At 40.5% G+C, this 52546-nt stretch overlaps 1 protein-coding gene and 1 long non-coding RNA gene across 2 annotated transcripts; both read right to left on the minus strand.

Annotated features, from left to right (window-relative positions):
- Nucleotides 1-23891: 23891 nt before the first annotated feature.
- LOC148335076 (uncharacterized) lies at nt 23892-31616 on the minus strand. The gene is made up of 5 exons (XR_015844000.1): nt 31490-31616; nt 24773-24852; nt 24407-24574; nt 24275-24304; nt 23892-23943 (listed from the first exon to the last, which is right to left on the minus strand). It is a non-coding gene; the product is annotated as an uncharacterized LOC148335076 (long non-coding RNA).
- A 3884-nt stretch (nt 31617-35500) lies between these two features.
- On the minus strand, nt 35501-36524 carry c6h15orf61 (chromosome 6 C15orf61 homolog). Its single transcript, XM_088299135.1, has 2 exons — nt 35870-36524; nt 35501-35782 (listed from the first exon to the last, which is right to left on the minus strand). The coding sequence occupies exons 1-2, from the start codon at nt 36210-36212 to the stop codon at nt 35655-35657; spliced, it is 471 nt and encodes a 156-aa protein (XP_088155261.1). The 5' UTR covers nt 36213-36524; the 3' UTR covers nt 35501-35654.
- Nucleotides 36525-52546: the final 16022 nt, after the last annotated feature.

Genomic DNA, 52546 nt, shown 5'->3' on the forward strand with positions numbered 1-52546 from the left:
ACTATTCGGATGCACTTTTGCAAGAAATGCAGATGAATTTAATTTATCCGTTTTTTAAAAACGTACAAATTCAAATTGAAAAATTAAACGTTCTTTACTAGAGACAATTCTTTTAAGAGTTTGAATTCAGATCAATTCTTTAAATATGGAGTGAACAAATAAATTGGGTCAGAATATCAAAGGATCTACGAATATCGCATCCATGTGAAAATGACAGGCATGTCACAGGTATCAAAATCTTCCCGTAGATGCTGGGGTGGCAAGAGAGTGACCAGGGGTGGTCATAGCCACCACGTAGCTCCGCCCCCGGCGTTGATTTGTGTGAAAAGGAACAAAAAAAAAAACAACAACGGCGGCGCTGAGGCCGCCGGAGACTTGCTAAATGTCTGCTAATGTGTAAACAAGACATCACTTCTCTGCTGCTCTCATGTTTGTTTGCCTCCTAAAAGCCCACCCCAGGGTCCCGACCCCCCAGTCCTGCAACACCCTCTGTTGCTAAACGGAATGCTTCTTCTCCGAAAGTGTGCGTCGCACGTGTGTGAGTGTGTGTGAACAAGAGAATGAGGGTCATGTGGTAACGGATGAGTGAGGGGGGGGGATTTCATCACTGCTTCAAATGAGGTTGAGCGCAGGGACCCTTTTGTCACAGAGTGGGACTCATCTGCCAGTGGTGAGCTGTGAGGTCCTGGGGGAGAGAGAGCAACAAAGGTGCTAAAAGGCTGTGTGACAATGAGGGGAACCTTCGAGTGTGGGACACAGGCTGCATGGGACAAGCTGTGCCAATCATGCTGCAATTACTGTTTTGTGCAAGGCAGACGCCTCACGTGGGCTTTGGCGGAAACGTGCAAGGACACAGGCGGGCGCGACCCAGGGCCTCGCTTTTGTACGGCTGACCTGAAACTCATCGTGCTATAAAGATGCATAAATAACCTGCTGGGCTAATACATCACATTGTATAAAAATGCGTTATGATGAGGGAAACAAAAACCTTGTGGACCGCCCATTGAACTTGTCCGAATGACAACTAAAGTAAGGTTTTGATGAAAAATAATGTACCACAGCTGAAATAGTTCAACTGTTTTAAAGGATAAAAAGTCCAACCTTGGTCGAGTAACAAATAATCTTAATTTATTTGGAGTGGTTTTATTTGCAAATGTTGCTGAAAAAATGGTCCATCTCAATGTGTGTGCATTTTTACTTTCCTACTAAGAAATATGATGTGTTAAGGGGACTGAAAATCTGACTTGCTTAAAAATTGGCGATACAACTGAAAAATGATAAATTGGTCACAGACTAAGAAATACAGTTCACATACCAAATGTAATGAGAGCCATTAAAGTGTTGTATAAACGAACGGGCATGCAGATATACCAAGAGTTAAAAATCAGTCTTCACAAATGTTACAAGTGAAAAATAATAGAATGATCACAGACTACAACATGCGCCTTCCAAATCTAATGAGATCCATTAAAGAGCTGTGCATAAAAATGATTGCGCAAAACTCGGAATAATAAATCCATTGTCAAATAACATCTCCCTGATGGCGTCAATCAAATGTGAGCTTTACAGAATTATCTTTGTAAAGGCGAAGCCACAGCTGTTTGTATAGAATCGTATTAGAATGTACACTTACCAAGTGATTGCAGCACATTTAGAAAGCAAAATCTGTTTCAGGATGAGAGATTAAATATTCAGGGCCAAGACGACGTTAGCTTTCCTTGGAGCCTAAAAGAGACAAAAAAAAAAAAAAAAAAAAAAAAAAAAGAAGCTCTGAAGTGAAATCTCTAAGCCATAGGTAAAAACAAAGAACAAAATAAAAAACACATAAAGAAGATCAATTCTGTGGAAAAATATAACAAACGACGGTAACAGAAAGATTGTGCCTATACTGAAATCTCACAAGCTTGAAGGTTTGTGCATGGTCACAAGATGAGCACAATAAACAAAGACACAGAAATTTGTCTATATCCAAGCCGAAGCGGCATGGGCACTGTAATGAGGAGTCAAGTGAGAACGGGAATTATCGTAATGATAACAAAGGTCTGTGCGCCATATAGCTCGGGGCTGTATTGTAGGGCATTACCATAAAGATGTGATGTGCTTGTATTGCAGGGGTTTTTGAGAGGGAGCAGCCCAAAGAGATAATAACTATTAGTAGACGACAGTGCTTTGTGGGATTCCAGCTGTGGAGCCCAAATTTCCATACAGATAGAATGGCTCTGGGTGGATGATATGCATACATTGGGGGAAGGGCCCTGAAGTGTGTGCCATCTCTGGGCACTCGACCACTCAGACGGGGTCTGGAGGTGGCGAGTCTCAATGAGTTCTTGCTGTCCCCCATTGGATTTGAAGGTGAACTCAGAGCCTTTGCATTGAACACTCTGCAAGTACCTGGATCCGAACTCTCTAGGGCACTTTTCTGAGCAGAAAGTATAGTTGGTGCCTGAATAGAAAACCAGAGATTCACCAGGTGATGTACAGTTATTAGCATTGAGGGGAACTCTTAAATACATATAATTTACAGAAGTCCAAATTGTAAGTAAAAAAAAAAAAGGATATAGAGAAATAGCGCTAGGAAGACAGGGATCAGGTGTAACATTTACAATTGCTCCAATCAGGGTAAAGTTAGGAATGATTTTCTCCAGACAAGGACAAAAGTGACCTTAATGAGAAAGCATCTTTTTTCTCAGTGGGACATACAGTAGATCTGTCTGTCATTTGGATAGCAGTGAAAGGAAATATTGTTTTCTCAAGAGGGACAGGAAAAACAATCAAAACTACAGGGGACTCGAAATTGAACCCTGTGGAACGCCATACGCCAGTGGAGCAGAGTGGTGTCAGTTGTAACCTTTCACTCTTTGGCACGGGCATTTTCTAGGCCATTTAATAAAACACTTGAAGGTAGTTTGTATAACAGTTTTAATTCACAGGGATGGAGGAGCTCAAAGTTAGAGACAGTATGAGTGTCCCTGGTCGGGCACCCTTTTAAACACACTGCCCAAATAGGTACCTTGCAACTGAAGTGGAAAAAAATAAAACCTGCAGTTTAGGGCAAATAAAAACAGAACATTGTCTTTGCAAAAGCATTTCTCTCTTGAATCACATTTTGCTGCACACGTATTCTAAACATCACTCTTGTTGGGCCGAAAAGCTCCCATTTTTTCCACACATCTAAACTATTGGTCATTTCCGACATGCGAGTGTCATTTTTGTAAATAATTGATCAACAAACACTAAGTGTTTAAAATGGCTTGTTTCCTTTGACAGTGCAATGTTATTGGCTAAATACATTTTTGGGGTTTCCTGAAAAGTGATAGTTTTGGAGATGTGGCGATTCTGCCCAATGTCAGCCATAAATAAAACATTAAGTGTATTTCAAAACGCTATCAGTTGCTTACATATCTAATAATATCTCAAGGGTCAGCTTGGACTTAATCATAAATGTACTAAATTCATCTGGTGAGATTGTGCCATCATGACCCAGAAAGGACGTGATGATATATTCAAGGATGGGATGGCAGGTGTGATGACTCATCCAAGAGAGAAGGTTAAGTTAATTATAGCAGGAGGTGGAGAAATTAAGTTTGCAATCATATGCCCTTCATTAAAATTCCATCCAATAAAGAAAGCTGCAATGTTTGTGTCAACAAATAGGCCTCAGGGTTGAAACAGGCCAGAGTGAAGACATCCAGTGGCAGACATGTTGGGTGAAGCTAACACAGCGGAGATAAAGATAGCGAGAGCAGCGAGCGTGAGGACACCAATCACCTCGTAATTATCCCCCCGATGTGTAAACTGCCCAACTCGCTGTCCTTGATAGATTCTCCTGACCCATTAACACAACAAGGACCACAGTGGGCTGGAGGCAGGAGGATGGAAGACGACGACGCCGTGGTTCAGGCCAAGCAAGAGCAAACATCTGGGGGCCGCTGTGAAATTAAAGAAGTGAGAAAGTGAACCAATCCGGTTATAGCCCTCCATTAATAGCCTGGCAGCTTCTCATGTGAGGTAATGCATGATTCAATTTCATTCGGTATTAAGGAAACACCCGTTGGCATCTCTCCGCGGCACTTGCAATCCTTCCCACAGCTTTTCAAGACGCTCTTTTACCTCAGAGTGATGTATTAAGCCATTTAAATTAACAATGGAATGACTTATTCGAATACACGACTGCGTCGTTTCCTCGGATGCTTTCCGGAGTGGGACGTGAGCTGAGCATGCGGCAACCTGAGGCTGGGCAGCGAGGCATGCAGTCAGTCCAAACATGGCAGGCATTCATATAAGGTCATTACGATAGAGAGAGAGGCAAATAACATGGCTGAGTCCGATTAGTGGACAACGGTACGACGTGCCACTGCACGGGTTCGAAGGTATGTCTCTAATGCGACTTGGGTTGACAATTAGCATTGTTAGCATTAGCATCAAACAAACCATAGCGAAAATGGCAGAAACTGATAATGTGATGCAGTTACACATGAAGCGACGATTCTCAGTCGACCAATCAGCAGACAGCCACCACTATTGGAGCTCAATGACATAAATTCAATAAATCTGTCTGTCCATATGTTAGTTAGCAGGTGACTTCCTGGTTCATGGACAAAGACATTACACACCTAAAAGTAGACAAATTGGAATTCACCATTTGTATTTTGGAGCAGTGGCAATGGTTGTATCCATCCATCTATTATCTAAGCCGCTTATGCTCACAAAAGTCGCCGGCGAGCCGCAGCCTATCCCAGCTGTCTTCGGGCAGTAGCCGGGGTACACCCCCCAATTGGTTGCCAGCCAATCGCAAGGCACACAAAGACACAAAACCCAAAACCACAAACCCAACGGAGGCACGGCTAGAACATGCAAACCCCACACAGGAAGGCTGGAATCGAACCCTGCAACTCTGCTCTGTGAGGCGGGCGTCGGTCAGTCACCTCGCCGCCGCAATGATTCCATTGTGCCTAAAATGACCAAAAGAAAAAAAAAAAAAAAAAATCAAGTGCCATTCTTTTGTACGCATGATCACATCATCGACAGCTTCATGAAGAAGATTACTTTGCAAGATGTTAAGATTAAATAATAGTATTTGCATTGCGTGGAAATACCAAAATTTAGGGTTCTTGCTCAGCTCCGCCAAATCCTCGCAAGTAACAAAACGGCAATGAAAACAATAGCTTTCCGCTTGGCGGAAGTACAAAGTGGCTTTGTTTAGAGCTCTAGGCCTTGTTATGAACTTCAGCAGTCGCTTGTAAATCTCATATTAGTGCCCCTCATGCGCTCCGTGTGTGATGCGGAGCGCTAAATCATTCACACGGAGGCCCTTGGTCAGCTGAATACCAATGAGGATACAGTGGGTGCTCCGTGGGTCCCTCAGGGGGTGTACAGGAATAGACGTGAGAAAAGCACAGTTTGATTGATGCCGCTACACTCTGAGTAATGACTGGTTCAGAGGTCAAACTACTTCAGCGGCATGCATTATATCATTAATTACAGACATCAATAAACAATAGGACACAGCACATATGTTTTAAGAGTGTCTATCCAGCTGCATTGTTTCACAATTAGTCACCGCTACGCCGCAGATTGAAGCATACAAGAAAAAAAAAAAAAGGCAGCAGTCTGCTCCAGAGTGCAGTTGATCGCATCAGGATGTCGCTCTTGAAAACTGCGGCGTAGTAATTACACGTGGTAATAGCAGCGCGTTTGGATTTCACAGTTACATATGCAATTAAAATATTATTCATTACCTCTTAAATAAAAGCGTGCTTCTCAAATCCTATTAAATTTGGGATAATTGTGTGTGTTTAATTATAAGCAGCGAGACATGCGGCAAGGAAGGACGCAAGGAAGTTTGGGAGAAAAGTGAGGCAGAATGTGCTGTGACCTAGATTGTGGAAGGAGACATTTTGTTTCAAAAGTGACCTTGCAGGGAAAAACCTGGGCTCAGAATAGCTCAGCTTACTTTTGTACGCCGTTCAGCTCACTTCGGGGCCTGCTCGAATACAGCCCGGGAGCCATGGACAGCGTTCCAAAATGTCCACCATTTCGACTGCCAAAAGTTATGATGCAATTTAATGCGCTGTAAAAACCAAAGCAATTGTGGAGAGGACAGGCAAAGCAAAGAATCATAACAATACAAATAAAAACAACTCGAGATGCTGGCTTTTATTTGAAGCGGTAGTACATTTACTGATACAGTTTGGTCAAAAATAATTCTATTGGCAGATGTTTGGCCATTTAGCGATCCTGACTACACCTTTCCCTCCATTACATACTGAATGCTTTGCAGTTTTATTCCAGTGTCTATCCAGAAGGTTCATGCAGAAGGTATCTAAAACTGGCCAGTCAATCGGGGCGCGGGGAAGAGGCGGATATTTTTAAAGGCTTACAGCAAACTGTTTGAAGATGCGTTGAGCTTGCTCTATTGAATTTCTCCTAAACTCAGGTGAAACAGCCGACATCAGATTGTTTGATGTCAACAAAAATTGAGGCAGTTGAGCTAACTCAGACATGTTTAAATAAGTCAAATAATTGTGAACTGAGATGGAAAACTAAAATGACAGATAACAGCATTTAACCGAAACCCAGGCGTGATCTTTTGAGACATTCATTCACAAAACAGCAATTTGGAGCCTGAAAACTCAACTTTAGAAAACAAAAGCGGAAATTTCTGTAAACAACACGTCCATCGTATCTATCTTTCGTTTCAGGTATCATTCGGACCGACGAGAGGCCATCAAGCATTTAAGAGCGGAGGCTTGGCAGTAATTTGGAAGCATGTTACTCGCTTGCCAATTGCCATTGGAGCAATGTTGCAAAATTGCCACCTGGCAAGAAGTTTTGAAATCCGCGGCCGCAGTTGAGCCAGTTTGAGAAGCTTTATGGTCATCATCACACTGCTCCAAGGCGTAGTACAATTTAGTTTCACAAAACAGGAGCTGTTCTTGACAAACCATGCAGCCGAAGGTCTGCTACTGCCACGACCGGTGAGAACACCAAACTGCCTGAACTCGAAGGAGTTTCAGGTGCTCTTTACCATCCTGCTGCTTTGTGGATTCTTCTTCTTCAAAATGAACATGCTTGCTTTATCATTTCAAACACCTGAATCTGTCCTTGCCACCATAGTTTTGCTGCCGCCTGCCTGTAAGATATAAGATGTTGGTCTGGGCTAACATACGCCCCCCCCACCCACCTGCGGACTTTTTGAGAGCAGCTTGGTTCAGACCGCTGGCTCCAACTTGCAGGACAGGCCAAGCGGAGCCGTCTGCCACTCCCGTGCTTCATTAGGAAACAAAATATAAGGTTTCCACTCCATTAGGAATGACTTTAGGAGTGAAAGCACATAAGACGCCGACTCACCTCATCAACAATGCATTGCAATAACGGCGTAGGATGAATGAGGGTAAGCGGAGCGGGAGCGAGGGAATGGCATTAGCTTGTGTACAATGTCTTTACAGCGGAGTGGAAAAAGAACCAAAAAAATCATTAATGCAATAAAATGTGGTCAGATTAATCAAATGCCTCAAACTCTTATGAAAATATTGCAGGGGGAGAGTTTTCTATTACATCTAATGGTATCTAATCTAATAGTGGCAGTTAGAGGCTTGGGCATCTATTTATTGCGGGGCACAATTTAGGAAGTTTAAAGGGAAGCACTGAAGCATGAGTGCAACATAGCCGACAGGAACACGGGCAGGCGTCTTTTGCTGCTATTTTCCCTTCTCGTAAAAGCTTACCATTAAGAGTGCAGGTCAGAGGAGAAAACAGAGAGGAGAGGCACCACATAATTAGCGTGTCATAATCAAAATGACCCACTCGGACACTTTATGATCAGCCAGATCAAATCGCGGCGCCACTGGTGGCAATCTGTGGCCATGTTTTAATGCCATTAACATAATGAAAATACAAACAAATGTTAATAGCCAACCTCTTCGCGCACAGACGAGGAGATGAAGCACAATGTTAATTTCACAGTGCGGTTTCGCGAACCTCGGCCAAGGAATACACGGTCCTCCAACCCCCTCCAAACCAAATGGAGAGAGAACAAAAAAAAAAAATATCCTTGTTTCCTCAAACAATCTGTGAAAAAACATCATTCCCTTTCTGCGCAGCTCCAGTGAGAGTCTTCATGAAGGATCTCATTTTCAATTAAAATCTCATTTATTTGCAAGTTGATGTGAAATCATGTTGTGAATTAGCACATGAATTTACATACTGGGAAGCGTGCCAGTTTTGTCAAACTTACTTGGATTATATATATATATATATATATATATATATATATATAATATAAAACATGGGCATTGATGGTGTGAGAGTAATGATGCAAAAGGCAAAAGTAGACGAGAGAAAACATTTACCAACATCCAGCTGCAATGAACAACTGGATTGTGGACTAGTGAGGGAAAACTGCAATTTGTTTCTACTCATGCGGAGAAGAAACAAATGAGTTTCTGCAAAGTTCCAAATAACACCAAAACAACAAAAAGGTCAGAAAACTGTTTCAACCTTTGCAGACAAACACAAAGATTGCTGGTGCATCAAAATATAGTAAAATTTAGGACTCATTGATACACTAGTCCCGTCCAGAAGTATTGGAACAATAAGGCCAATTCATCGTATCTTCACTGTAGACTGAAAAAAATCATATAAATTTTTTTTTTTTACAAATCTATACTAATGGTCAGTCCCTACATTGGTCTGTTAGTTTTACAAATTATTCACCATAAAAAGTGTTAATAATGACTTGCTTTCATTGAGGATGCAAAGGTGGAAACCTGGAAGACTTAACCCCTCTTTGCGAATGAAAGATTTGATTTTTTTTTGCACTTCTTTTCACTGTGGAGTCGGCAAGTTTACGCTCGAGAATGAGTTGCTAAATCCTGGAATAACATGATCGGCAGCAATTTTTTTACTTGATCTGGTGTCATACAGCAAAAATTAAAAAGCTGGTAATGTGTGACGCTCACAGCCAATGAGACAGGAAGCACAAGAAAAAGCACAACGCAATACTGTCCATGAACTGAGAATAGAGCATAAATTTGGTGCGGAAAACTAATTGTCAAGTGTGTCGTTTGTAAACTGAGCTTCTGCCTGGAAGAGAAATAAAAGCTTTTAAAATAACAGTCTAGTCTGACCTTGAACAGTTGAGAGAGCGGCCCGGCTTGGAATTTATAGTTTTACACCCGCACTGCACTCAAAATTGTCGTCAGTAAATTACTTGCTCATTTCACAAGTCCTTCTGACAAAGTGCCACAGCCGTTATTGATCTTTTCTTTCAATTAAATAACGCTTTGCACTGCCCTCCTTGTAAATATCCAGAGAGACTCGCTGTGCAACATAATAACCTATTCTTTGTACACTGCTAACATTATCAGTCTGCACGCAAAATTAATCCCCCCGCTATTGCTGAAACAACTATAATTGCAAACTACAGAGAGAAAGAAATTGGAAAGGTTTAATATACATTTCCAGGTGTATTTTCCATTTGTTCGAGTCAATAACATTTTTCATTAACATTTGTAATAAAAAAAAAAAAAAAAAAAGCCATGTCCCCTGCTCATTTCCTTTTTAATTCAGAAATGAAATCAGTGTGCTTTGCAAAATACCTATGTGGCGCACTTTTTCCATTTAATTTGGTTTAAGACATCCAAATGAGATTAATGTTGGCTATCAACAATAAAACACTTCAATTTACATATTTATCAGTTGAATGAGCCATGACTCACAATAGGTAAGATCTATTAACATGATTGCATGTTGATACAACACCTCAATATAATAGGGAAAAAAATGATATATGGATGAATATGAATAGAAACTTTCCTTGTGGGTAGATTCTCATTTTCAATGGTTATAACTTTTATAGACTTGGTATTTGGACGGAGGTTTATTAAATGACTTGGTGCGTGGGTACATTACGTATAGTGGCTTTGTGCATCACGAAATAAAATGCAGGGGCATTGTCAGCATGCAAATAGATATATGGCTGGACAGACGGGCACAGCGAGGCATAATTATTCACTAAATTGAGAGTGGAAACGATTGGCTCACACAGGCGAGTTTGTTGAGATTATTAACTAATGTTAGATTTTCCATCTAAAGTTGGGGGCACCAACATTTTTAAAGCTGACATTGAAAAGTGAACTTTAATAATGGGATTATAGGGCCTGACCAATTTAATCGGATGATATTAGTGGTTTTCAAATGGTAAAAAAAAATAAAAATCTGTAAAAAAAAACATTTATTATTCTTGTACGCATAAAAGACAATGATAATGGTGTTCATACGTTCCCCCGAAAATGGGCGGAAAATTGGACAGTCTTTGCCGATTTTCCTCTTTGTTGTAAAGTTAAACAATTACAAAAGTACGAAGTATTGTAAAGCAGTCAATTGTTCTGCCTGTATGACACATCTTGATTAATAATTTAATTTATTCGTTTGATTTAAAAAAAAATGTGCAGATTAATCAATCAGTCATCTGAATTTTAGTCTGCCAAATAGCGAAATCAGCATCAGGCCACCACATTGGTGACCTCTGGAATCAAAAGGGTCTACTTTTAAAAATTTACATGAAAATTAGATATTGTTTTGCCTTCTAAAATATTTGTAGACTAAAATTGGACTATACGACCAACTGGGTTGCCTTTCAAAGTATATGCAAGTTGATTTGAATATTTTAAAGCGAGCATATTTACTGTTCGGGTTATCAATACTTTTTATCTTATTAGTGATTATCGTTTCAATAATGTATTAATTGTAAGATACGGTACACTTGGCATTCTGATGGGGCGCTGACCCGGCTGTAAAAACTCCACAGAGGCCAAGAAGGACAAGAGAGAGAGAGGGAGAAAGAGCTGCCTCTCCGTTCGCCTTCATTGTTAACCCACAGACCAACCTGCAGGCACGCCCAAAATCAACATGCCCCGCCCCTGAGCTTATTTCTGCGCTTGTATGTGCTGGAATTATAGCTTGGCCTTACGCCGGCGGCGCGCAGATTTAGCTGTGACCCTGAACGCGGCCTTCCCCAAGAGGTTGACAAATTTTATCACCACAATTTCCCAAGTTTGCTCAAAAAGGCCATCTCGGCTCTCAAGTCGCTTCCCCCTAACCTCACGTCTCATCTCAGACATAATGGCAAAGGAGACCTTTGTGAGATGGAATCTTTTAAGATTCATGGTTGGATGTTGAGGGGCACAGAGGTTGGAAATGATGTGATTTTTGCAATGATTACTCATTCAGTTTTGATCTTTGACACTTTGACTGATGGATGGCGCTAAAATCGTTGAGTAAACAATAAAAAGAGATGTAACAAATACAGGTAGTTTCAATTTTAAAGGGGAAGTCAACCCCCAAAAATTCTTAATAAAATGTTTTGTGCACCTCCACAACTCTAAAAACAGAATTCTGATGAATATTGTGTTTGTAGCAGCAAAATCCAGTCGTTTTTGGCCATTTTGTCACTTCTGACGACTGATCAAGTAACAACCAATCAAGGCACACCTGTTTTCTGAAGCTATGTCATGATTGGTCGTTATCCGAAGCAAGAGCAACTGATGTCATTTTCAGTCAACAGAAGTGACAAAATGGCCGCTCCCCTGAGATGGATAAAAACAGGTGGAGTTTACTGCTTAACTCATATTCAACAAACGCAACCTGAATCACAATGTCGTTTTTTGACTAGTGGGTCTGGATGGAACAAATTCTGGCAAAGAAAACTTTTGGGTTGACTTCTCCTTTAAGTGTGCAGTAAGCGTGTATTTCAGTTCATTTTTCCAGCTCCAAAAAAAGTTGTTTAAGTTCAAGTTCGACAAAGAAGAGAGATGTAATAGTACACATTTATCAAAACCGCTCAATTCATGTGCTAATCCATGCCGAGACCACAAAACAAAACCTTACCCTTTGTAGTTTAAAAAAAAAAACATTTGAAGAAATATGGTTTGACCGAACAGACAGCTTAATCTTTGCACTCAGGAATTTTTACTTTCTCAGCAATTTATACAAATGACGGATGACAAAATAATAACAAATATTCCTCGTGCATCATATATGTTTCATCCAGATATAAATTAATCTTCCTATCGTTTGAAAGAACTGGCAAAGTATCACTGTACAAGCATGTAGCAGTAATTTTGGCTGCACACAATCCAAATGAAAAATGAGGAGGAATGAACAAACGTAAGCGACACAATTGAATCAGAAAGCGCCTTGCTAGCGGCTGCGTGTACATTAGGCAGCATCTTGAAGAGTTTCCGAGCAAAGCGCTGCGCAAAAACCTCCATTACTTCCTGACACACCATGCAAATGAATCACAACATGGGGTAAGATGGAATTACAGAGCCTTCTCTAATCAATGACAAGCCACAATGAAAGCGCCTCTTCCGCTGCTGCGCCAAAGGCGAGCCGAGCCGAGCCGAGCCGAGCCGCACACATGGTGCATGAACTCTTTGGATGGTTTCCAGCGTTATTTTCCCAAAGTCACCCCATCTTTTATTGTGGCGCTTTAAACCTTAAATGGCCCCGATTTTTACATTACACATTATTTCGGAAATAGCACCTGGCCGTAGCTGCACGGCGAGGTGACGGGAAGCGACGTCCCTGCTACTTCCGACAGCTGCGCGGGCCTGCGTAAATGACAGGCTGAGCCCGAGGATGTCTGCTGGCTGCCGCGCGGCCTGCTGCAGCCTGCTACAGCCTGCAGGTGAAGTGTCTGCGGCGCCATATGGAGCAGGGAAAATTAACAACGAGAGGAAATTCTCCACAGCAGCGGGAGGTCTCGCTAGTCTCTCCTCCAAACAAAATTTAAAGACGGCGAGAAACGAGAGAGGGGGAGTGATAAAATTAATGGGGTTCAACGTTTTAACACAACACCGACGGCAATGTTTGCAGAGAAAAAACAAGAATTCCCTTTACAGTTTAGTCACATTGCACTCCTGCATTATAAATCAGTGCCTTGCTTAAGTAGTTTGACCTGTTCTATAAATGTACATTAACCCTGCTGGCGTTGCCGCCTCTCCGGTTGCAGCCGCCCGCACCAGCCCAGCACAGTGGCTGTTAGCGCAGGTGAGTTGCCTTTGTCCCCCGTGGCCCCCCTCGCGCTTGGCGCCATCAAAGTAGCGCCGTGTCCACCCCCCCCCCCCCCCCCCCCACGGAGCCTCTCTTGGTTTGGGTCATTGATTACAAAGAGCCTCCTGGTTTTGTCTGACAGATGTGAATCCATGCTATTTAATTTGCAGAGTTACCCTCAAAGGGACCACCATTAGCTATCCAATCTGACCACAAATAGTGTTCCATTAAGCAAAGAGTTTGAGAAGCTCTGCTGGCGTGTCTCCTGACAGCATGGAGGACGACTTGGCACATTACGTTGAATGTTAAATGCTCGGTTGTTTAAACAAAAGGGAGATGTTACTTTAAAGAACGTCTTTGTTTTAGGGATACATAAAGAGTCGCCTCAGCGGGATTCTTCAGGCATATTAGAGCTGAAACTGTCCTTGTTTAGTGTCTAAAGAGGGTGGGGTTGGTAGTTAAAATGTTAATAAGTGCAATTCAGTTTTAATTTAACAGCCCTCTGCATTCCTAATTACTCCACTAGCTGTGAATAAATGAGGAAGAGAGCTCATCTCCTGCCCTCTGCTTTCAAAACAAAACATTCTTTTTCCATTTCCGATATGGCGCTGGGAGGAAGGCGACTCAAATCATAGTCTCCTCACCAACAACAAAGCAGCATGCTCGCTTCGAGATTTTAGGGCGATTACTTCCTCAGTAGGCCGAGGTCTTCAAATCATTGGGAGGGCACTTGTTCTTAAAGTTTAAAAGTGCACATGCAGCATCTTTAAAGGGAAATAAAAGGAAGCTGGTGACCGTGGAATATTGGGATTATTTTTTTTTTTTCCCTCCTAAAACATTCAACAATAGGGGCAAGTGTCCCTGTGTAGCCATGGATAGATAGAAGTATGCATAAATTACTTTATGTAATCATACAATGTAGATTAGCATGATAATGGCGGGTGTTAATGGATGGCAGGAAGCAGCGAGTGACAGCACTCTCAAACGAGACATGCTTGGGGCAGTGGGCTCAAACACACGCACACGCACGCAACGTTGGGGAATTGCGACAAATGTGAGTGACGGGGAGGAAGCCACATCTCCCCAGCAGCCTGAGGACTCATAAAGTCTTTCCACAAGCCTGCAGGCTCTGAGCCTCTTGGGGTCCTCTATTAATTGTGAGCAAAAAAGGTCCAGCATTTGATCGAATGTTTCTGACGAATACACAGTCAACCGGCAAGGCCAGAGTCTAACGGCCGCTCATGAAACGTAATCAAAGAAATTGAAACGTCAACAAATTGGGACACCGTAAAAATTCCATGGCAGACAAGTAATCAAAGTGATGGGGTTTAAATCAAAACACACCCTCAATTCTGATCGATGAGATTTAGGAGACCTCCTCAAGTGCGCCACTGGTCTAATCTCACATGCTGGGAAGCTGAGACGGAAAAAAAAAAAATACAACTTGATTGAAGACTTTGATGGAAATTTCAATCAACACTGTTTGCCATTAGTAAATCAGGCTAGATTTACCCCCCCCTATGGAGACAAAAGACGGGGGACAATAAGATTTAAGGAAAAGTCACGAGCACTTATTTAGGAGGTCCCCTTGAATTGAACACTGCAGCCACACGCCCCCTTATAACAAGTCATCGTCCTTTCATCAGCCAAAGCCCTGCTAAGCCTTGCGGGGTGTGAAGGGGAAACATAAGGAGCCGTAGATTTACAAAGCATGTGGATATGACCACTCCAGTGGATTAAGCCGAATTGGGTTGGCTTTGCGCCGGCAGCAAATTGATCAACCCTGATCCGGCTAATCCACAGGTGCCTCAGATTTGTATGCATGCGCTGCGAGTGAGAGCGCCACTTAACTCTTTTCAGTGGATTGTGGCGTTACTTTAGGAAGTCACAAATAAGTCCTAGCCGAGCAAAAGCTGCAAAATGTCATGTTTTGAGTTGAATTATTTAATTGGAAAATCCATCAATTTTCTCTACCGCTTGTCCCGATCAGGGTCGCAGGGAGATGAAGTCCATCCCAGCTAACTTTTGGCAACAGTCAGACGACACACTGGACTGGTCAACAGTCAGTAGAAGAACACTGAAGTGGGAACTGAACACATGCTGCTTGCTCCAAAGCCTTGTACCACCGTCATGACATAAAAAAAAAAAAAATCTGGATTATGCAAAAAAAAAAAAAAAAAAAAACATATTTGTGGAGGGGAAGCATTAGGGTGGATCTTGATAAATTTTCGAATTTTTTTTTTCTTTGCTTGCATTGCAGCCATTTTTTGGAAAGCGCTTTGTTACAGGTCCAGCTGTTGCGGAATGCGCTACATAAATGAAGTTGTATTGTATTTTTTAATAAAAATTACTGCCACCCAAAGGACTGGAGTGGCACTGATTATTTTTTTTTGTCCTTGGAAGAGGTCAGCACAATAGTGAATATTTTTTTTTAGTTTCATTTATTTGTTTTGCATGTCAATGATCAATCATGAAAAATATAACTACGAGATTGTAAGATAATATTCTAAAACTAATTGTTGTTGCTATCTTCATAAAATATGTGCAAATATAGTATGTTAATAAACTGACGGATTGTAATTCATTCCACTATGGAAATGTATAACATCTTCATGGAAACAGGATCTCTTAAAGGGGAAGCCAACCCCAATATTTTTCAATGTTTTATGCAGGCGTACTAGTTGAAACATGGCCTTCTGACTAATATAGTGTTTGCGAAATATAACGACCCATCATGGCTCAGCTTAAAAAAACAGGTGAGCCGTGATTGGTCATTACCTGAGCATCTGTGATGTCATTTTCAGTCGACAAGAGTGACAAAATGGCCACCAGCTTAGATGGCTTAAAACAATTCTATTTTACCGTTCAACTCATATTACACAAATATAATATTAATCAGAACGCCACAGCGCATAGAACATTTTATTGCCAAGAATTTTGGGGGTGTTGACTTCCCCTTTAACTCATTTAATGCCATTGACGGCTTAAGACGTCAAATATCCATTTTTTTTTTAACTTGGCTCGTTGTGAATTAATATGCATACACGTTCCTATTCAGGTCTCCTCAGCTTAGTACACTAGCAAAGTAGAGTAGTTCCCGTCCAGGGAACGAGCCCTCTTGACCCTCTGACAGTCAGGACTGAGTGCCGAACTGAATTCATGAGTTAATCTTATGGGTCAACATTGCCACACAAGGACTCAGAGGAGAGTGGGGAAAATTAATTACAAACGTTTAGTGTGCAGTGAATGACGGCTCGCTTTTGTTGGTCCTCGGCACTGGCGGCGGAGGTAGGACCGTCCTGGTGCCGGCGAACCCCCAGCGGCCTCAGCAATTGTCTGGCTGCCAAGCACCCGCCTTATCAGCTCCAGCATATCAATGAAGCCGCTGTCTTGGTTGTGCAAATGGTAATTACAACATTTCTGTGCATTAAAACAATGTCAGTAAGGGAGATTAGACCAAAATACTTAAACAGAAATGTGCCGCGGTAAACAAAAAGATCTCATCTGTTCCCACTTATGTACATCAAGCAAATACGCAGGTCAAACGGCAAGCTCCTTGATACATTTCCTTCAAAGATTGAGAGTGCAAAAGCATTTAAGCAGGATGAAGCTCAGAGTTTAATGTCTTCCATCAATTCCAATCTCACAGGGTTGCAGCCTACGAGACCCTCAGAGTAGTTTAGTGGCATGTTGCAGATTAAAGGTGCAACAGAAGAGTCAGGCAACAAGGGACAAAACAGTGTTGCCAACTCACAGTTTTAACAACCCCCGTTCCCTTTTGGCCCGCACTCACAAAATGCAGAATGCATTTTTCCTTGTAAGCTTTTACACACACTCGCTCAGAAGCACTGTTGTTCACGAGTGTCTGTATCCAAAGGCCGCTAGGTGTAAATGGATGGTGTTCTGCCAAAGTCTCAGATGAGTGCAGGTTACAGGGGCAAAGCAAATAAAGGCCACTATTAAAGTCTTTCGGACAACAAAGTGCCTTACAAAAGTTACTACTTTAGTGAAATGCATGAGAGCCAATATATCGCAGTTACAATATCAGAGCACAGTCATGAACACAAGGGCTATAACCTCCTAAAAAGGAGGGAAAAGGGAGCGGAAGGACATCATTTAATATTACTCGGTATGAATTAGTCATCCAAAAAGGGTAGAGGAAAGTGACTGGTGAATTATTTAGTAAGTATCACCAACAGGCCCAAGCGTCAGCGACAACACTGATACTTAAAACCTTGTTTCGGCCAAACAATTCCTTTCAGTGTGTTTATATGGTTAAAAGTTGCAAGAGGAATCAAGTAAGTAATCTGTACTGCAGTGGGACACCTAGCTCCAAAAAAAAAAGAAGTATGGTGATACCATGGTGAAACTTAAACTTCAACAAATTTTGCTAGTGAGAAATAAAGATTGAGCGTTATGATGAGTGTATTTCCTTTTGAACTAAATTGCGGATAAAACGTAATGCTAAGCAGGCGTTCGCAAAAAAAAAATATATAATAATAATGCATTTGCATGTATTCTCTCTACAGTCGGGCGGGGTATGAAAAAGAACTAGATATCTACAAATCGATTTTCCAATTCATAGCCTCATATTGATTCATAAAACCATATATAATGTCTTTTCCTCCAGAAATTTACATGACTACACGCATCACACGAGATATGCGAAAGTAGCGTATCAAAAAAAATGTTTTTTTAAAAAATGGCGGAAACAGTGAAGACGGCGGCAACAAGCATGAAGGCAGATGTGTTTGTTGTTTTGATCAGGTCATGTTAAATAAAAAAAAAAATGAACTGGCTTCGATTCTTAACGTAAATATTAATATTTTTACTAATGCACTTAATTACAGACATTTGTACTAATTGCGGCGTTGCTTCTTCTGAGAATACCATCAATACGAAAGTAAAATTGGTACAAATCGCAAATTGATCAAAGTGAATCGAAAATCGAATCGGGCCCTTGTGTATGAAATTGATTTTGGAAATTTCAATCGATATCCAGCCCTAGTCTACAGTATATTAAGTATACCCTCACCTTAGAAGAAATAGGGACACGCTTAAAGTCATCAGGTGGTATTTGAATAGTCGCTTTGCATTATTAAATTACTTTTCTCATGATAGTCAAAGTGCTTGTTAATGTTCAATTTTCTCCTCGACAGCAAATATGATGTCACACCATTTAAATTTCAGTCTACATATCGCACGTAGGGCACAAAACCAAATTTGCTGTCCTAAATGCTCGGTTAAGATCGTCGTACAGTTTTTTTCTATTTATAATTTGTCCTTAGAACAGCTAGATAAAAAGAAGCAAGGTTGGGGGTCAAACGAATAAAGCTGCAGAGCCGCAGTCAAGTGACTCAATTACCACGTTTGCTCTTTGTGTTGACCCCTCAATTAGTGTGGAACTGTAACAATCTGCCCAACAAATACAGTCATTCATCACCAACTGCCCGAACCACCGAGCTAGCTTCACTGAGCCACCTCACACCGCAGAGGGCAGGCAGAGGTCAAATTAAAGTCTGGCCTTTGTAACCGCTCTCCGTAATATCGGCTGTTGAACAGGATAGGCTCCGATAGGCCCACGGTCATTACACATGTATTACAACGAGCCACATGACGTGAGGATTTCAAGGCTGCTTACAAAACACACGTGAGTTCATCAATCAAGAACTGCTGTCAGAGGTCGGGGATTCAATACCATTTAGCGTCTAATGGCCATTCCTTTTCAAATGTGGAAATAGTTTCAAAATGTAAGCAGGAGTGGTGAAGGAGTAACTGAGAGGCTGAAGTAAACATCAGATCTAATCAGGTGATGGGTGGCTCTTGTTGCTGCTCCGAGCATTACGTCGAGAAATGTTTTCAGCTCGTGGACTCGCTGTCGTCAGAGGACGGCGGAGTCGAGGCCCTGCCGCCGCTCTCCTGCAGCGGTTTGAGTTGCAGGTGCGGTAAAAGTGAAACGGTGATGATTTAATTATGACACTCGTTCATTCAGTCACAGAGGTTCGGTTTCCAGTCAAGGGTGAACTGATATGAGCAAAGTTCGGTTTACCTTTACTGAAGCGCGTGTTGCGGTCCAAACGTCTAACATTTAATCTCCCTGGAAGGGCAGCCAGAGGGTGCGGGATCTCCGAGGGGAACGTCCTGTCCCGGCATCGTACTCTAGCAACTCTGACGTGAGGTCTAGTTTATTTATGATGGATCGTCTAACGATGTCTGCCTTGCTACCTGCGCTAGTTCGTCTCTTGCTCAACACACGGAGGAATTCTATTCATTCGTAGCGATACTTGAATCTGTCATATCACATATCTTCACTTAATTTTAACGCAGTGCGCTTACAATTAAAGCCACAGAGGAAGGAAATGAAATATCGGTCATTTTGTTGCGATGACACTAATGTTTGTGGATTGTCATTCTGCTCGGTTGTTGAAGCGCAGTGGCGGAGATTTTCATTGCATCATACTGAGAGTGGTTTGTAATATTTTGTTGATCTAATTTTTGGATGAAATGGACACCATAATAGAAATTCCTCTTAACTCATTCAATACCATTAACGGATAAACACGTCAAAATCCATTTTTTTTTACTGGGCTGTTCGTGAATGAGTTAAAAGCCAATATGCAGCACTTCATGCACAAGGATAAAAAGGTGTTGAATCTAATCTGAATCGAAATGTATTTATTAATCAAACTGCAGGCTACAAAGCACTTTTTTTTATACAGTTTTAATTAAAATCACAGATGAGTGCAGAAAAAGCTAATTGTATTGAGGTGATCCTTCTTGACCGATACACAAAGTAACGCCCAGGAGACCAAATGGCAGAATTATTTTCTGGGAAAGCAATCGAAAATAATATCCCCAATGTATTGGCGCATACGAGTAACCGGGGTGTAGTGGTCAGCCTGGCTAGGTTTTTTTATTTTTTTTTTTTCTCTAGGAGACACTGCATGTAGCACAAAACAAATGATAGGGCATGCAAACACTCGGCCTCCTTGTGCTGAGCACTATGTCGCACACGTCTGGCTCCAAGCTAAATAATACCGTTGGTGTTACTAATCAATTCTACTGGATTACTTAAAAGTGGAGGGCAAAAAGTAACAAATCAGGAAAGCTCTTCGGCAACAGCGCCATAAAGGCGTAGAGCAGCAGAGCACTATAGATTTTCCGGGATGCTCAATTGTGTGAGAAGTTGTTGGGCTTGCATTATTGACTTTCTCAGTATGGTGGAACTGTGGTAGTTAGGTGCCTTTCCTCAACTCTAATTATGGTGTCATAAACAGCAGAGGCCATTAATGAAACCCACTCATGGCTTTACAGCCACAGATAGGATTTGCAGAGGCGAGGGATGGGGGGGCTGAAAGAGGCGTTAAGGCCGTCATGGTATCAATCACAGCAAACAACTCCTCTGTTGAGTAACGAGCATGAGAGCTGGTCAATAAGTCAGCCAAAGAGCCGTCGGACTGTAATAGAGACACAGCGGAGGATGGGAGACGGCGGTATTTGACCTGCGACAACCTGTCACGTTGGCGGCGCAGCGCTCGTGCATCACGGAGGAGAAAAAGTCAGCGGCAAAAATCAATATCATGCAACCATGACGCATGACATGTTTGGGCCATGATCACCAAAAAGTCTGCGCAAGTATATATATATATATATATCGTTTAATGTGCATGGAGAACATTTTAGGCATCTTAACATGATTTTATGAGCAAATAAATACGAATGGCAATTAACTGCAAAAGGGAAGGTCACGTTTTATGACAAAAGTGCCAAGGAAGCACCCGAGCAGCAATGCGGGTCATCACAAGTTCAGCTGCTGGAAGATCAATACAACATTTGCTAAACAATAGCAGTGACATATTTGACAGATGAATGTGACGGACACTTTCCTAAAATGAATTTGGTGGCTTGGAATGTTTCTGGTGTTTTTGATAAAAGCTGTTTCGCGTTATTGCAGAGGTTCCAAGGACTTTAAAAGCAACGCACGTGGGAGATTTTGTGTTTATTTGCACCCGTGAGGAATTTCAATTACCATTGATACTATTCTTGAGATTCCACTGCCCCAAAAATAGATTCACAGATTCTATTTCCGATATATTTGTCTTATCATTCAACTTGCATGCATAGACTACGATCAGGGGTGGGCAAACTTTTTGATTGGCGGGCCACAATGGGTTCTAAAAATTGACAGACAAGGAGCGGATGGATGGAGTGTTTTGGTAACCTCGCCTCATCTGAGAGAAAAAAAATAAATTAAATTTTAAATGAAAGCGAACAAAAGCATTACAACAATTTGTATGTCTTTGAAAAACCACAGTATTTAGAAAATAAAACAATAATAAGGTTAATTCATTTAATATTTTTTAAGTTCGGTGGGTCGGATTAAAACGTTTAACGGGCCGCATGTGGCCCCTGAGCCGTAGTTTGCCCACACCTGGACTATGTTGTTTTCTTGGTAGAAATGCAGCTTCATTCTCCTAAAATATCGTATTCCTCACTCGACTCTTGTAAACGTCCGTAGCGGCCGTCCTCCGATGGTCAAGTCGACGTGCATTTCCCCTAAGATGACCGCAGCGAAGCCATCTCGACTTTGTCAAGTAAGAGGCAATAAAATGTAATTACAACATGTTCGACTATTAGCTTCAAGACGGAATCTCAAGCCGACCAGGCAATTTGACACTGCCTGTAAAAAGCGCGCCAGGTGGGAGGGGAGCGGCCGAGTCACGGTTGAGAAGCCGAGACGCCGATGGTCCTCCACGGGCCGCGGCTCGACAGCGAAACGAGACAAATCTATTTCAGACATGTATTAGATAAATATTTATACACCATAAACTGTATCAATAAATCCCGTGGGCAAGGGAAGCTATTCGGCAGCGTGTCAATAACAGAATCCACCAGCAGATAATCATTTTTCTCTCAATGGCAGGGCTTGATATGACATCGATACATGCTGTCAGAGTTCATTTAGGCTGGAGCCGCAGGAGAAGCATCTCACTGAGGGGTTATGGCACCTTTCTATTCAGCGCCATTGATCGTGAGGCGGCGGTGTCAGCGGGGGGAGAGAAGCGGGCTGTCACGTCTTATGTCGGCTGCCGCATTAAACTAGCGGGAGACTTCGGGCCGTGTTGAAGGTCTGCCGCTCCATTTGACCGCAGTGTTAGAGGGGACACGGGGGAGTCAGGCCTTTTAATTGTCTCATTGAGACTTGACTGCATACGAGGAGGGGAGGGCACACGGGCCCGAAATGGCAATTGCACAGCAGCGCGACTCTGATACCACGAACATACACAATCAGTCAGGATAAAGATCTCACCCTCTGCGCTATGAAAGGGGGAAGTGAGCAGCGCTTGCGGAAAATCAATACGGAACCGCTCATTTTGGAGGGACATGTGTGTCACAGTCAATAGGAGTTAATAGGCTGGCTTGTTCAGTGAAGACAGGCAGCTTGGGAGAGAGGCCCACTCTGACAGCTCAATACATACTGAATGGCAAGCTGCTTGGGCGGAACACTCGCCGCGGACACATCAAGTCTGCAATGGGAGCTGAAGGGTGCAGGCAAAAGTTAATTATAGAATAGAGCTGAAGGTCTTACACACAGAACTACAGAATCACCCATCCAGTAATCAGAGCCGACGTATGCACCACACTTACGCTGAAGTCACACACGCGCACTTTGCCGCATGCTTATTCGCTGTTGTCGAAACACGGGCGGATAATTATCTTCGTTTCGGTTTCATTTTGTGAAACATTTTTTGTTGTTTGCCATTCATTTTAGCAAGGCGGGACTCTACGCGATGAGGAAAATTGCACATTTTTGCTGCAGCTCTTTTAATGGATCTCATTAAATCTTGCAGGTGTACCTTGTGAAGTGTCAGGTGAAAGTATTTTTTTTTTATAAAAGTCAAAATTAAAGCGTTAACTCTGGAGATTAATTTTTTTTTTTAAATTTACGTATTCAAGACATTTAAATCAATTAACTCTGTTTTATTTACTTCAAAAATAATTTGCATACTTTGCGAAACCAAATTCAAATGCTTTATCATATTCGCTGTACATTTTTTGCACATCTCACATTAAAACAAGTTACCACTGGGCCTTGCAAACCAACACTGCCGGATTGTGGCGCTTGTGGGCACAACTAAATGTTCTGTATAGGTTTGGAGAATTGTTTCAAAGAAAAAAGCCTGTAAAATTGCCTCTGTTTAGATTGCAATCAAGGATCAAAGAAAGCTATTAGTCTTTGAATTAAAATAGTCTTTAAATTTGGTGATTTTACATTCGTTACAATTATCTGTGACAAAAGTCACAAAACATAGTAATTGAAAAATGTGACTAATCGCAATTAATTACGCATTTTTTGCGATTAATTAGTTAAAAAATTTCATTGCTTGACAGCATTCTTTTTTTTTTCTTATCAATCGTTGATGAGTGAGTAAAAAATAGTTAAATATGAATAAAAAACTTGATTCTGCTCATTTTTAAGAATAATATTGAGTGAAGGACGTGTTCAATTGGTGAGACAATAAAATACGATATGTGCGGGTATTATCTATTGCAAACATGGTTTCATTTTTTTATGAACCAAATAACGTTTCAATCAAGTGTTGAAATCACTGAAAGCAAACAGAACAAACTGGTCATTGAATTTCACAGTCACCACATTCGTGACACTTATTTATATATAATAAGATATTAATAGAAGGAATATTGCGTTTGTTTTAAATCCTATTGTGTATTCAGTTTACAGGGGAGAAGTGACAAGTGAGGCCTAAATAGTTCTAAATAAAAACGACCTGCTTACCTGAAAGCAACACGCATCCCATGTCTCCAATTAATTAGCCACAAGTCTCATCAGTACAGGTTAATTGGCTCACGGCAAGGCTGGGGGACCTTGTGACAAAAATAACAAAACAAAAAAATAAAACAAGGAGAAACATATTTTACATATTTTACATTGAGTTGAGCAAGCTCCAGATCTGCCAAACTGGCTAATAATAACTTAATTAATTGAGGTCGACAGGTCATACGGTTTGATTCCATAAAGAAGGAATCTCCTTTTAATTAGCACCTGTTAAAACTTCATTTGGTTGAATAATATGTCTTAATTTTAACAGCCAATTAGTAGTTACGTACTTGTACTTTATACAGTAAATTCACAGAGTATTTCGCAGAAAGGAGCTTCAGTCTATTAACGGGAATTCAAACAGAAATGTGCTCATACCTTGTTGGATTATTCTACAGCGGGAATATTCTGTGGAGAGATGCGGTTTTGGATGTCAATTCAGAGGATGTTCAAGTGACTTTTATTGTGTTAGCAATGGTTAGAAAGCAGAAAAATGGGTGGCATTCTTACCATTCCGCGAAGAGAGCAAGAAGGGGGTGAAAAAAAGGTGGCTTGGCTCCAATTGACATTTCAATAAGTGGAACAGAGCGTTAGCAATTCATTCCCAACTTTTCTGAAACAATTATTGAGATGATAGCTCCAGGCGTTGTATGTTCCGGGTCCCAGGAGTCCTGCTGGCTGAAAGAGTAATTGACTAAATTGTAGCACACACATCGGGGCCATTTACAAATTTGCCAAAAATGAATCGTTTAAAATGAAATGAGGGTGACTCTCAAATTAGCAAGGAGAATGATTGAGATGTGGCTCTGGGAATTAAGAAACATGATTTAGAGCTCGGCAGGAAAGAGCATCTGTGAATAGTCCAGTGTTACTCACCAAGCTGCTCTCACTCGTATTTAAATATCACCGCAGTTTCATGGGCGCTCAGAAAGGACATTTTTGGGATGGCTCGACACCTGGATGAAAAGATTATTGAACAGCCGATCGTTAAAGGATCATAATGCTCTTAAAAGCTTTGCCATTGTTAAAATACACAGACAGACTGGTACGCCTTGAAGTCATTTGAACGCACAGATATGTTATGAAATCATCTGCACCTTTTTATGAGCTTTGTACAAATGGACGGACAAACATATAATAATAATTTTAAAAAATTATATATATATATATATATATATATATATATATATATATATATATATATATATATAAAATGAAAATCATACGATCCAGTTGAAGGGCTGGCTTTTGGGAATGTGGTGTTAGCTACATTTTTACAAGGTGTAGTCATTTGTGGAAAACAACAAGAAATTATTGCGAGTGTGAAGGGCCTGACAGGCATGATTGATTGTAGCGCAGACACTGTGTTGATTGTTGCCTGTTGTTTCATTCCTGTGGCTCCCAGCAGCCACTGCTCTCATCGCCCTGGCGAAAACCCTCCCAACCACTGATGAGTAATTACTAAGTTCATTAGCCACGCTAGTGGTCCAGAGATGTATTACAATGAGATCTGTCATCAACTCTCCTCACTTTTACCCCCGCTGTTCCTCCTTCTCTATGATTCAAAATCGGCTTAAAAGGTTATCTTAAATATCTAAAGAATTCCTAATTAGGGCTGAACGATTTGTTGGTGAAAAAATGTATTGCATTGCGATTTTTGTGACAGATATCGATTTAATTTGCGACCTTTTCACAATTGACGGTGACATTTACGAACATAACGGAAAATGCCATTATACCATTAAAAACAATAAAAGTTAATACTCTCATAATGCAAGAACACTAAAGATGTTTTGAGAGGGGGGCCAGTTCTTCAGGTTTTTAAAAACTACTTGCCGCCAAGCATAATTTTGTATATGTGTAATTTTTAATATGAAAATACATTTTTAAACACTAAAATGTGTTACATTTCATACTAATGTACATGTTTTGAGTATACGTCGATAACATCATTGTTCTTAGCAAAGCTAAATTGATTGAAATATATAATTTTGAGAGCTGTTATTGTGTAGATATCAATACTCTGTGGTGCAAAATTGTACAAATATTATTGATGAGATTATAAATAATTAATACACAATTGACATTTTGAGCTCTTTATCATGATGATGTGACGTGTTCCGGTCTGAGAGCGCATGCTAAATTGCTAACATAGCTGTCATCTTATTTTATGTCTACATTTGTAGATACGTTGACTGAAATACAAAATTTCTGTTCATAGCTGCTGGCTCTCCGCCCTAACGAGGTTCTAGCCAGACTTCTGTTAAAAAAATCGACTGCACACCTATGCACTTATTTTGGGTCTTTATATTTCACTTTAGCGATTAGCATGCATCGCAATTCCTCGTTTGTCTGCTCTGTTAAAATGCTACTTGTAGGTGGCGTAGTTGATTGGTCATCACGGAGGAGAAGATCCGCATCACGTGGATCGTTGCTGTTGCTGGGCACGGACTTGCATATAGTACAAATACAGACCGTACAGTTGTGGCACAAGCTAGTTTGGCGCCTAGCATTTTAGCAGCGGCGAAATAAAATACTTCAGAACGCCGCTGGATAGTGTGACCTGCTTCGTGAGGACAAGAACCCTTTAAAAAAAAACGGCAGCTTTGCCGCTTTTGAAATCGCGTTGTTTTAGATTGCGATTTCGGCCCTAATCCTAATTAAACATTTTGCAAAGGCACGCGTGCGCCAACACCGTACAAAAGTAAAACGGACAACAAGAATTTGTTAGCGGATGGCAAACTACATGCTGCAATGGATGATTATCAAGTATTGCCGACTCTGCATCCGGTCTGAAAAAAAGTGGCATGCATGCGTCCTTGGCTTCACCACAACTTTGCCCCTTCTGAGACTATATGTGAAAAAATTAGAAAAGAAGCTCACCACCGGAAAAATCACAGCAAAACATTAATTACACAAACCTTCCCAATTGGAATTCTCTCTTCATCACCGGCCGGCCACAAAAGAGCTACAAGCCGTCACAATCTAATAGCAATGTCAAAGTTCTTTTTCTTTAATAGGAAAATTGTTATTTATTGATCGGCACTTTGTAAAGCCTTCCAGCAATACTCCAATCACCTTGGCTGTCAAAAGCATGGAAATACACTGTGTGCCTCTGTGATTTGATGGCACACTGATTCCCATTACTGGCTCAATTCCAATGTTAATTACTTTCAACGTACCATCATCTCCCTCCAAAGAGTCTTGCGGAGACCGCGAGTGTCCCACCAGAGGACAGCGGGGGGTACGAATGATAGGTAGAGTCGTGCTTTGCCTCCGACTCCTGGCCATTAGGCAGCATGATGGGCTTTTCTTTTCCAGACCATTTCCCATGGTCAAAACGGCATAAAACAGCATTTTTGGTTCAATAGCAAAGACTTCAACTGAATAATCACAAGGGTGAAACTGTAGTTATAATAGGGGCACCTCTGGGATAAGCATACATAACAGGGGTGTCAAAAACGCCGTCGGATTTCTGGAGGGCAAAGTGTTTAAAGTGTATGCTGTTGGCTCTTGCTCCAACATCTGCTTTTAATTACTCAATTAGCGCAATCATTTAGCCTCCTTGACATTCATCCAAATGGCAAATCATAGCCGGAAGTTGTTCTGTTCAAACAGAGCGTTAAGAGGAGTCATGAAAAATGCATACACGATAATGTATATGGATACTTAACTAATTGAACCAATTAAAGGGAAGGAAGCGGTTGGGGTGAGAACAGACTGAGTACGGCCCTCCGGGAAGAGGCTGTGACATCTCTGATCTACAGCCTCCCTGCTACATATTCAACGATGCACGCCTGAGGTCATATTTCCACAGACAAAAGGTCTGTGACTTCAGTCATACGATGGCAAGACAGCAATTTTAAATGCTTGCATATTGAAGGGCGTAGAGAGCAGATCAGCGCTCGTCAATGGTGCTATTTTGAACAACAGACAAATATAATCAGTGTAATCGTGTCGACTATTTTTGTACTTTGGACAACACGCTTCCGGTGAAATGCTGAGTTTAACATGAGCTATTCCGCCCCAACCCCAAAAAATAAAGAATGATTGTACCCCCGCGGTGGTGATTTTCTGCATGCCATGGATGCATAAATAAACATGGGCATAAATACACAGAGGACACTGACTTTGACTAGACGGCCAAGTGGGGCAGATGTTATTAAAAGGGCTATTTATCACTGTCACCCCTCTCAGGTTATATCCCTCTCTGCCCTCCAGCGATGTCACTGCAGGCCGCACACGAACAATGTGGCTCATCCGAGCAAACCTGCAGCCTCCGTCACACCAACAGAACCAAACAAAGCGGCACAAAAGCCAACATGTAAAGACGGCATAAACGTGCATACGGTGTGAATAATCGGACACTCGTCCGCCGACAAATGTAAAAGAAACTAAAAGCAGGGTTCTTGCAATTTTCGCCAAATACCTGCACACAGCACACTTGTTCATTTTCCGCTCTGTTAGTTTATCGATTGCGACCACAATTATCCACTTTTCTGAAGCTCTGCAGTAAGTGAATTCCCCCTTTGTTGGACAATAAGTACAGAAGGTTGGAGAAGTCATACTATTCTTCAGCCTTAGGGGAAACTCCGCTTCTCGTGCACCCTCATCATCATTAGCAGGCTCCGATAAAAACAAGTGCAATTAGTCCACATCTGATGAGGAAGGTGCATCAACTCCTGCTGCCGTTTCCCTCTGAGCCACGCGGCCGTTTTTACTGACGGTAGCTCACGTCGACAAAGATCACACAAAGGTGAGGAATGATTACACTTGGGAACAATTGCAAAAAGTATTTCTGTTTAGTTTGATTTTTATGCTGATTAAAACTAAAATTGCCATGCTGATTGCAAAATGTGCGCTTTGTTTGTTTTTTTTTCTAGCACGTCACATCAAAATAAGAAAAATTGGACTCATTGATGTGCAGTCACATCAAAATAAGAAAAATTGGACTCATTGATGTGCAGTCACAATTGTGTGGTGAGAGGTGTGTGCAGCTCCCAATAGGTCAGGTCTATCGATATCTGCAAACAGAAAGGATGCATAGAAGAAATTAAGGAATTAAATTTGTAACCATGGGCAATCCATTGTCAGATCTACTTCATTTTATTAGTTTTTAAAGCTTAAAATTATTCAATCGTAGTTTTTTTATTCACATGCATACAAATGCATTCATTATTTTTTCAAGAGAACGTGGATCTTATAGCTCGCAAAAAATGAGCTATAAGCTATAAGCTAATGAGCAAAAAACAACTGTCAGATAACCCAACAAAAAAATGTGTTCGCCAATTATATGATGCCATCACTGTGTGACATCTTTTTTTGACAATTTTGCAGGAAAAACTGAGCATTGAAACAATCCGCGGAAATGTGTTTTATCATGTCAAGTTTCTAACGACAGAAACGTCCTTGAAACACGTCGCGGCCTACTTCCTCTTCAAAGCACACTTCACAACGCATTCACTCTTGAGACAAACAAAGAATCTCAAGTGCGTCAAGACAGGAAGCAATGGCTGTTTGCGTTGAGTACCATGTTGGGCGATTTGGCGAGCAAAATCGTCACATTTTCACCTTTAAGTTTCCATTACTGTGTTTTGTTTCTTTGTCAGGCAGATGACTTACGAGTGCAAATGATTACTGATTTTTATTAACTTTTTAAGTCAAGTCAATATGAACGAACGTTTATTTATCAACTCAAGTTAAACTTGTTAATGTACTAAACACGTTTACTTGGATTCTTTTAAGTGTTTAGTAAGAACTTTGCAAAATTCTAGCACTCAAGGGTGATGTGCTGAAAATTTAAATAATGCAAACATATTTATGAATTTATCATTAAAGTCACATAATTACGTGGACTTCATTTCTTATGCGATGAATTTATTTAGACAGTATAAAAATAAATAAATGTAACAGTAACAGTATGTACAAAAAAAATAAAGCCAACCGACTGACTGAAATGAAGCAGATTTTTTTTTTTCCGGGAAAATTGCATTCTACTACATTGCTATGTTGATTTGAAATTGGCTAAATGTTCAGCCTAAGTCGAGAGTGTTGCCTGCCTTTTTCCGTAAATCAACTCACCTAAGCAAGAAAAATTGTCGAGAAAATAGATAGATACTTGCGAAGCAGACCTTATCATTAAAAATCTATACATAATATAAGGTCGGGCGATTGGCATCAGCATTTCATGTAAGAAGTAGCTCTTTATTCTGGACATCAAGGGGCCACCTATAAAGCCGCTTCACACAGCAATCCACTCAAGATTAATGAAGTGCTTACTTAACCAATTTAAACCCTTAATTCCTATTAATTCAACATAATAGCCACCCTCGCTGCCAGAATTAACAACGCTCGGGCAGTCACTTGCAAATCTCTGCAGGCCCGAAAGAGTCGACCCAGCAAATTCAATATTCAATGACAAATATGTAACAGTATGTATATCACTGTTAAAATGCATAACCCCCGTGTTAGACCCCTATCAAGTGTGCTTTACACCTGTATTACATTTCTCCCTCAATCAGCAGCTTTTCTGAGACCGCCGCCTCCCACGAGGAGCAGAAAACCATTACAAGGGAGCGCAGCTCATTTGCAGAGAGATTGGAGATCACGCTGTATCATGTGAAGCATTTCTGGAAACCAAATTGATTTATTCCATTCCGATGTTTGCATGCAGCATCTGTATGAGTGTATTTAATGTAAATCCCCAGTCTAGAATTGAGTTTCGAGGGTTTGCTGCTTGGAGTGCAAGTAAGAAGTGCTGCTTTTAAATGGCACAAGAGGGGGGAAAAAATCAGCATCTGTATATTTGCTTCATCTACTTTATATTTAGACCTGATCAGCAATGTAACAAATAAAAATGTCAATTAACCAAAAACAAAACACAATTTTGACCCGAGACTGAGCCAGTAGTTGTTCTATGCTGAAACAAAAGGCGAAAGCAAATAAATAAATATTCAAGACAACTTCAATTTTAAGTGAGGAAAACAGATCAAGCGGAGCCTGTGGCGAGAGGCGCCTGACTGCAAGCTGGTGGGGGGTAAAAGACGGCCTGGGGGGTGGGTTATGGAGGGCGTCTGTTTTTAAATGAGCTGAAACTTTAAATACTGCATAATATATAACAAAAAATGGATAGTTCATTTAACTCTCGAGAATAAGTCGTAGAAAAACTATTAAAGTTCATTACGCTCTTAATGTCAACAGAGTAAGCGTTAAGTATGACTGAAGCGAAAAGAAAAGAAAAACAAAATCATCAACTTTGTTTGGAAAGAATAAAATGATTTTGACATGTTTACATGCTCAAGAGAAAAAAAACTATGACAATATCCTATGGTGTGTAAAATACGTCGACTCAAAGAAGGCTATCTTGAACACAGCTTTGATACACGAGAGGCGTCAGCAATGTTCCAGGACTGATGTCGCAAAAGATATTTTTCAAACCCAAACTACAAACGAGTTTAACATTTCACTGTGGGCCAATTGCTTTGATCAGCCCGTGAGAGGAGCCGTCCCTTGTGGCAGGACTTGCTGACCTGAGCATCAGACAGTTCCTGGCTATAAAGAACATCACCGTACTGGAGCAACTGTCCTACTCACCGGACTTGGCGTTGTCTGATTGTTTTTCCTTTTCTTCTAAAGATCAAGAAGTCATCAACCTAAGTGCATCCGTTGAGAAGACGTAGACAGGGCGAGATGGTTGTGATGAAAGGATGCCAGAGGAATCTTCCCTGGAATGCAAAAAGTCGGAGCAAAGAAGGGTGGGAAAATGCATTGGTATTTGAAGGGGAAAACTTGTTTGGGTGTGAAATATGTTTTCTGACACAAGTCCTGAAACTTTTCAGACACACTTCATAGTACAGTGTTGCCAAGGTGCACACGGATTGCTCACCTCATACATCAGGCCTGTGAGGGCCATCACATGAGCCTTATCAAAAATTAAATGGAACTTATGACGCGAGCCTGTCAATTTAATAATGTTTATTTTTGCGGTTCTCAGTGGTGTCAAAGTGAATTGTAGCACACTGACAGGTGTTTCTTCTATTTTGTCATCCTCACGGGGCTATATGAGGTGAGCTCATAATTAGAAACGGCTCGCACTTTACCGACACGCCTGCAAATAACAACCAGAACAATAAAAACAATGTTTCTTCCTAATCCAAGAATGGATTGCACACGTGTGACCAGTGAATAAATATCCAACATCTGTATGTTTACCGTATTTATTTATTGTATGCCAAAAGGAGGAAGATAAAGCATTACAACACGCCTTGTCAACTGTTAAGAAATTCACCACATTTGAGTTCTGCTGGAGTTCTGCCCAACAAAATGGAAAACTACCAAGCCAGTAATCAAACGCAATTATGACTGACGGAACCAAATTGCAATGTTTCGCTCTCACACAGTCGCCATACGTCTGTCCAGTGTTGATGTTTGTAGTTGAAATGTAATGAGTTTTGCGTTCCAGTCGTCATATTCAAATTGGGGAAGTGCCATCACACTGAACGTTGTGACAACGTGTGATGACACCTCTGTATTCACATGTAATTCCAATGTGATCCTTAAAGTGAGGCGACAGGAACCCCTGCCGTTAATGGAGCAAGCGTGGCGACGGCGCCGTCGCTCCAACCACAAGCTTCATAATGATAACCATGCCGGTGTTAGCTGCAGGGCTTATGTGCACAATAATTGTTTCTGCCAAGCCATACATCTATATGACAAGAGGGGTGGTGGGTTGGGGTGGGAGTATCGTACAAGTTTCCCTGTTAAATAATTCATTTAGGAAGCTGCAACTATTTCAAAGGGGTGACCAAGATTTAGTTATTTTTTTGGACGACGTATCTAATTAGACTTTGCAATTAAGTTGTTAAACACATCGCCGCAGCACATGTTTTGCTTTACTTACCTAAATCCTAAACAGTACAAGTACTTAAAGATTTCACCTTGACAAAACGTATTACCAGCATCTGCACGCAATTAAACTTGGCTTTGGAGGCTTTAATTCTTTGTTCATTAGCACTTGAGTTGGGTAATTCCGCCACTTCGTAACAGCGTTAGACTAGCGCGGCTATTAAAAGGCATCCATCTTGTGGCAAATGTAGACAAATATACTTCATTTGTCGTGCTGCGCAGATAGCGAGTGAGTCCGAGCCGTATTTGAGAGCGCCTCAAAAGGTGAAACCGTGTAAACAAAGACAGCTCACTCGCATGCGCCGCAGTTTGGATTTCAGCGACCCGAATCGTCCTGTAAGAGCTCACAAAGCCGCAGTCAGCTGCAACCCCACACGTTTGCGTCTGGCCATACGGCCGTATCAATGCAGCGAAGGGGTCAAAGGGTCAATGAGTAATTAAGACATGCTTGCCTGAGCATTCCCCATGCACACTTTGAGTCCTGATGAAAGGGTGCAAATGAAAGGAGGGGGGATTTCAGTGTAGCCCGATACCAGCGATCACATTTCAGTAAATGTTCCTTGTTCAAGGCAATTAGAATGATTAAGATAGTGTGGTGTCATCGCACTGTTTAGGGGGATTTTGCATATGAATGATGCATGAGGTTTTGACATTTGATGAGCACAACGAAAGCCGGGTCGCTTATAGCAAGTTAAGCTGAAGGAAAAGTCAGTCAAGAGACGAAACAGTTGTTGTACGGTAGAATCTCTACGGTTGAACCCAAGCCAATCCGGGAAACGGTTTGAAATGACAAATTTGTTACAATACAAGTAATACAGTAAGTCCCCCATCATTGCAGGTACGGGTTGGCAGTACAGCTATTTCATGGATTATTTTTTTGTACAGTTTATAACTACTGTGTTCAGTCTCTTGTTTATTTTGGGTGTAGTTCCACTGTTATTTGAAACTGTAAATTTGAAAGAACCTCAGGCAGTATTTCGACAACAGCCTAGTTTTTGTTGGAGATTACTGAATGTGAAATTCTCTTTAATCCTGATCTTTACGCCTACAGAAAATGACGACTGTAGGTTTATTTTATGATGTACATCTATGGGCAACGCACAAAGGGATCGATCACTACACTGTACAATAATTTTATTTTATCCATTGCTCTTGCTCTCTTAGAATATATTAAATGTGATTATTTTATTATAAAAGTGTATTTGATGACCATTAATTTTTTTTTTTTTTAAATGCTATAACAAAATGACTAGGGAGTATTTAAACACTGTAATATATTTCTATATTGCGGACTTCACTTATTAAGGTGGTGGTCAGGAATGTGAGCCCTGGAATGAAAGTGATTTACTCGACCAGTCTTTTAACATTCATCTGTCAGAGTACAGTATTTTTCCCCAGTTATCTAAAGGATTGGATCATACAAGGGGTCATTGGTGAAACAGCGATCTCAACATACAATCCTGTTCCTTGAGGGCTGCTGTCCTGCCTGTTTTCCATCTGCCCCAAATGCAACACACCTGATTCAAATGATCAGGATCGTTATCCAGCTTGCAGACCTCGTTAATTATCTGATCATTTGAGTCAGGTGTGTTGCAGCAGGGAGAGATGCAAAACAGGTATGGCAGCGACCCTCCAGGAACAGGATTGAAGACCTGTGGTCTAGAATGACTAACGTACAAATACGGGTTACGTCATCACCGCAGGAATGGAAAACATAAAAAAAAAAATACTCCTTTTGCTCAGATGAGTACAATAAAGTATATATTCAACAGTAAGTATTTCAATCAACGACCTAGTCAAGTGGCCTCAGACTAGCAAGTATCAACACTCAAAGAGGCATGCCAGCTATTTTGTAGCCTTCCAGTGCAAAGAACGGGTCAAAAGGGGACATTGATTAACATGTACGACAAGAAATTATACCTTCTTCCTCATTGTCGCCGGAAATGAAGAGGCTAAAGCCAGAAAATTGAGGTCGCTGATAAATGCTATTAGGAGGAGATGCAAAGGGCTGAGGAAATCAATATGGCAGTTTGTCATGCTGGCTCTCCCGGGGAGCAGAACTGAGCAGCAGAAGGTAAGCGTCTGCCCCGTCAGCAAAGCACATTACCAGAAATCAAAGGCTGAGGAAGGCCCGAAGGAAGACATGCACGTGTCTGCGGACGCAGGCCACACTTTGGTGATTAAAATCCTTTTTATCACACCTGTCTTGACACAGCAACACAATTGACTAGCTGCCGCATGGAGGTTGATCACTAATTTACATTAAAATAAATGAACAGGGGTTATTTAGGTTTCACGCAAAATGAAGTGGTTATGACTGTGTTATTGAAGAAGCAACACGCTATGGCTCAATTGTGGAGGGGTTTCAACGAGGTTTTTTTGTTGTAGCACTGCAAATGTTGGGCCACACTGAAATGTCGCCGTGTATATCAGGGGGCTTAACAGGAGTCAAATCTGTGAATTTTTAGGCTGGTTTATAAATGGATTAAACAAAATATCATACTTCAACATAGTGCACAAATACAATGACTAACATTACACGAACGGTGACTCTTTTTAAAAGTAAAATCATCCAGGTACTATAGCAGAAAAGCTATTTTGGTGGAAACTTTCATACATTTTTAATGTTAAGTGTTTTATTTAAATAAACACTGTTGGTGTTGTGTGTCAACGTAATAACATGTATAAGCGACTCTTCCATTGCCACTTCAAATCTTTAATAATTTAACAGAAAAGGACCACTTGAGACACAGAATGATACACCTGTCAATAAGTCCACTGGAGCTTCTTCTTGGTAGATGTAAATAACACATATATTATGGTCTTGCACTGGAATTCAGTTTGTTTGTTGGGTTCAATATTGAGCACCTTCTTCTTCCTTGTAGGCAAAATAGACTTTGACAGGCCCAACGCTTGTCTTGACAGTTTCTGCTGCACCCACAACCATCCAGCAACCGATTCCATACGCCAAACAGGGAATACCTGCAACACACAATGCTCACTGCTGTATTGTTTGATAGAGACAATGATTTATTGATCAAATAACGTCATTACATATTATGTACTGACCTAGATTGATAACTTTGAGCATGGTGAAAAACCTGTCCTCGAAGTCCAAGTTCTGTGGAGGTGCTTTGGTGCAATGGTACTTAATGAATGGGAAGCAGCCTGTTCTCAGTATGTGGTAGTTGGAACCCCGAACGCTCCAGTTAAAGTTGGACAATCCAAACTGGTCATTGTGGACGGCAGAGTAGCGGACACAGTAAGAAGTCCACGGTGGCAGTTTCCGCTGCACTAGGTGGCAGGTGAGCACCTCCGAGGCGGTGGGACGAGGAATTGATTTGCCAAAAGTGGTCGGAAACAGCGCGACTTTAACAAAAATGCGGTGAACCTTTTTCAAAAACTCCCTCATAACTTGCACTTATTTTAAACGTTATTATAGCTGTCGGAACCTCGCGATTAAGTGCGGTATTCTCGTTTTAATGAGCGCCTGCCTCTTTAAAAAATTGTCTAGTGACTGGGTCGGCTAAAGTAAGCACACATGAGCCTCCTGCGAGAGAACACACGCTACTTAAAAACAGCGTTATATACACAAAGACGGAGGTTTTAAGTACATGAACTGTGTAAATATATATATTTTTGTCCATTAAGGACAACAAACATTGTAATGGAGAGCTGACCTGAGATGTGTTTACAGTTACCTACCGGTGAAGTGGTACTCACATTACAGTCATCCGGCTGGAAACAAATGAGGCGGACCAATTATTCTTTGGAGGAAAAAAAAACTACTAATAAAAATTTTAAAAATACATTAATAATAACAAGAACAATCATAATAGCAACATTAAAACGGTTATTGACGTAATACACACGGAATGAAACTGGTTTATTTGTAAAATTAATTTTGATAAACAGTTTACAGCCAAAAAACTCCCATATTTACTGAACTGACATTTTTTTAGGAAATATCAATCAAATATTTTTTTTTATTCTAAATTAGGTAAGACCTGCACATCTGAAAATTATTCATGTTATTAATTTAACTACTGAAATAAATACTCCTGTACTAGATGGAATATTTAATTGTCACAGATTTCCAACAATATATTTATTTTTAAATATATTAAAACATGTTCAGCCATTATACAAATATATTTTTAATAATTATACCCTTACATCAGCTCCCTTTAAAGGCAAACGAAATGGGGTTGACTCACAATTAACTCTCATTCATACATTTTCTACAATCTCAATTTTGGCCAATTATCCCACAGCTTGCTTTCCAGAATGTGCAACTTTAAAAATGTAGATGAAGACGGCCCGTTAAGCCATTAGCAATCTACCTTAAATTTGGTTTCCCCCTGCATTTTAGCAGGGGATATTCCTGATGAATGACATATGACAAACTGCGAGTAATGGTCTTAAGGGCTCCCCATAGACATTCTGAGACAGTTCAAATAACAGCCAAAACAAAAAAGGTTTACTAATGATTCCTACGTTGGTAGCTAAGAAACACTCACCATCTTCAGTTGAGGATTGTGGTTAAATTAAAGTTAAAGTGCACTCAACGTCCGGTGATAAAGGGGGGTGAGCACAGTTGACTGAGCAAAACTGAGCAGTATGCAAACAAAAGACAACAAATAAAAGATTAAAAAAAAACAATTAAACAACAATATAAAATGTGCAACAATTCCTAATCCATAAAATATAGTTCTTCATCTGATTCTTTATGACCGGATTTGTACCACATAAAACTCAAGTTCCATTCGTGGTAATTACGGTAAATCATCATAACTCATTGATGAATTGATGAGGGGGAAAGACAATAACTTCAACAATGCCCCCTGTTGAGATGTCAATGTGCAAAAATGTTACTGTGTGTTTAAAAAAAAATAATAATTCCCCCGCCCACTGACAGTGCTGTAAAAAGGCCACTCTAAAAACACAGCCCCATTCTGTGTGAGGTTCAGGTGTGTCACGTGCATTGTATGGTGTGTTAAGTGGTTAAAATGGTGACATGGTTGGTGGTTGTACTCAACAGATATATCCTCAGGGTCACTTCTGAGTTTGGAGCGTGTGTATGATTAGTGAACATGATGAGTGCAGGGGCGCATGTGGTAAATTGTTGGGCTTTTCTTAATTAACTGCTGGGAGGAGCAATTAATGTTCAGAAGATGTGCCAAATACAAGATGGCTTTAATTGTACCACGCCATTTGAAGAAACGACGAGCAGTTCACAAGGGTTTGCATTCAGATCGCAATCGGGGGAAAAAAAACAAAAAAAAAACAGCGCTTAATGTGATGCTTTTAGCAACGCAGTACACGACGCACTGCACCATAATGGTGTGGGGGGTATCGTATAAGTAACAATGGATACGTTGATTACTCCAAACTGTTACAGCGCAAGAGGATACAAGTGTTGCAGGTGCTCAAGCACCTTTGGGAGACAAAAAGCGTCGGCCTAAGCTCGGGTGAGCACATGAGACGGGAGCCAATAACTCTGTGCTTGTCAACCACATGTGCCTCACACAACAATAAAAGTGTCCAACAGGGACTTAATTGTGTTTGTAATATGCAGGCCCCTAATGATGGCTACCGCTAAAAACCATTAACCACCGTGGTGACTCAACTGCTGGTCTGAGGCACCAGGCCACCAACTAAATGAATGTTTGATAAAATAATACAAGTTGCAGATTAACAAGCATAAACTCAGGCACGCTGCTAATAAAAGACGTCTATTGTTTCAGGTTGATGAGGTGTTCAGGCATGCGTAAGCATGCATAATGAAACTGGTATGAATTATTAATGTGTTGATTATTTAGACTCATCTATCAAAATGATAATGAAGTCAGCACCTAAACACCAATTGGGGTCTTTGCGTAATTACAGTATTTAGTTGTATTTAACCAAAATGAAGAGCAAAGCACTGATCTATCTTTGTGATTACTAAAGTCTCATCCTGCAGTCGTTCACAATCTTTTTGCAAATATACTTTTTACATTTAATTTTCTTTTTCCTATTTTTGCTCAATTTGTCAAAATGACCAAATTTAATCATGCATGACATCACCAGGCATCGAGTATGTTTAAAGGTCAGTTGCGTGAGGAGCCGAATGATAGCAAAGGTGTCCTTGTCCTACAATCATACAAAATTAAAATGTTACTTCGGTGTGGCTGTTGTTCTTGTTGAGGGTCATTGCGCTGATCATCAGCACCGTCAGCATCACAGCATGTTTAGGCATGTTCCAGATCCACATGTCACAACTGCAAAAAAAATCACAGACTCAACGCGTTGCCTCCCCACAATTTAACATTTCTTGACATGTTTGACCTTTTTTTTAGTCCTTCCGGTGCCATCCGAGTTGAACAGAAGAAGGCTAGACACCACCCAGTAGATTCTTCATTGCATACGTGGACACTGGCTCGTGTGTAAAGTGAGGTTCTCTCAGCGTGTATGCATGTATGCTTAATGGCATCATTAGATGTATATTAAGGGGTCAGATTTGGACGGACTCTCCTACTTAAAAAGGACTAATTTTCCCAGTAATATCCTAATAGCTATGCCCTCTCTCTAAACGTGGCAAATAAATCACCAGTGAAGGAGTTGTTAATAAGTAAATGGCAGTCAACTGCCTCCTTTTGCTGTTCCTATTTGTCAAACTAAACACTCCTGCCAGTAAATGCAAATGTCCGCTTGTCAGAAATCCAAAGTGTCTCGGACCTGGCCACTTCATCTTCACTATTACTTGATGGCCCCACCACTTTGTATAATCGTGATGCTGTATAATGTGGTCAAATGATGATGGATATCTTGGCCCGAGGCTGCACTTACTGATTCTCATTTAAGTTTCCTATTGTTTTTTTTTTTTTTTCTTATTTGCAATTTTACACCAATAATGTTTTGGCTTTGAAATATCATGAGCATTTAAAACTTAATGCAGAAATCCATAATAATTTCAGACACTTCAGAATATGATATAAAATCAGAGACCACCATATCTACTACATTAAAAAATTATACATTGCAGTACAGGACACTCTTAAAACGGCTGAGTCTAAAGTAGCCCAAATTGTGTAAAATAGCGACCTCAATACTGGGTTGATCCAAGAAAGGGTAAAAGCCACCTATGAGTTGAAGCTACCAACAATTGGCTTACCTGTAAAGCTGTGGTGAAAAAATATATCTATATTTTACCAACATTTTATAAGAAGACTTCCTGACACAAACAACCCATTACCTTTGGATGTGCTGTCCACCTGGATGTGAACGCTGAACCAATGTCCAAAATTAGCAGTTTTACCCACTGAGCCATCCAGCCACACATCAAACTAACTCCAACTTTACTACACAAAACTAAAAAGAGTGACCTGCTTCAGGTCTACAGCCGGCCCAAATCCGATCTAAAAGCCAATCTGCTGGGTCAAAAATAATTAACCCAAACTTGGGTAAAAATGGTGCTTTAAAAATTGGTGTTGTTGTTAAATTCAGCTCTTTTCAGTTTAGGAAGCTGACCGAGGTAAAGTATCTACTTTCTCAACAGCACTTTGAAGCAGCAATTCATTTTTCACTTTGTCACATGTCGGTGGATTTCGATAATGCACTTTATTTTGGAGTCAGCCAATCCTCCATCAAGCGTCTCCAGTTGGTCCAAAATAATGCTGCTCACCTCTCAAGTTGCCTTGAAACTCAATTTTATTCTTTTGCTTTTTTTTGTTTTTTTTGGTTTTACTGTTTTTAACTGTCTTCATTATAAATTTGTTTTATTGTTTGATGTTGTACGACTTACTTTTGCTCCATGTACAGCAATTTGTAAATGGCGGTGGCTGTCTTAAAGTGCTTTATAAATACCGTTGAGTTGTGTTGAAAAGCCTTTAGATTGACCATAGATGTAAACGTCAGTGTCAATGGATCTACTGACCAGTCGAGGGGGTACGCCACCTCTCGTCTGAAGCCATCTCCGGTTACCTATGAAAGGGTTATAGAAAATGGATGAATGAATTTACAGAACATAAGTGGATATGAATCCTACAAGTGATGGCAAGACAGCACTTCGGCAAACCCTTACCTTGGATCACGGTTTCTATACATCAGGCAGATACTGTACCTGAAAGACAGCCGAACTCTACAGTGCATGGCCACTCCACTCACTTAAAAAAAAAAAAAAAAATCTACCCCTGATGTCCCATTGTTGCTCCTCACAAAGCCGTGGGAAATGTAAGTCTGGATTGTACCTGTGTTCTATTGCCTTGGATTTTCATTAAAAAGCCTGATGCTGCAGCTGAGGCCCCCGTCGTTCTACAATGTGAGGAACGACTGTGCAAGGGCAAACATATGTGACCCACTTCTTCCCATCAAATAAAGTATGCAGCTTTCAGCAACAGGTTTGAATCTAAATTGATGTTTAAATCCAGACAGGTTTGCCCATGTGGCTCTGTGCCCAATTCACCGAGATGCGTCTTTAATGCAGCTGCCTCTATTGTGTCATGTAGTGTTCATGGCTTGCCTCTTAATTATGCTGTCAGTGGATCCCATTCAAAAACTGAAATTCACTAAAAAAATTGAAATTTGATTTTTCGAGTGTCATCATATCCTTTTAAAATGGCTTCTCATTGTCAGTGAAATTGTACAGTACCTCTCACCTTTAATGATGAATGAAATTATATATCTTTTTTTTTTTTTTTTTTGGTGACCAATGTCATTTGAACAAATCACAACAAGAGTAGCATCAAACATACCTTTACACTTATAATACCAATCAATATTACCAGAGAGACATAGAAACCAAACAACAAACTGAGATTATTCCCCTCGTAAAATGTTTTTTTTCAAGCAATTCATCTTGTATTGGACCTAATTAGTTTTTTAGGCCGGTTTGCACGTTAAGAAAAACCTCTGTTATTTTTTTTCTTTTTAAATTAAGATTTAAATGACATTGTCTCCACTGTCCTTTCACCAGTGTTAACATCTGTTCCATTAGATACTACCCTCTAGTGGCAAGCATTCCCTTTGCTTCTACCGAGACGTCAATAGACAGCAACTGAGAGGGTCAAACTAAATAAAATGATTCACAGTAAGATAAAAAAAAAATTAAGGAAAAATATTGGCTCTTCAGATGGACATTTAAAAAAAAAACCTCTCACATTATCTTTTAGATGACAAAAAGATACTCCAGAACTGAAAAAAAAAAGCAACAATATGCACGCAAGTGTTTTGAAGTAAATTTAATGGTGTGATTTGAAGTAACATTGACTTGATTTGAAGAAATGCCTTCAAAAGCTAGACTTGACTCATATGGGCAGATTTTTTTTGGATTGATTTTCAATTTCGTTTATACAAAGCAACCAAAACAATGTTTTCATCATTGAAGACTTAATTTTAATATTTTTGTCTCAAACAGTCTTTATGGAAATTAAATGAAAACTGACCATATGTGGTAAGCCATTCTCGGCTCAGAGATGCTGAAAAACTCTTTCACTAACTCTAATGCAGCAATTCCTTAATAATACAATTTATTTTTTTTAAAAAGTTACGCCCTCCATTGTTTTTTGGTTAGTTGAATATCATGATGATGTGACGATGTTGACGTTATTTTTATTTTTTTTTCCATTGTACGTTCCCTTTTCAGTTTTAGAGTCTTAATGGTCAGATGATATAATCAAAGCGTTTCATTTTTAAGATTGCAGATCAATAGACAGCGCGGTCATGTGCTGGTGGGTGCAGAGGTTAACCATTCATAAACCAGCACATTTCCAGTGCCGTAAATCAAGCAGCGTTCAGCGAAACTTAATCCTGATAAATGAGACTGGCTTTCCGTGGCAAAACAATTTTCAGTCGACCAGCCAGAGGTTAACCAATGACAGGACATTTTGGAGTAGATCACTTTAGAATGACCTATAGTCTGAAAGATGTGTGTGTGTGTGGGAGGGGGGGGGGGCTGAATGTTTCGGCAATGTAAGGTTAAAGGGCACGCCTTAAATGGTAGAATCAGTGTATCGACACAATAAAACCTGACAGTTTATTAGCGGGTCATGTGACACATTTGCTCCCTGTGCCCACTGTTTGACTTGCCTCTCAACACATCCCAGGGGGGCTGTAAGAGAGGCCCCTATCTGCTCAAATGCCTCCCTGATCTTGCCTAAACATTGATCGACTTCCACAATATAGTGAAATGGAGCAATTTGACACCACGCGTTGCAACACTCTAAACGGCATCCATCACGACGGCCTCCTTACACGCGCTCACCTTCTGACCCATTGTGTGAGCTGGATCTCTGAAAGCTAACCTTGTCCGCTGAGATCCGGGTCTTGGGATAAAGCACAGACAGGTCCTCACCTTGTAGAAGGAAGACACAATGAGGGATGGAGAATGTGATAAGTTGGTCACCGGGTGAGCTGATCTAAGAGTGCAATGGCGTCCAAACCATCACACTTTGAGCACACTGAGTCAAACGCAGAGAGTTATATTTGTTACCACTGAGAGGCTTTTTGAATACTGATGAGAAGTAGAAGACGGTACAGATATATTCTCAATGCTTCACTTTGTTTATGACAAGGCCCTCAGGAAGCAGGTCTGGTTGAAATAGATGTGCAGTTGCATATCATATGCAATCTGTCCACGATTGTCGTGGTAGAGCGCACAGAATCATGTCTTAACCTCAGGTAGGTCAATTCTAGGTTCAAATTTTCCTCTTTGACAAATGCTTTCTGAAGTTGCTTGAAATCCTGAACTGAGATCCGTGACGATGTTTGTTCCCACGTTTTTTCCAGATCGATAACAGAACAAATAGTTAACTCTTGTACTCACGAATGCCGATACTAAGTATCCGATACCATTGGCACTGTTCATGCATAAAGTTTCAAATAAACCATTGACAGGTCATTTTCAAGAAATACCTTTCATTTATTTCTAAAAAAAAGCAGAGCACTCACTCTGAAAATGAGAATTTTAATTTCGAAAAAGTCTTGATAGAAGCACATTAATAATGCACTCTAAGCATAAATATAAACATTTTAAAACTTGCACACATATGAGAGAATGGACATGGATGAAATTTAAAAGAGAAAAACGTTCTGTCAGCCATGCAGAAATTGAATTAGCATCACGATATCAAGTTTGGTAGTAACACACTAATAATGCACTATAAGCATGAATATAAACGTTATAAACATACGTCGATGAAATGCATCCAAATGAGCAAATGAGAAAAACGATTTGGGTACAGTTAACTTGGGAAAACAGACACGCATGCCATGAGGGCGCCTTGGTATCTGTGACTGATATCGCCCGCTGTCGTGAGAACCTGAGCGCTTTGCTACAAATGCCCTTGAGTTATCCGGATGACTCTAGTAACTTCTTGTTATCCTGGAGACCTTTGGTGGCTGCTTCAATTTTACAGTGGGCGCCTGATGGACGAAGTGGGAGGGGTCAAGCTGTGAGTGACAGCCTATTATCAGAAGGCCTCCGGAGTCTAATGGCTTTAAAGTCACAAGCACAGAGACAGCACCTGCCTTCAATAACAACTCGCTCTCCACTGGGCGGCTGATGAATACTGAAGCTAAGCCCATCTATCCGGGGATCAATCAGGACCACGACTGCGATCGATAGCACTCTTGTTTCTGTAACTAGGAGGTGCCATAATGGGTTGGCGACTTAATTACGTTGTCAATTTCTAACTTTTGTTTTAGGCGTCTCTTAAATAGTTTGGAAAATGCTTTGCTCTGACAACGTGTGAACTGGTAAACGGCTGCCAAACCTTTTTTGGTTGGTTATAACTTCCATTTAATTATAAATGGTGAAACCCTGAGAAATAATCTGCTTAGAAAGGCTGTCACAAAAACAATCATTTAAGAACTTGTGACATCACTGATGTTGAAGCACTTGGAGATTACTGCGTCCAACCAATTTCGATTAACGAAAATTAATAAGATAAGTAAAAAAACTTTTTCGCAAACGACATACAATAAAAATGAGTGTGAATTGATTTCACTTTTTTTTCTTTGTCAATTAATTCCATGCAGGAACTTTCAGGATTGATTTTACATGTATTTTTTTAGGTTTTACTGTTTCGCCATATATGGAAAGAGGAAGGTCAAACAGTACTTTGGGAATTTCACAATAACAATACAATTTTTTTTTTTAATCTTGTACTCAACAAATGTGTCATTTGAAGAAAAACTAAAACTAATAAAATCTAAACTAACAAAGCATTTATATATATATATATATATATATACAGTGAACCCTCGGTTATCGCGGTTAATGGGGACCGAGACCACCCGCGAAAACTGAAAATCCGCGAAGTAGCGGCGCACCTTCAAAAATGCTTAAAGAAAATTATATATATATATATATATATATATATATATATACGGGTAGAGAGAGAGAGAGTGAAATTCATGTTATAACAAAAAAAAAAAATTATTATTAAAACTTATTATTTTTTTTATTCCCCAGCCATTATTTTTGTATTTATTCAATTACTTCTTTTTGTATTTATTTAATTACTTCGACTTTTACCTGCTGGTACGCCGTCCGGTGTGCCCTGTGAAATGAAAGGTGGCATTCTTCATTTATTTATTTATTCATTTATTCATTCATAACTGACAGCCTCGCGCTCCGCTCGTGCCCGGGCTGAAGGTGTTCCTCTTCGGCTTAACTGCCACGCACGCCGGCCGGAGCTCTGGTACGGTCCGAACCGCGCGAAACGTCGCCTCAAATCGTGCCCGGGGGAACGTGCTCTTCTTCGTCCACTCTCCTGTTCGCCCACGCTCTTCTTCGGCGCACGCCGGCCGTCTAACCGCTCCAGCGCCCCGTCATGCCGCTCGGCGAAACTACAATGTCCCCAAATATTTTTTAGACCCGCGAAGCACTGAACCCGCGAAAGGTGAACCGCGAAGTAGCGAGGGTTCACTGTATATATATATATATATTAGAATAATAAACATGCTGTAAAAACTAAAAACTTTATTTGATGCGCTGTATAGTATAATAAAAGATCTAAAACTATTCCAACACCGCATCTAACCTCAAAGTGTTGCAGTTGAAACGACATAAAACGTGTTGTCATGTGTAAGTGGCACATTGTCGCCAATCTGCTGAAAGCTGTGCTGACAACAGAGGATCATTTGTGTGTTATATTGATTTGGATGATGTGGCAGGGCGGAGTGTTACTATATTTGGTTGTACACGATACAACATAAAACAACCACCTTTTTCAGCCTGTCATGAAAAACATCATGTTCAGGAATCAAAGAACGTCCTTCTGGTTCTTTCATTGATCCATCCCGAGTGTTATTTGTGTTTTCAGTGGGTTCTGTCAGGCTTCACAGGAGATTACGCTGTTGATATGCCAGTCATGTAAGAGCCATCATCATATTCAAGTACTGTAAGAGGAGAGGTCAAACGCTGCACAGTGATTCCCCCTGTACAAGCCATAAAGCACACAATGGTGCGGCAAAAAGTGTAAGGGAGCTGTTGTCATTCGCTATGGTAGAGCAAGCTCACTCCGGGACTTTGCCTATGCAGTTTGCCCAAACAGCAGGCCTCAAAGACAGGAGACACTGAGGGAGATGCTTTTGCAATAAATTCTGCGGACTTAAACTGCGTACAGTAGCCTGTGATGGGATTCCGACTTTGCTTGGTATCCACACAGAGCCCGGCAATCTGCCCATAAATAAAACAGATGTTTCCTTTCCTCCTTGATTGCCACTTGGTATCTCTATCACACCGTGAAACAACAGCGCCGGGGAACTAGTGCAAGTCTCGTGAGTGTTGAAGGGTTCGGTCTGTTGTCTAAATGTTAATTTACTGTAACGCTCTCTTGTGACATGAAGAATGTCAAGTACAATTGACTATTTTCATAACTGCCTGCCGAGCTTTTAAAGATGTACACTATTATATTGGATAAAGATAGAGCGCAAATTCCTAGCCTAAATTTAATTAATGCCATTTGTATAACTTCAGAGCTACGCACCTCCTATACTCTCTCTCTCTCTCTCTCTCCCCCCCCCCCACATCACTAATATTACGCAATTGATAACGATAGAGTGCATTACATTAATATTATAGTGAAAACCTGAAACAGGGCAAATTTGGAATCAATACAAGAAAAGCTTATCTAAGATTAAAAACATTAGTATAACTTGTGGACCAGTAATATGGGTCCAAACGGGAAGCAGGGTTACTTGGGTTGATTTACCTAACCACCCCCCTACCCAAAATGAATAAATACCCCCGCCAAAAAAAGTCGGGTCCTTTTTGCCCAAATTATATATTTATGAGCCAACTGTTTTTAGGGTGCAGCAAAAAAAACTAATTTAAATGATTTGACTTCAGTTACACACACACACACGCGTAAACACACAAAAATGTGGACTCCAAACCACTGAAACTAGAGACTGTAGACTTTTTAGATCCACTGCATTTTATATCCACTTTTTTTGGATGTGTGCCAATTCAATTCAAGGGTGAAGAAAATGTTTTTTTTGTAATCAATTAAAATTGGGCACAACCTCTACAATATGCAGTCAGAACAGCTCTTTATCACTTCTTTAGTGGCACCGCTTATTGAATGACATGCCTAACCTAAATAAAGTATTGCTCAAGATTAGTTTGTAACAAAAAAAAGGCCTCCATCTGTTGACGCTATTAGGTGTAATTTTTACCCCCTTGTGCCTAATGATCCATATGCAAGCTGTGAGAGTGCTTAAGAGTGTATGGCCCCCTTCAGGCGGTGCATGGCTGCCGATCTACATGTCTTTAACCTCTTTGTGTGTGTGTAAAAGCTCAAACAGGCCCCGGGGCTTTTCGGGAGGCTCAAACATCATGCCCGGAGCTGTGGGGGACCCCCTCCCGTTGTACCTCTTCATCCTCCTCCTCTTCTTCGTTTTACACAGCCAGAGGGGGTATATGATGGTGGGTTTATTCTAAAAATCTGTATTACCAAGAGTCAGCTTCTTCATGCTGAGCCTCAACAAGTCATAATTAAACAAATGTGTCTGTGTAAGCTAATGAAAATGATATTAAAATCACCCAAAAAAATGTGTGTTTCAACGGAAACATATTTGTTTAATATGCAATTTAATTGTAACTTTTTAGTGAACAATTATCTTGGTCCAAAAAAAAAAATCATAGTTTTGTATTTTAAATATTAATTGGCAATAATTTGTTTTTCATGAAATATTCATCACTATTATTTTAGGAGAAACTAATAACGGTCCTCCCCAAATAATGAATGTAATCAGAATCTGTTATTGCGTGTATTTCGGCTGAGCGTCGGCTAATGAGAGTTGTATCTCAAAATAAACGGCAAAACATCCATCCACAGTTTCTGCTGTGAACGGATCAAATATTCATGGTTGTTTGTTTAAACCTTTATAATCTTTTGACACATTCCAAATTGCTATCTGGAATATTAACTGGCAGAAGAGCAGAAGGCCAGTCATAAAGCATTAAAGCGGTTAATGTATTTTATGGGAAAAACAATGTCATGATGATAAAAGGATTCAGGCAATGCGGAACACAGGATGTGGGCTTTGCTTTGATTAAAAGAGCGAGGTTTAGAATAAAGGCCAGTTAAATTGTTGTGTCCATATGGCCCCAAGGCCCCGAGGCTGTGGGCCTACACTTGGGGGCCTCGGCACTCTTCCTTCTCCGTGGGACCCCAGCTGGTGAAACAAACCCTATTACGCTCCTGCGCTCGGCCGCCATTATGGACCTTGGCGGCGACTCAGTCTCTCTCTACCATAATTAACGGCGTCAATGCCACAACAATTACATCCCGCGCCGCACATACGCCAAGAATGAGGGGATGAGCTAATGGGAGATAAATCAGAGAACAAGAAGTTGGAGATGAATGCTCCTCCTTTCAAAAGGAATAAAAAAGTAAAATGGTTGTGCTGCAAGCTCACAGTCATTAGGCTGTAAATAGTTTACACAAAGCTCCCCATTAAATGGCAAAATGCGGTAATTAACGCATGACAGAAAATCAAAGGCTATTTGTAAGCATATGAGACATAAGAGCCAGGGGCTTGTGCACAGATTACAACTGCAGTGAATGAATAGTTAGCAATCATTAAACACATTTTATTTGTTTGGACTGCGTTTCGGTTTAAACTGCTTTGCAGGACAAATGCCGCTATTTTTTTTTTTTAGAATCATAACCGTGTTGCAGTTTTAGTGTTCTATGTGCTAACTTAGATGTTTTACTTGCAAATAGTTGCAGAAGTTCCAGGTTTGCTGTCCCGCTATTTTGCTGTATGGTTTATTTTTGGGGAGCAATTTCATAACTATGATTGGACACCCTAAATTGCCTTCAGGTGTGAGTGTGAGCGCAGATGGTTGTTTGTCTATGTGTGCCCTGTGATTGGCTGGCAACCAGTCCAGGGTGTCTCCCGCCTACTGCCCGAAGACGACTGGGATAGGCTCCAGCGCTCCCCGTGACCCTTGTGAGGAGAAGTGGTTCAGATAATGGATGGATGGATAGTTTTGTGAAAATTATTGATTCTTATCTGCCATAATCCTGCTTTTTAAGCCGACTGAAAGTGAAAGTAATTTTTGTTAAGTTAAATAAGTTATATATTGTTAAGTTTTGAACTGAGAATTGTTTTTTAGAAAACCCTGAAGGAGAAGTACAGTTTGTACAATAGTTTAGTGTTATCATTGTTATTGCCCTCCGTCTCAATACATCATGATTTTACAAGTGTTTGTATTGTTTTAAAAGTGTTTTTAAAGGGGAAGTCAACCCCCCAAATTTCTTGACAATAATAAATTCTATGCAGGCCCACTAGTCAAAACATGGCATTGTGATTAATATTGTGTTGGTGTAATATTAGTTAAGCCGTAAAATCTGCTCGTTTTTTTCCATTTCAGGGGGCTGCCATTTTGTCACTTGCTGTCGACTGAAAATGACATCACAGTTGTTCAGGGCTCAGATAACTCGGCGTCAAAAAAAAAAGTGAGCCATGATTGGTTGTTACCTGAGCAACTGTGATGTCATTTTCAGTCACTAGAGTGACAAAATGGCCGCCCCCTGAGATGGCTAAAAGAGGAGTTTGCTGCTTAACTAATATTGGCATTGTTACTAGTGAAGGTGCATAAAACATATTATTGCAAAGGACTTTTGAGGGTTAGCTTCCCATTTAAGGACCTTTAAAAAAGTAAAAATGGATGAAAATCCTATAAAGCATGCCTCAAGAGTATTTAAATAGCATATTTCTATATTGCTGATTTCAGTTATTTTTGGGGTGGTCTTCAACGTCACCCCCGAGATGCAGGTGGGCTTTACTGTATTTGTCGACATCAATAAGTTATAGCTGTGATTTGGCTGCAGTGTGATTCAAATTACTTACTTTGGGAATGTCAATTCTATCCTCCACCAATGGCAAACCCAATGCAGTTTTAAAATCCAAGCGTAAGAATAACAATACCCTTCGGACCTTTTCACGACCTATTCCGGTGCGTTTAACAGCAGAAGGGAATCCAGTCTATTTTTGAGTTGCCTCATCTCAACAATGGGCACAATCTTCATTTCAATATCCAGCTGTTCCTGTAATGTCGTCTGCTGTTTATCTAGTTGCTAAGATGTTAACTTTAAGTGGCTCATTCTTCATTGGCGTGGGGGTAAAAAAATATATAAAAAAATACTAATAATGGCAATAAACTGTAATTTGTGCAGCTTTTCTCAAACATGCTCTTTGGAGGGAGCCATAAAAACAAAGTGTGATACTTAAAATCATTAATTCAGGCACAACTGCATGGATCTGAAATGAAGCCATTCAGATGAGAGTCAATATACAGTTACACTGCATGTTCGCAATGAGGCAACGCAGCAGTTTGTGTGCGATCAAATTGATCCAAAATGCGCCTTTTGACTATTTAATTATGATCAGTTCTGATTCAGACAATCTGAAAGGCTTAATATTTTTGCACCATTGGAGAAATGTTCTGTCTCATACTGAGAGGTGACGCCAATAGTTTGGACTGCACCTTGAAATGCGAGTGATCTTAACTGATGGTCGTTTCAAAAGACGAGCCGTTGTTCGGGTGATTTTCATTTTAATGTTTTGCTTTCACTTGCAAACAAAAATTATAATAATAAATTAAATTAATTATTTTATTTATTATTTTATAATAAATAAATTGAACGCAACTCCCTTCACGACAAGCAGCAGATTGGCAGATAGTGATCATTTATTTATCTATTTATTTAAAAAAAAAAAAGAGAGAGACGTCAAGCTTTTTAATGCTTTTACCAGCTTAAGTTTACTGTCAAATTAATATAAAATAAAAATAATTACATGTGTATTGAAAAGAAAACCAGCGGCAGTGGAGCAATTCTATTTCAAAATAACAATTTTTCTATCACCTGGATGTGTTTAGAATTGTCCGCCCACTTGGTGAGGTCTGCGCTCGCAATTTAGATTTTGTTTGTAGCATATAATCAGTTTGAGTGAGTAAATATTGCACTGCTTGCGAGGTTCAAATCTACCTTGGGGGAAATCATCTCCTTTGCAGGATGTTACTTTTGACTTATCTGGTACCAGGAAGTCCCAGGATCCAGCTGTTGTGGGTCGCTCCATGTACTTGTACGATCCAGTCCTCCGTTCCAGGAATCAGGGTCATGATTCGCCTCTTGGACGGAGATGAGGACTATACTTCAGGAGCGTGTTAAGACACATGCTCATTACAAGTCTGCGGGAGAGAAAGGCAGAAAGATTACTGCGGCTACAAAGTTACTTTCCAACGGTGGTTTCTTGACCTGATTCATCACTGTGTACACACAACAGATCTATTATTGTAATAGCCAGCAGGCGTTTGACCTCTCCTGTTTTCCAGCCGGTTGAATTTATAAAAGCTGCCGATGGGAGGCTCATCCAATCCTTCACGTCTTTAATGTGTGCTAGCAATGAGCTCCTTGGGAATACAACTAATTACTCCACATCTGTATTTATTTGATCCACAAGGAATTATCCCTTCTGTCACTGGCAGAATGCGCTGGCAGCCATAGGTAGCTGTGATTCATCTCAGCAACACGTCTGGCGCAGCGTAACAACAAAACAGTGGGAAGATCAATAGAAATAAATGAAGAATACTACTCGGCGGTAATGCAAACGGGTGTAATAAATGCATAGACAGACAGGATGTTTGGTGCTAATGCAGCAATTTTATCAGATTGAGGCCATAAAAAAAAAAACAACAACGCACAAACTCTAAAAATCTAGCAGTTAAATGGAGTTAATCAAAACAAAGAAAGCGGGATGTAAACCATTAAACATATAATAATTAAATCAAACTATATCCCTCTGATGTGTTTACCCCAAAACGAAACAGATGTTCAATTTCAAAAGCAGTAAAAGGGAATTGCAAATTCCAAGCGCAGATCTACTGAAAACGGAGCAGTATGTGGTTACTATCTCCCCCTACAGGATGATTCACAAACTACATGTGCTTGCAACTCAGTTTCCCAAACTTTATTGAGCCAAGGCACATAGATTAGAAAAATCTCATGACACACCACCAAACAATTAACCGAAAATCTGCCCCTGTTTCGTTGAACGCAACATTTTTATTCTGTTGTATGAATGGCAGTTGTTGACCGTGAGAGCCAGCAGGGCCTTTTCTGGTGATGTGTACAGCTTAAACTCAAAATGTTTGCTCCATAAAATTGTATTGATTTGTTTTCCAGAAGTCTATTTATCTTGGCTGCACTGCCAATCAATTTGTGGCGCTTACTTCGCGTCAAAAAA

This window comes from Idiotropiscis lumnitzeri, chromosome 6 (genome assembly GCF_059441095.1).
Source record: "Idiotropiscis lumnitzeri isolate Australia: NSW breed Sydney's pygmy pipehorse chromosome 6, RoL_Ilum_1.0, whole genome shotgun sequence".
Classification (NCBI taxonomy): Eukaryota; Metazoa; Chordata; class Actinopteri; order Syngnathiformes; family Syngnathidae; genus Idiotropiscis; species Idiotropiscis lumnitzeri.

Excerpts from the sequence above, each read along its gene's own strand:
- c6h15orf61 (XM_088299135.1), bottom strand. The coding sequence starts at position 36,212 with ATGAGGGAGTTTTTGAAAAAGGTTCACCGCATTTTTGTTAAAGTCGCG. Across the intron at positions 35,783-35,869 it reads GCTCAAAGTTATCAATCTAG|GTATTCCCTGTTTGGCGTAT; the intron begins GTCAGTACATAA and ends TGTGTGTTGCAG.